Source organism: Tachypleus tridentatus, chromosome 7 (genome assembly GCF_004210375.1).
Source record: "Tachypleus tridentatus isolate NWPU-2018 chromosome 7, ASM421037v1, whole genome shotgun sequence".
Taxonomy (NCBI): domain Eukaryota; kingdom Metazoa; phylum Arthropoda; class Merostomata; order Xiphosura; family Limulidae; genus Tachypleus; species Tachypleus tridentatus.
In genome coordinates, this window is record NC_134831.1 from 169,198,911 (window position 1) to 169,270,999 (window position 72,089).

Sequence of the window (72,089 nt, forward strand, 5' to 3'; positions counted from 1 at the left end):
GAAATAAATATCAGATTTGAAAACGACCCTCCGTCCCTCAGGGTAAAATCCTGAATGTTTTTACATACAGTCTTAGCTGACCTATAAAGATAGCCAACACTAATACTATAACAATAATTATAACTGCGTACATTCTTGTAAAGTGTCCGAGGTTTACAAAAAAACAAACAAATCAAGTTAAGACGTTAAGCCTAGTTAGTTTGCTGTGGTTTGTTAACTTGATAGATGACACGCCACTAGAAAATAAACCACGCCTTTCATTGGTATAAAGTTTTGGTAGATGCAAGTACAGTTGTTCATACATTTCATGAAAGTTAGCAAGTGGATGTTTAGTGTGAAAGTTTGCGTCGTAAATCAGAGGAAAACTTTTGTGTTTGGTGCTTTGTAATCAGATCGATTTGTAAAATAACTAGCATTGTTTCAATCTGCCGGTTTACACCAACAGGTAGACTTTTCTATTATCTTTAATTATTATCCATTAGAAATAAATATTAAACTTATAATTGATTTAGTTTAAGTAAATCAAATCTAACTGCAACGAAGCATAGATTCATAAATTCAGTATTTTATACTGACGTGTTTGCGTCGTTATGTTTAAACAGAAATTTAAATACTCTCGAACAAACGGCGGTGTTTAGGTATCAGTTTTAAGATAAACTTTCCACTCCAGTGAAAGCATCTTCAGGATTGTGTCAGTGAAGTGGATAATTGGCTTAAACTGGAATAATATACATTCTTAAATTCCATGCTAATAAGCATAAGAAGTTTAATTATGTAATTTTACATGGAATTTTATGTTTGATCTCGTTTTTCTTAGAATATACATACACGACTGTGAAGCTCAGATCTTAGTGTATGCGCGAAATAATTCTTGTGCACCGTAACCGTGGATGTCAAAGCTTCACATAACACACAATAAGTGTGAGACACAACGTAACACACAGTGGATGTAGACAGATGTATTGTTTGTCACGAAATAATTTAAAGTATCGTCTTTTGGTGTACGTTAAAATTATTGTAATGCGTATATCAAAATTTAATTTTATAAATGTTAGTTAACATTAGTAATTTTACTAAAAATACCACCTTACTGTAGGAATAATCCATTACGTGTCTTGACACTCACAGCTGATTGATTCGATTAACGTGATTTTTGGCAAGTCGAAACTTTATACCGAATGGTGTAGGGATCGAGAAAAGGGACAACAACACCCTAAAGCTTTTCCAGTTTTATGTTAAATTTTAACTTTCATATGAAGGAAACAAATACTTAATCAACGAAATCGACAATATTAACTTCCATAAAGCAGAATATGCAATTAACACCTAATGAAGTCGTTAGGGATTTAATAACAAAAGAAAATGAGAAATGACATCTAACTTTATCTGTTATGCTATTTCTGCTTCCAAAATAGGTTGTTAGGACTGTTTGTTTATTGATATGAATTATGTTGATTTAAATTTCACTTGTTAAGCTAACTGTCTCAAGTAATTTAATTGTATATCTCCATCTTCATGTGTATTCAGGAGGTCTCAGTTAGAAGTTTTAAAAATAACTGAAAATTAATACTGTTGAATTTAGTTACTTAATACATTTCATCGCTTAAGAATAGTAACTGAGATATATTTCAAGTGTGAAACGTAATTTACTCCAAGCGGATTGCTAAAGAGTTAATTTGGTTTACGTTTGAGATTATCATTTTAACATGGGGTTAATCTTATTTGTAACGTACTTACTAATTTACCATCTGATTATTACCGTACTAATGTATCATGTTTTATTTTTGTTCCAGGTACATGTTGGTAAGAAAATGACCTTCGGGCTGGTGCTGAGAACTGTTCCTGTATTGGTGCTTGTTGTATCACTCTGTGAGTAACAAGGAAACAAAATATCCACTTTATATTATCATTCATTATATTGTCAGTGTTATTATTATTGATGTTTCAATGCTATTATATCGTGATTTATATTATCAGTATTGCTATTATTAATGTTTCAATGCTGCTATATCATTGTTTATAGTGTCAATGTTGCTATTATTGTTGTTTTAACGGTGTTGTATTATTGTTTATAGTGTCAATGTTGCTATTATTGTTTATAGTGTCAATGTTGCTATTATTGTTGTTTTAACGGTGTTGTATTACTGTTTATAGTGTCAATGTTGCTATTATTGTTGTTTTAATGGTGTTGTATTACTGTTTATTTTCACTTATTCTTGATTATAAAAATGTCTGGAGTTACAAAAGTGTTAAAGCTAAATTTTTCATTTCTTACTATTACTTATCGATTTTTAAAAGTAATTAACTGTTTTAATGATTTTATTAAGACTTATTGACGTTTAATGTTTATTCAGATGATATTAAGCAAGAAGAGCCTGATATTTGACCTAAAATTGGTAAAATTCGAGTTGTCGGTGTTAGGGACAGCTATGTTCAGACAGCCCTTTGCTTTATTTATGAACTTCGGAGTTATGTGGTTTCCATGACGACTAACTGGTTTTAGTCGTCTCCATGTTTACCTGTAGAAAGAAGTGTTACACACGTAAACTACCTTGTATTTAATTCTTCTGAAACCAAATGAGAGATTTAGACAACAGAACCAGCAATATTTCTGTACTCTTACCTTAGTAAGGCACTCTAAGGAATTTTTTTCTTCAAATTCTTAGGCCTCGCATGACCTTATGGGTAGGACGAGCATAGAATAGCATTATCAGTGGTTAAGGGACTCGATTTGCAGATTGCGAGTCATGAGCTCGAATTGCCTAATATGCTCGTCCTTTCAGGTATGGGGGCATTGTAAAGTAATGATCAATCCCACTGCTCGCTGGTACCTAAGTAGCTCAAGATTTCGTGGTTAGTGGTGTTGACTAGCCTTCCCTCAAGTCTATCATCTCCCAGTTATGGACAGCTAGTGCAGCTGGACCTGACGTAGACTTGTGTGAACCAGAGAAACAAACAAATAAAATTAAACACTACCTGAACCTGAAGCAACACATGAAACGTAACACTTCCTGAACCTGAAGCAACACATGAAACGTTGTACACTACGATAGTTCTAATGATTTCATGAAGTATATTTTATCATCTGCTAGACTTTATGTAGCTAGTTTTGTTTTCGGTTTCCCTTACCTAACTTCATGAATAGTTTACACCGCAGAAAGTATAATTTGTATGTAAATATCCACTACATAAAATATAAGACTAACTGAACAAGTTATAGACAGAGAGAAAAACACTAGCTAAATTTCGTGAAGAAGCAAGGCTACCCTCTATTTATTTGTCTTTGTTTACTGTATAATTCTACTACTTAACACTGAAGTTATCATTGGTCCTTATGTATGTTTTATAGACTATCATTCTTCATAACTAGCACTTTCATTTGTGATAAAAGGTGGCGCTATGTTTACAAGACAGTTGCATATAAAATGGGTTTAATATTAAATAAAATCTGGAATACAGGTACAGTTATTTTAATGGAACATCACTGGCCAAATTAACTACTTCAAAACTAGATAATGTCGATTTCTTACAAAGTAAAGTATGTTATTTATCTTCTCCAACTATGAAGCCGCCTCGAAACATAGAAATTAAACAAATTTGCTGTGTCATTTTGGCCTGGCATGGCCAGGTGGTTAAGGCACTCGACTCAAAATCCGAAAGACGCGGATTCAAATCCCCGTCACACCAAACATGCTCGCCCTTTCAGCCGTGGTGGCATTATAATGTGACACTCAATCCCACTATTCGCTGGTAGAAGAGTAGCCCAAGGGTTGGCAGTGGGTGGTGATGACTAGCTGCCTTCCCTCTAGCCTTGGCCCGGCAGGGCCAGGTGGGTTAAGGCGTTCGACTCGTAATCTGAGGGTCACTGTTTCGAATCCTGGTCGCACCAAACATGCTCGCCCTTTCAGCCGTGGGGGTGTTATAATGTGACTGTCAATCCCACTATTCATTGGTAAAAGAGTAGCCCAAGAGTTGGCGGTGGGTGGTGATGACTAGCTGCCTTCCCTCTACTCTACACTGCAAAATTAGTGACGGCTAGCGCAGATAGCCCTCGAGTAGCTTTGTGCGAAATTCAAAACAAACCAAACAAATTTTGTGTCATTTTTGCTTTGAGTTATTTTACACGAGTTCGTTTCGTTTAAAGAACCCACGTGAATCTCGACCTTCTCGTAATTATTCGTTGCGTTAAAGTCACGAATGAGGTAGTGGTTTCTATTTCAGTTTTCTTTTAGCATATTTACAGGTAATTCTTTAACTCAGATCTGATGTTGAAGGTAATGTTATGTTTCGTTCAAAAACTCCAAGAGCAATATCATTTGAATATTTTAACTTTAATATTTCAGTCAATGTAATAAAAGAAAGAATTTGGTATTATATAATTATAACAAATCGCTACACGTATAATTAATGTTTAAAAAATGTTTCTTATGAGTACTGTCTATTAAACGGCGCTAAATGAAAACGTTTACAAGTGTAGAAAGTCGTGAGAAACAGACGTAAAATTGAACTCAAATTGATAGAGAACGTACAATAAAAAACATTTAAAAAGATCACAGTTCAACGAAAATATTTTAGGGTTTGACATTTTTACTTTTTTGTTTTATTTAATTATCCATAGGCGTCGCCCCTAGAAATTGTTCAACAAAGAAATATTCGTCACTGGTAAGTTAACTCGGAGCATTTATCCCTAACTTGTTCTGGTTAGAACATGATTTTCACTGTTAAAACGTTTATCAATGTATATATGTATATATTGTCCAAGTTTATTGTACCTTTTCTTTTGAAACAAAAATTTGAAAGCAAGAATGTTTATTCTTGACTCTCTTCTACAACAAAACTGAACCCAAACAGTAAGACAGTCACATTTAGATGACAGTAAACACTCACACAAATACTAGTACAGTAGAGTTTTGTGACAATAAAATCTAGCCAAAACAGTTGAATTTTATAACAGTAAAAGATAATCAAAACAGTAGGACAATAATCTTAAGTAACAGTAGAAACTGTCCCCAAAAAATAAAACTAACCTAACAACAAATCAAGTATATTTATTCACTGATACTTAGTCATTTGTGTTTAGTTATATAGCTCTGAATATAAGCTCATAAAGAATTTGGAGTAGCCTGTTTGCCCGTGTATATTAAGACAAAATATTTATAATGATAAAAAGGCCCTTTATTTATGACGGTTTTTTGTTACGAATTTGAAAACAGAACAACATCATACTAATGTTAGAATCAGAGCCTTCTGTACAATGTCATCTGGTTGCTTTACAGAGAATTATAGCATGTGTACACGTGTAAGTCTAAGTTGTACTGATAAATAAACAACCAGAATCGTGACGCACATTTGACAAAAGCGGCAATTACTATAAATATCTCATATTAAAGTTAATAAATTATAACACTTTGTAAATACAATAACACTAATGTTAAAGGGATCATGTGATACGTAAAGGACATTTGTTATTTAATTTATTAAAAAAACTGAAACCTATCCATTTTTACAGCCCAGTGCTATAAATAACGTTTTGTACTAAAGTCTTGTTGGGTTTTATTTTAGAGCATAATGTGTGAATTTCTAAACGTAAAAACAAAAAATTATCACTTTTGTTGCCTCAAAGGACATTTGACTTTAAATCCACACTCATGTAAAATAGTAACTGTAGCCTGACGTGGGCAGGTGGGTTAAGACGTTCGACTCGTAATCTGAGGGTCGCGGGTTCGAATCCCGGTCGCACCAAACATGCTTGCCCTTTCAGTCGTGGGGGCGTTATATGTGACGGTCAATCCCACTATTCGTTGGTAAAAGTGTAGCCCAAGAGTTGGCGGTGGGTGGTGATGACTCGCTGCCTTCCATCTAGTCTTACACTGCTAAATTAGGGACGGACAGCACAGATAGCCCTCGATTTGCTTTGTCCGAAATTCAAAAAACAAACCATAGTGACTGTATTTTAAATACTGCCATACCGTATTATATGACTGTATCATATTGTTATTGCACAATTTGCAAACGAAGATACGATTATCATCATAAAGAACACGTCTCATATTTTCCAATAACTGAAACAGCAAGTCGATAATGGTAAGTTCTTGTAAGAAAGCCTTAAGCCTTGTCTTTAGGTGTAGTAATCAACATTATTTATAGGTGGAGCTGGACAAATACATATATAGGTTTTCGTTTCTTTAATGAAAGAAGAAACAAAAAATGCACTTTAGAAATCGTATGATCCCTTTCGTACTTTGCATTATTATTACAAACTGTTATTAGTTTTATTTTGAAATAGTGGTAACTATTGTTTAGCGTGCAAATCCTTTCATGTTTACTTTAAAACGTAATATTATTATCACTAAATGCTATTCTCAACATTTACATTCCATGCAGGAATCTAAAGAGAAGGAATTCAAGGACATTTATAGAAAGCTCTTCTTCTCCAGGCGCAACCGGAAATTTCCCATCATTCCTCCACGTCTTCCCTTCCGACCTGGTTCCAAGAACATCTCCACGTCAACGTCCACTACTACAACTGCGCCCTCTACCCTTAGTCCTAAACATCACACTGATGACGAAGATCCTTTTGAGATATCATCTTCAGTGGACAGTCCTGCTGTATTCTGGCCAGTCCGAAGAAAAATAGCTTCACGAATATTTAACCCTCCCACACCAACATCGACCACTACTCGTCCACTTTTAAAGTTGTTGCAGCCCAAACCAACAAGACCAGCTGTGTACAGTTTGTACGGTTTTGTGCCAGAACCATCAGTAAGACGGATAACAACAACAGAAGCACCGTCTTATGTTAAAGAGCTTTATAAGCTCAGGAATTCAAAAATATTATCTAAGAGAAAGCATAAGGTAACTTTTAGACTAAAATGGCAAATTCGGTGTGTAAATAGCACAGTGACTCTTAATGTGGACATTTGGATATGCAATATGTTACGTAACAGACTAGGGTGAAAGACGTAATGCCACAAATTAATTTACGAGTAAACAATATAAAGTTATTTCAATACGACACTTGAGCTTCTTCGCTAGTAACGACATTCCATAATTCCAATTTTATGTCATAAGATCAAAGCCCGGGATGCCCAAGTAACGAGGGCGCTCGACTCGTAATCGGAGGGTCACGGGTTCGAATCCCTGTCACACCAAATATACTGGCCCTTTCTACCGTTGGGGCGTTAAAAGAGTAGCTCAAGAGCTGGCGGTGGGTGGTGATGACTCCATGTCTTCTCTATAATCTTACACTGCTAAATTAGGGACGGCTAACGCAAATTGTCCTCGTGTGGCTTTTTACGAAATTCTAAAAGAAACCTATCAGATATTTGTCCAACCTAGGATATTTACGCTAATTATAAAATCAAATACTAAAATGTTAAAAACAAATCTTTAAAAGTGTAAAAATTAACCTATGTACTTTTCAGAAGGTTACATATGTATAATACGTGTAAACAGAAGAACTGGATCGATACATTTACGAAACAGGTCTCGAAGCAAGAAAGAGCGATCAACCTTACTGAAGTCAACAGAGAACTATTTGATTGTTTTATCACTGGAAATTCAGGTTCAGTGTTATTTAGATATGTTAGGAAATACCTGGCGGCGCCAGGATATTTTCGTTGGAGGGCTGAGGTAAACAGTAGAGGGGCTTCCCAAAATGCCATCAATATGAAGTATAAATAATTAAAGGGTAGTGATAATGTAAAATTTCAGGGCTAATTAGGGAACACAAACAATAGGGCATGTTGTAAAACTGTGGGTAGCTAATTGGAGTGAGCGGGGAGTGGTGTGCGGCTGGCATCTAGATCTCGATCGGGCTAAGCCGATCGTTAGCCGTACGTAGAGCGTACACCATGATCAGCGGCTTGGTGATCATACGCTTAAGGCGTTCGAGGCGGGAATCGCGTGCTCGAACAAAGCAAACCCGCGGCCTGGATATTGAATGGTCACAGTAGCACCAAAACAAAATGTCTAAATTACAGTTGACCTTCACAGAAAGGCTGGTTTCTTCATAAGTTCACATTATTCATACAGGCCAAACTGTGATTGTGATATTGTTCTTATTACCATAAGTGTGACAAGCACCTGCTACAATAATGCAACTTCTACATTACATTAAATTAGGCACTTCTAAATAGCCCAATGACAATATTAAAATTCATTCTAGAATTGTTTAGAAATATTATTTGGTTAGTTAACATGTAAGGTTGTTATCTAGTCATAAGTATAACATTAATTGGATTGCAAGTCACAAGCTTAAGTGTATTTCACAATCATCAGTACAATTTTGGATGGCTAATACACAATGCAAAATGATCTCACAGAGGACACAACACCAGCTAAATGCTTCATAGTTTTGACCTATACACAATACACATGCATGCTCTGTTTTACTTTTCAATAAAAGATAAATGAAATTAGTGAAACCTTTGGTTTATCAAGTAAAATCCCTGATGACCTGTTGTAACTTGAAATCAACGTGGTTGTCTAATCTTCGTCAAAGCTCAAGATAGAATGGCATTATACAGAGAGCGGCAATACAACGCATGAGTTTCAGTGCATTCAGTACGTTGCTATGGGATGCATGATACATACTTCCGTCTTGATGAAGACGTTGAGTTCTACAGATCTATGTGTCTTTGATGCTAATTGTTAAGCAACAACGACGATTGTGTTTTGCATATTTTATGAATATATGTAGGTAACAATATTGGGGGGATGAGGATGGGCTTGGCTCATTTTGGGGTGCTCAAGCCCCCCTTGGCGCCGCGCTACTGGTAAATAAATTACCAAACATAAAAAATACAGGAGTGTTAACAGAAATTAACAAGCGTAAGTTACCCGGCTTATTTAAACAACAAGAAATAACGAATTCTTTACTAAGTCTGTTGATCGTGGGATAACTTATGAAGAACCCAGAATACATTTAGGATTTTGGAGAAACAACTTAATACATCACGTTAGTTTTGATTAGTTTAAAATAACCTAAAGTAGTTCAATAAATTGTTTTAACAAAATTGCTGCAGAAAGGTTAAACTGACGGAAATAACAATAAAATATTTTTATTTTCTTTCTCAGGAATCATCAGAAACCCTCAACAAACTGAGGTCTAAGAATGTCATTTCAACTAAAAAATCTTTTAGAAGGTTCAGAGTTTATAGGAAGAAAGGAAAACCTGACAAAGATTACCCTATTTACAGTCACATTCCAAATACTGGATTTGTCTGTGGTGAGGTTCCAGGGAGATTTGCTGATCCGGAAACTGGCTGTCAGGTGGATTTAACATTCCTTGTACTGAATTTTTCGGCTCGGCTCGGCATGGCCAGGTGGGTTAAGGCATTCGACTCATAATCTGAGGGTCGCGGGTTCGAATGCCCGTCACACCAAACATGCTCGCCCTTTCAGCCGTGGGGGTGTTATAATGTGACGGTCAATCCAACTATTTGTTGATAAAATAGTAGCCCAAGAGTTGTCGGTGGATGGCGATGACTAGCTGCCTTCCCTCTAGTCTTATACTGCAAAATTAGTGACGGCTAGTGCAGATAGCCCTCGTGTAGCTTTGCACGAAATTGAAAAACAATCAAACAAACTGAATTTGTCTGTGATGAGGTTCCAGGAATATTTACTGACCCATAAAGTGGATGTCAAGTTCATATATTGATTCAGAAGTGTGTTGCTAAGTGGGTAATCCAAGTTTCCAGGTAGTTGTGATAACTCTGTAACGTATTGTAAAACAAAGATAATTTTTTAACCCAGAGTATATGGAGACATAGGTTTGTCTGTATCAGGCGTATTGTTGTTTGTTCGTAGCTGTACACTTTTCCATTGTGATTTTTCTTCCATAGCTTGACTGTGTTTTATGTTTTAAATGTTATTCATTATTCTAGTTAATATTCATCGTTACATATTCATGGAGGTCTTAATTATTTCTTATACAGAATAAAAGTTCTTAATACTAATCTTTATATACATTCCTTGGCAGGTTTGGCATCTGTGTCCTGGGGGCTACACTGTATTTCGACACAGTTTTCTCTGTCCAAATGGTACGATATTTAACGAAGAACGGGATATCTGTGACTGGTGGTATAACGTTCACTGCGAGCGTGTTTGTTGAAACTTTATAAAACGTCAACAGATGGCAATAGTGTCTAAGTGCAAAGCGATGGATATTATCCGAAGATTTCATTCTATCAGATTTGTAACATGCTAACCCACGTTGTGGCAGTTCGAGGATTATAAATGGATTTTAAAAGATATTAATTGTTCTAGTAAGCAGAAAATGTGAAACCAAAGGATTACATATTATTAAGATATTCATGTTTAGAAGGTTTAATTCTGTATATATTTACTTATCATTCACTCAATAGGTATATTTGTCATTATAAAGTATTATAGTCTAAATTTTTCAAACAGTTTAATCTTAACATATTTTAACTGGCTACATGTCACATCGCTTAGAAAGTAAAGTTTTATACTTAAATTATTCCATAACGTTTTTACGGGTATCTTTTGCTTTAGATACTTACAGTTTAATAAAGGTTGCTGAAATGTTTCCTATAGCATAAGTAAATCTTTTGGTCACTGACTAGAAAGTGAATGTTTTGTTTTATTTTAAAAGTTTACATTGTTGGGCGATTTTCGTTTCGAGTATTTAATAAAAAAAACAACATGAATTCCATTGCATTTCATGTTATCAAAAACGTTTTACACAGGTTAAGTGTGATATGCCGTCCATTCTACAAAGATTCGCCATATATTAACACAATTTGGAAGCCTCACTGCGTCGTTATAGTCCAAGTTGCTACGTCCAGTCATGCTCTATCTGACAATCGTACATTTCAACAATAGATCTGAAACGTATTCTCCACTTTAGAAGTCTCTGTCATAAGACTTGTTATATCCAAAATACACTAATCCTGCCTGATTGCTTTAGATAGTCTATTTAACACCAATCACACAATCTAACAGTCCACTCTCACAGAAATTCATAGACGCTAGGTCTGGTGATTTGGGCGATTTGTAATATTATGGAATAGCATGGATACCCGTTTTACGCTCTAGTCGCTGCAGGAATACGATGATAGTTTGCTTAACTGTCATGTTTTCAGAAAAATATCCTTATTGGCTATGTTGTGTACTGTTGTGTGTGGCACGTGAACAGCTTCTGCCACTGACATTTGAATTTGTGGATCCTTACTTGTCATAAGACGCCTCACTTTGGTTACTATGGCTAAGGTTCGATTTGTTGCAAGTCTCTTTCTCGATGGTCCTGAAACCTAAACTGATCCATACTCGTTTGTTTTCTACTGTCATTAAGTTAAAAGGGTATATTTGAACACATCTTTGACCTAAGTGCAAGAATATTTTGCGTTAAAAAGGGTTGATTAATATCTTTTCCAAGTGCAATCAGTTTCTATAGGCATTACACTATTTACAAAGCGCTAAACTTTTAAGTATGTATGTTTGATACATGGAATTCCATCGCATCTTTATATAGTTCGTGACTAACACGTGGGTTTCTGATTTGAATGTTGAAAATCGTTTTACTACAACTTACTTAGCTTTCTGTGTTTCTTCGTCTAAATGTTTTATAGCTTGTAAAAGTTTGCTAAACTAATGATGAGCCGAACGTTATAAGTCATGCTTTCTTGCGAACTCTATCTGAAACTATAATACCTCTTTCAAACAAACTCACTGAGCTCAAGTTAACTAATGACACAATAACTAGTCCTCTCTCTACTGATCAGTGTAGCGTAACTTGGGTCTTTATACTGTTCTAATACGTTTCTAAAGAAGCCCCAGTGGTATATCTATGGACGTTTCAATACCCGTAGTGGGCAGACCACAGATAGCCCATTGTGTAGTTTTGTGCTTGACTTCAAAACAAACTTCTGAAACAAAATCTAGAAAACTTTACCCTGCAAAAATAAAACAAACACACAAGTTGTAAAATAACTAACATAGTTATAAGTAACATCTTCTTGTTAAAAATCTCAGTGACCCGAGTTAAAATAGAACTGATAAAACCGTAGTGCGCCTGTGTTTTTTTTCTTCCTCTGAGAAACAAAGATTCATCTCTAATCTTTCCTGAAAAAATAACAGGGCCACGTGTTACGAGAAGCATATTATTTATATGCATATATTAACAGTGACATTTGCTAGCCAGGAGTACCGTTTACACTTTACTCTTCCTATGCGTTATTTCGAGTAATCAGGCTAACAGTAATATTCGGTATAATTTTTGTTAGAGAAATGTTTGTTGTTGCGAAGTTATAAGACGTGGAATTCTCAGTAAGATTAGTTTAAAACTAACACTTAAAACTAGATTTAAGTATCCTTGAACTCCAATCTAACCAGTGGGAAAGGAAACGATTTGTAAAATAGTCTTGCAACATTTTATCCGGACGTGCTTGAAGAAAACGTTTAATAAATTATTCGTTCTTGTTAACGATCGAGTTTTTCGTTTGCTGCAGGGTTGCTTCTCTCCAGCTTTTCGCTGTACCTGAACTTCAAAAGACCACTGCCAACGAGGATATTTAGAACAGACTCCAGTTACATAACTTTTCACATCCCGTAATGAAGTCGCATCAGACATTTTATTGATTACTTGGTACCAGCGAGCTGACAGTCTCAACAGTGGCGTCAGTTGCGTTTTCCTAATTTCGTCCTAAAAAACCCAACAAGAAACGATTTCAGTGTTTTTATTAGAAATGATTTTAGTGTTCATAATTAAAAACGATTTTAGTCTTTATAATCAGAAGTGACTCTCCCTGCTCTGTATGTAGTATAAATTCTAATCAACGACACCCTACTTGTATATGGCATGAATACTGGTCAACGATCCCTACTGTGTATCATACTATAATGCAACACTTACTTATATAATACTGAAAAAACCTTTTATTACGCGATGTGCAATCTCTGATTTTTTTTTTTATCCTGGGTGCATTTTTAGATTTGCAATAGGGGTCACGATTTTCCCGTTTTGCCTGCATGTTCCGTCGTGGAGAACTTTATTTTTCTCCATTCTCAGAGAGCAGATATGACGTCATGAAACGTCACATGCGGATCTAATGCATAGGCGCCATCTATATAAATATGATAGTACTGTCTGTTGCATGTCCATGTAAATACTTCGAAGGGCTTGGATGGATCTTCACCAAAATTTGTATGGAGTCTCATTAAGTCCATGGCGAAATAAAATTTTCAGTTTTTCATTTTGTTGTTTTTTATTATCGTTTTGCGGTTTTTTAACTACTACTTCGCCCATTATAATGGATCTTCACCAAAATTGGCGTGAAGAATTGTTGGGTCCTTGAGGAGATACATGTAAATTTAAGGTTTCAAATTTTATGTCTTGCTGTTTCAATGGACTTTTTTAATTATATATAAAGAAAACAACTTATCATATCCTAATATATCCTTTTATTAATCATGAATTTACATAACTTCTGTCCAGGAAGTAGTATCTAGTTGGTACCCCAGCTAGTATGGCATAAATATTGGTCACAAACCCCTACTGTCTATATGGTATAAATACAGAGTAACGATCCACTAGTGTGTATATAGTATAAATACGAGATTAACGACCCCTTACTGTGTATGTGGTATAAATACTGATCAGCGACCCCTACTGTGTATATGGTGTAAATACTTTGAAACAGACTGAATGTCATATCAATGGGATGAATGAATTTCAGAGACCTCAAGGATGAAGCATAGCTTTCTCTACTTTACAAATGCTGACTAGGTCAGCTAGTGAACAACACTTACAACATCTCAAATAGTTATAATTGTATGGTTGGAAAAGGTCTCACATGACATCAGTCCTATAGAGAATCACAGCATAAAACAAAACGTAGATCTCATTAACAGATTGTTACGTTGTATTTGGGAGACAGATATTCTGCTCATATTCTTTTCTCTTCATCAAAGTCCAACTCTTGACCGAGTTAATCATGATCTTTGATGGTATATTTTGAAGATATATGGACTTATGGGTATCTTTATTGTATATATTAAAGGCATGTATCGTAATTTTTCCGGTAAGGTACTGGTTTTTTAACTGATTCGATTCCTAAAGGTACTTGACAAGGTTGTTCTCCTTCACGTATTGTCCTCTTTGTTTCAATTTTGAAGTATTTTGTCATAAGTACACCACTCATGCAGATAATACGTATCTATTTGCCCACTATCATTACTGGGACACGCATAGGGATACAAATAAACTGTATTCGCGGCCAACTGGTTCCTGTTTAAACTTTCCAAAACCTGAAGCAACATTGGAAGGTTCTGCAGATGAAACTTTTAGTTTACAATGGACCCATGAGTTCAGGTGATTCAGTTCTCTTAGTAACAATAACAGCAGTTTGGAGTATTTCCAAAGGAAAACTGGGAGTATTATACTAAAACTTAAGTATCTTACTGCTAACATCTATTATTACTTATCTGCTAGTGAAATCATTGTCCCACCTATATGTGATACTTGGGACCAATGTTTACACTTGATAAAGAAACGGGGATGCAAGTCTGGGCTTGTTTCAGTGTTTCGTTTTCGTTGTAACTTAGCGTCAGAGATACCTGTAGCACGTTTAGTTTGTAATAAAAAATCATTCCAACGTGCTTAACATAAACAAAATGGAAAAGAGAAAGAAAAATTGTTTTCCAAGTACGTAAGATGGTCAATAGGGGGCTGAATGTTATTTCTTAAATGTAAATTGAGATTTTAATTTCTAAAACTGATTTACATGGTGAATCAATCAAACAACTACAATAACGTAGAACGTTTTAACCAAATACGGTTTTATGGACATCGAACTGGTGTAATCTGAGGGTCACTAGTTCGAATCCTTTCGCACTAAACATGCTCTTTTAGCCATGGGTACGTTATAATGTGAAGGTGAATCCCACTATTCGTTGGTAAAAGGGTACCCCAAGAATTGGTGGTGGGCGGTGATGACAAGCTGCCTTACCTCTAGTCCTACATCGCTAAATTAGGAACGACTAGCGCTGATAGCTCTCGTGTAGCTTTGCACGAAATTCAACAAAGAAACAAACCGAACTGGTGTTATATTTTAAGACATATTTTTTTTTTTGTAAATTCCATTGTTACAGGAAAAGAGAAATAACATGCTATCAATACTTACGTTTCCAGTTCTTACCGATAGTTTTCACAAAAAAGCACTAAGAGCGTATTTATTGCACCATAAAAAAGAGAGATTATTTAGAAATTTGTTTACATGCTTACTGGCTAAAAGTCAGTAGAATCAATAGACCCAATTGGATGGGTAACACATATACTGACATCGTAATTATAAAGTTTGTTTTTAATTTCGCGCAAAGCTACTCGAGGGCTATCTGCGCTCGCCGTCCCTAATTTAGCAGTGTAAGACTAGAGGAAAAGCAGCTAGTCATCACCACCCACCGCCAACTCTTGAAATACTCTTTTACCAACGAATAGTGGGATTAACCGTCACATTATAACGCCCCCACGGCTGAATGGGCGAGCATGTTCGGTGCGACCGGGATTCGAACCCACGACCCTCGGATTACGAATTGAATGCCTTAACACACTTGGCCGTGCCGGGCCCTCGTAATTATAAAAAAAATGGAACTAACTGATGTGTTGTAACATTGTCACGAAAGTGTCCCCTCTGGTAAGAAGTCTGGATACCGACTCCTGATGATTAGCTGATGGAGTCACGTGACATGTGTTGACACGGAATCTAGAAGTTTAAAGAGTTTAGACTCCAGTTGCTGCTACAGCGTTACGTTTACGGATTTACAACGCTAAAATCAGGGGTTCGATTTCCCTCGGTAGACTCAGCAGATAGCCTGATGTGGCTTTGCTATAAGAAAACACAACAACAACGGCTCCAGTTGCACTTCATTACACGTACGAAACTAATGAAGCACCACGTTACGTACTTAAAGCAATGTTTCCCCAGTTGCTCAGTTTACTTGTGCAAATGTAAATTAAAAGTCAGATATTTACTGTAACACTTAACAAGGAAGAGAAAAATCATGTAATGTTTTAATATTTGATCTTACGAGAATGTAAAGAAAAAGAAACAATAATTTATTATTGTTAATTATTCACCTGAACATATTGTTTAGAATGTTAACGAGAGAATGTAAAGTCCAGTATATCATTCGATCAACATTTGTCATTGAATTATAGAGGTTTAGGGGAATTCCATTCCTCGTTCTGACTGAATAAACAAAATTTCAAACCATCTTACGTATATCCATCCCGCCGACACTGTTCTAACCCTAACTGTATCCTTTCGATTTGCACCTGTCCACAGTCATTGATAAGGGATGGAATTCCCCTAAACCGGTATAATTCAATGACAAGTTCTTCATTGAGCGCCACATTTACTATTTCATTTTTTGCCAAATCTTATTAAGTGATTACTTCACAAGCGGTCGGATATTCTGAATCGCTGTTGAAGCAAAAATTTCATACAAATAAATACAATAAGTTGTAATTTATATGGTCTTTTCTTTACTGTACCCAGGAAGGAACTTTAGTTTGTAAATTAAATACTAATTTAATTAATGAGACAAGAAATTATGTCGACGATATAAGCCCAAATTGAACCGAAACAAGTCAAAACGGTCGTTGATAAAAATGTATAAAAGGTGTTATTGAATTAATATCCATGTTTGAGTTATTTTAACAAACATAAAACTTCTCCATTGTAGTTGGAATAATTTTTTATGAGTTTGATATTACGATTATATATGTTTTCCTCCAGATGGCATATTTTTGTTCATTCTAAACTTATTGTATAACCTAAAGCTACTACTGTTTTGTTTTTAGTTGCATCTTCTAGTAAAACTTTGTTCTTATTATGTATATTTTCCTTCTGCTAATAGTTTTCATCATTTAAACGTGATAATATTTTTACATGATAATTCGCAGCTTAATTGTTAGACAATTATTTATTTCAAAAATGGAAGTTATAAGATTATGCTAGTTAGTGTTACGAACACGACGTTTTGTACCTATCCTGTGACAGTACGAATATGTTTCTCTGAAATTTATTAATATTCATTTTACATCCAAGCATTTTCAAAGGGGCCTGGCATGACCAAGCACGTAAGGCGTGCGATTCGTAATCCGAGGATCGCGAGTTCGAATCCCCGTCACACCAAAGATGCTCGTCCTTTCAGCCGTAAGGGCGTTATAATGTGACGGTCAATCCCACTATGCGTTGGTAAAAGAGTAGCCCAAGAGTTAGCGGTGGGTGGTGATGACTAGCTGCCTTCCCTCTAGTCTTACACTGCTAAATTAGGAACGGCTAGCACAGATAGCCCTCGAGTAGCTTTGTGCGAAATTCCAAACAAACAAACATTTTCAAAGGTGTAGACTATAATACACTAAACATTTTTAAAAATAATTACATAAATGTAATTTATGTAAAAATTATTTATTATTTCTGCTAAAAGGTTGAGCATGTTTGGTGTGACGAGGATGCGAACCCGCGACTCTCAGATTACGAGTCGCACGCCTTAAAACGCTTGGCGATGCGGGGCCTTACATAAATGACCTCCAAAAACCAGCTGTTACAGCCAGAAATTCAGTACGATAAATATTTTAAGAATTTCACGAAATGTTGCTTAACTGCGACAAATGTCAAATGGCTGTCTTATTTTGAACATTGTTTGCAGCGCTTGGACTTTCCGCAACGCACATTTCCTATGTAAATAAATGACATAAAGGATGACGTTCACCTGAAAGCTCTCGGGTATAGAATTTTAAAAACTCTTTACCATTGATTACACAAAGTAAAATAAACAAGTTTTAGATGGCAGGTTGGTCTCTTCAATTATTTATTTTGATAGACAGAAAATGTAACATTGACCAGGTTACTCTGGTGATGCTGTTCATGTAGTACGACCATTTTAAACGGTTCTACAACTTGACATTGCAACATTATCAGATAATTTCGGAGCGACTGCATCACAATATTTGTGAATAGGGGTGGAAGTTTTTATTTTGGATGCAGATTTTCTGTAACACAACAACATATGAATGTAAAGGGTACATTTACAACTGGCTTTTTTTAATGATTTTTAAAAATGTTTTATTTAAATGTGTATTTTATTAACTTCTTTGATAGTTACGTTTTGAGTGTATGATACACATTAATAAAAATTCCGAAAGACGTAATCTTGAAGGTTACCTTCAATGACCTCAATAATCATGTCACAGGATAAACCCACAACGTTTCATTCCATACCACTGACAACTGTTTTCTCATACATTTCCATTTCTGAATTATTTGTCCATCAATGGACTTCTTAGCCTTCCAATCACTCATGCACAGTGCAATTGTTTACTCACTTATTAAAACTGATAACAAACAAAGATACCAGAATGAGAGTACTATATACGGTGTAAGTTATAAAGTTTCGACATGGTAGAAAATATGTAGACAACCTGGAAAACATAACTGATTGATATTGTTACAAAATCAACAGTTGTGAGTACAGAGTAACATAAGGGATACTACAAAACTGAATGAACTTTTAACGATATAGTGATTGTATAGAGTAACGTAAGAGATACGACAAAAATGAATGAGCTGGTGACAAAACAGCTATTGTATAGGGTAACACAAAATATATTATGGCATAAAAATATTTTTTCTAATTTCTTCGTCTCTCTTCTTTTGGTGGTTCAGGCGTCTTGTACAGTGCTGCATTCAGATTGTAATAATTGACAGATTTGGCACAGTCTACTTTATACCACCACTGACAAGAAAACTTAGCCTGGGAAAAGATGGTTCCATTCGGGCAGAGATAGCTATCTTGTATCCCACCAGCTTGACACATGTGCACCACCTAGTGAGAGCAATATAAACTTAGCCTAATCTTATATAAGATTAAAATACTATTATATTGGATTCAGACTAAGTAGTTTAGTAACACTGTTCACCTTATGTTGCTTAAACCTAACCCTATTAAAATGTTCAAACGTGTTATATCGCATCATGTTTAGTTTAACACATCGTATTCTCAAGACGGCTGGTATGGGTATTAAAACTTTAATTAAAATAAAGGACAGAACAAAATTTCGACCTTTTTCGGTTATCTTCAGGTTAACAAAAAGTTTAATACGTCATGTTACTTAAGCCTACCTCTATTAAGATTTATAAACCTTCGTTATTAAATCATTTTTAGTTTCACACGTCGTATTACTTAATCCTAGCCTTATTAAGTCACAGACTGTATTACTCAAATATAGAACCCCACGCTATTATAGCGGTATGCCTACGGATTTACCACGCTAAAATCAGGGATTCGATTCCCCTCGGTGGGCTCAGCAGATAGCCCGATGTGGCTTTGCTGTAAGAAAACACACACACACATTATTAAAATTTCGACCCATTAAGATTTTTCAACCTACCTTATCAAATCATGTTCAGTTTTACACATCGTATTTCTTAAGCCTAGCCCCATTAAGACTTTTAAACGTACCTTATCAAATCATGTTTAGTTTTACACATCGTATTTCTTAAGCCTAGCCCCATTAAGACTTTTAAACTTGCCTTATTAAATCATGTTTAACTTTACACGTCGCGTTACTTAAACCTAGTGTTATTAAACACTGTTAAAGTCTAGCTCCATTAAGATTATTCAACTCACTTTATCAAATCATATTTATTTTTACACATCATGTTACTTAAGCATAGCTTCATTAAGACTCTTCAACCTTTCTTATCAAATTATATTTAATTTCAAACCATATGCTCTTTGAATGGATTATTCAATTATTCAACGCCTGTTACACGATAGTCTAATCTTAAATGTAATGTTTAATTTAAATATAAAGCGATAAAACTAACTTAGTTGAGTTTTATTTTTCATCTTACCCATGTTCAGGTAGTATAATGAAGTACTATTATGGAAGACGCATAATAACAAATAGACACATCCTAAAAACATGGAAGTACAATTTTCTTTGTTGATTAGTTGATATAAGAGTTTTCGCACAAATCTGCCAGAGGGAAGGCAGCAACACACACATCTAGTGTTTGTGCTTTTCTCATTTGATCAATTATTGGAATTTGACTGTCATTCTCATAACGCACCCATGACCTCACAGCGTGTATTGTGATAACATAGGTAGAAAAACACTAACTGGGAATTTTAACATTCGCAGTCTCAGCACATAAGAACCTAGGATACACCTGATCTACAGATAAGATACAAATACTCATTAGAATTAAATTAAAGTTTTGTCAAGTCTGTGCTTGCTAAACTTATTAGAGCAGTACAGCGGTTTACCAACCTTGTCTTGTCTTGTTAGAGCAGTAAAACAGTTTACAAACCCTGTGTTGATCTTGTTAAAGCAGTACAACGATTTACCAATCTTGTGTTGTCTTGTTAGAGCAGTACAACAGTTTACAAACCTTGTCTTGTCTTGTTAGAGCAGTACAGCGGTTTAACAACCTTGTCTTGTCTTGTTAGAGTTGTACAGCGGTTTCCCAACCTTAAGTTGTCTTGTTAGAGCAGCACAGCGGTTTCCCAACCTTATGTTGTCTTGTTAGAGCAGTACAGTGGTTTCCCAACTTTATGTTGTCTTGTTAGAGCAGTACAACGGTTTAATGATCTTATGTTGTTTTGTTAGAGCAGTATAGCGTTGTACCAACCATGTGTTGGTCTTCATTAAGTGACTTTGTGAAGATTCACTGAAACGAGTAGAAGCGCTGTTCTTATCTATATGGAAATAGAAAATTGTGAACGTAGTTTTAATGAAGTTTGAGTATACGTTATTAGTTAATGTAAGCTCCTAATGTCACTGAGATTTTTTTCAAAAGTATATCTTTGCTGGGAAACATCGATGCATTGGGTATTAGTCCCTATGAGTTAAAAGGACATTTTAACTTGCCTCAGATCTACCCATTCCCCTCCACAACAATAGAAATGTAAGACTGCGGACTTATAACTCTAAAAATTGGATTTTAATCTCTAGGGTGTAGCTATGATTTTCGGAATAAATAAGTAACCTGTTTCACAGATTATTAAATCCCGTCCTCACGTATTTCGCATTTTACTCAATTAAAAACTGGTTTCAGTTTTAGTTACTTTAATCCTTACCTGACAAGAAGTTTCTAAATCTGCGTAGTACCCGTTAAGTGGTTGTTTAAGACAAGAGAAAGATGTCCGTATAATGGTGTTTAACGTGGGGTAGTCCACTCCGGCCTCACCGGGTATTCCATCTCCATCTGTATCTGGAGGTAGCGAAGCCACAACCAAGTCTGCATCATAACTTTTCTCTTCAGGCTGTGTCTCCATTGTGGACCTCGCTGGAGCCAAAGGATGACTTGGAGGTGCAGTTCTTCCACCAGATCTGGAAGGACGACTAGAAGGTACGTTGTACTCTTCGGTTATAGATGTCTGAGGTCTTAGTCTGCGTCTTCTCTGTCGTTGTCGTCGTTTGTTTCTGGCTATGCTAACTGGCCGTCTTCGAAGTACTGAAACATCTTCTGGGCGGTTATTATATTGCGAGTAGGAGTTGGTAATCTGCCCATATACAGGTTGTCGTGGAAATGTCATTATTTGCTTTGCTGACTCTTTTTGTTGCTTCTGTGACTCTATAACACTTCTCTCGAGTTCAGCATATAGTTCTTCAAGAGATTCACTTCCTTGACCATTGACAGTGGAGGCGGGTTGGCTAGAGGATTGAGGCTCACGGACGGGTTCCTCAAAGGCTTGATGGCTGCGAATCTTTTGAACACGCATGTTGTTATACTGTAATTCATTAGTGTATATCCGTTGCTGAGGTTGAGGAGCCTGTCTATGTTGGTTGTTATTGTGTTGGCGAGAGTAAATGTCAGGTTGTTGGCGATGTGGAACAGGCTGAGTGTATGTACGTTGCTCTTGGGAACGAGTTTCGTCAGGAGGAACATAGAAGGATTCCAGATGCTGCTGTTCTCTTTGTTGTTTGTGGTACTCATCGACACGTCTTTCTAAAGAAGCATATATTTCTTCCAGTGACGGTCCTCCTCTTGACGTTGTAGATGCTGGAAGACCTGCCTGCTGGGGTTCACTGGGAGCCTGTAATTGTCTGAAAGATGCTACAGGTGGAGCTGGTGAACGGACTGGAGGAGATGAAAGTGGTAATCGTTGGGCCTCATAATGCTGAGAAGGTAAATTTTGGCTTGTTTCGGGTTGTATTGGTGGATCTTGGGTCTCAGAATTTTCCTGAGAAGAACTACGTTGTGTCGAAGGAGATCGATTAGCTGGTTGTGGAGAAAATACATTCGGACTTACGGCTGATGGTTGCTTGTACACGTAAGCACTGGGGTCAAACAAATTATTGAGACGATTTGGTGTTCTGTATTGTTGATTCTCATGCAAATATACATAGCCTTGACCCACAACACTGACCACTAAACCTAGTGGGTAAAATGATAGTTAAAATAGTCTCGATAACACTAGTTACTAAATCTCACAAAAGAGATAAGTATTTTTCACAGTGATGTTTAAATTTGATAATAACTGTTGTTAGGCCTAGCAGAAGAAACATTTGCTAGAAATTGACAATAATTGCTGCTAGAACTATGTAGAAGAAATATTTGTTTAAATTTAATAATACTGGTTGCTAGGTGCAGTAGAAGAATTATTTGCTAAAATTTGGTGATAGATTCTGCCAGGTAAGACAAACGACACGTGAGTTATAATAGTATTGATATGAAATGGCTGCCACTATTTGCTGTCATTTTAATGCCACAAATACAGAAATTTCTCATAAACGTTTATTAAATACCTAAAGCCAACAAGTATCTGAAGTTAAATAGATTTTTATAAGAAATAATTCTGAAACATCATTCCTATAAAATACTCTCTCTTACGTGTAAGTACGTTTAAACAACAGTACGCTAGGTCATCTATGGTAATGAGAAATATGACTTAGAAAGTTCTTATCTTTATAGACAAGTAAAGTATGCGTGAGAAACATATTTACACTATCATGAGATGTCTGACAGAAAAGGCTGTTCTATGTAAAATAATGTAAAGTATGACAGAAAAGGCTGTTCTATGTAAAGTAATGTAAAGTATGACAGAAAAGGCTGTTATATGTAAAGTAATGTAAAGTATGACAGAAAATGCTGTTCTATGTAAAGTAATGTAAAGTATAACAGAGACGGCTGTTTTATATAAAGTATGACAGTGTGTGTGCGTTTTTCTTATAGCAGTTAGTTGATTTTATTTGTATTATGTCGTATTTAAACTCTGTTGACGCTAATTCTAGTTTGTACATAGTACCTGGAATTGTTATTTGATTTTTAAGTTCATCGGAATCAATACCGTTCAGATAAAAAGCAAAAATGAAATGTCCAAAAATATCTATTCTCTTTGTCTGTTTTATTTGGAACTGATAGATGCTCAAACTGGTAAAAAATGTTTAATAACAATTCCCTTACCGACGAGAAGGAGGACTTTCTTCATGGTATCGAACTGTAAGAAAGCAAAGTCATCTTATTGGCAAGAAACATTAACACAAATATAGGTAAAACATATGTAGTGTTAAAACATGTGATAAATTAGATTATTGTGAACATACTCGATGTAATATAACTCATAATTTTAAAGACAACGTAAGAATAATTGAATATTTACAGAACTCATGATCTGAGCCTTAACCAATCACAGCACATTTGAAAGTGATAAGACATAAATAATTATTAATCGTGATACATTTAAACAATTAAAAGTAAGCTACCAAACGTGTAATGCTTTTGGAACAGTTTTTATATTTGATTTAGGAGCGGAGATAGAACGTTATTCTAAATTAGGGAGTGCTAGCGCAGATAGCTCTCAAGTAGCATTGCACGAAATTCAAAAAAAAAACAACCAAACAAGCCAATTCAATGAGTACCAACAATTAAAACACCCCAGCAAGAACCGATTTGTTGTGTATTTCACAGGAGTGAAAAGAAAAGAAAAAACTTTTTCAAAATTTAATTTTTGTTGATACAATGACTGAAAAACTCGCAAAATCAACTCTGTCTCTTTCTAAGCCCTAGTTTAGTGCTGTTAAATATTAAGATATAACACCCCGGCTAACACATCTAACATATATGTAAGTGCAACAAAGCTGTCTTCACACCTAATAATACTTAAATACACCCAATCAGAACAAGTTAGTTCCTTAAGGCGAAACTAGACTTCAACTTGGTAATGAGTATAGCAAATTAAAAATAGTTTTCTTCTTAGCTCCTTACTTATTAAGATCATAATACATTGTCTCTTCAACACGTATCCTCTGTATTAACGATATTTTCGGATGTTATTTTACCTGATTTATACATGGATGTAACAAAGCTACTATGATATTCAACAAATTCTTGAATACGATGAAGCTTTATTTTTATTTTTTGTTTAATTTCGCGCAAAGCTACTCGAGATTTGTTTGTTTGTTTTTGAAATTTCGCACAAAGCTACTCGAGGGCTATCTGTGCTAGCCGTCCCTAATTTAGCAGTGTAAGACTAGAGGGAAGGCAGCTAGTCATCACCACCCACCGCCAACTCTTGGGTTACTCTTTTACCAACGAAAAGTGGGATTGACCGTCACATTATAACGCCCCCACGGCTGGGAGGGCGGTCATGTTTGGCGCCATTCGGGCGCGAACCCGCGACCCTCAGATTACGAAAGCGCACGCCTTAACGCGCTAGGCCATGCCAGGCCTGCTACTCGAGAGCTATCTGCGCTTGTCGTCCCTAATTTAGCAGTGTAAGACTAGAGGGAAGGCAGCTAGTCATCACCACGCACCACCAACTCTTGGGCTACTCTTTTACCAACGAATAGTGGGATTGACCGTTACATTCTAACGCCCCACGGCTAAAAAGCGAGCATGTTTGGTGTGATGGGGATGCGAAGCCGCGACCTTCAGGTTACCAGTCGCACACCTTAACCCACCTGGTCATGCCGGGCCTACGATAAAGCCTAACAACTACTCAAACTTAACAAGACTTTTGTATTGTCCAATATTTGATCATATATAAGTTGTTATTAGTTTATTTATTCCCAAAGTACTATTCTATATTACGTTCAGTGAATCATACCAAACATCTCACCTGATATGCCGAACGATAACCAACTCTTCCTTCCAGAAATATGTCCCATCCACTATGACTCTACTCTTTTATACCGTTCTAGACTTTGCTGTGCTATTTTTCAAGGTTTCAAGTTTCTCTCACCTGTCCTTGTGGACTCAAGGTTTCTTCCGTGGAATCCGGGTTAGACCTGAGGGACTAACCTTGCAGCTTACTTGAGCCATCACTTCATCCTAATTCACTACAAGTTTACCAGTTCGTCATCGCAAAAACAGAGAAACAAACAACTTCTAAAAAATCCAACACACCTTTTCAAGAACATCAATTAAAACGAGTTTGATAAATGAATAATTAAACGACTTTTTTCAAAAATATTCTTATAATTGTTGTATATGGTACATTTAATGGGAGTAGTTATCAAACGAAAGTTAATATTGTTACGGTTGTTGTAATACAACTGAGTTAAAATTTGAATCGTTACGATAAACACAAAAGAAAGTTAGTATATGGTCTACTTAATGGGAGTATTGTTATCAAATGTGTGTGTTTTTCGTATAGCAAAGCCACAAAGGGCTATCTCCTCAGCCCAATGAGGGGAATCGAACCTCTGAGTTTAGCGTTGTAAATCCGGAGACATACCGCTGTACTAGCGGGGGCATATGTTACCAAACTTCTGGAACATATATTCAATGTATACTAGCATTTTATCAAGACAAATAAATTTATTAAATACTCTAATCAAATCAAATATATTTTTGTTGTTTTTTTAATCAGTAGAGCTAAACAATGGCTATCTGTGCTGTCCCCATCGCAGGTATCAAAACCTGATGTTTAGTGTTACAAACTCTCAAACTTACCGCAGAGTTAACGAGAGACAAAATTAAATATAGTAAATGTAATACGTAACATTTGGTAGAGTTTAAACTGTCACGATGTATATTGTAGAATAAATAATATTAAAAACATATCCAGAGAATGACTGTCATTGTATAATATTAAAAACATATCCAGAGAATGACTGTCATTGTATAATATTAAAAACATATCCAGAGAATGACTGTCATTGTATAAGTTACAGAAAAAATGTAATTAAACAAAAATCTCGGAGATTCATTTCAAGAGCATAAATTACGGAATAAGTATAATTACATTAAGATTTATTTTCATAATGAGAGTATGGTAAACCTGCTGAGTGAAACCGGTAACAGAAAGTAGGTGACCTTATTTAGAAACATTTGTGTTGCATATAGTTGTTCCACTCTACCAGAAGCCTTCTGCAAGATCCATCGCTTACTGTACACATTATTAGAACTGGTTTATCACCTGTACGCGTTTAATTTGTTTCGTCTACAGCTTCTTGCATAATAACAAGTTACACTGTATCGCTAGTCACATGACCGTTTTATGATTGTGATTTCTTACCTAATAACTCAGTCTGACAGATAAAATCGTACGATATTGTTAGTCACGTGATTATCTTGCAAATATGGTTTCTTAGCCAATAACTCGGCCTCATACATAAAAGTATTACTATCTATTAAGTGCAACACCAGCACTAGATAGGTTCCATATTTTCAGTCAGCAATGTTGTCTCGTCTGTCATCTGGTATAGTGACTCATTTCCTTTCTAAACTTAATAGTGAATAAATCTCTGGCTTAATGTTAACTAAAAATATTCAAGTCGTTGGTTATGTGTTACATTATGTTTGTAGTTTAAACCTGCATAAGCCACTGGTTGTGTGATACACGCTGTTCGTAGTTTAAACCTGCAGAAGCCACTGGTTGTGTGATACACGCTGTTCGTAGTTTAAACCTGCAGAAGCCACTGGTTGTGTGATACACGCTGTTCGTAGTTTAAACCTACATAAGCCACTTGTTGTGTGGCACATTTTGTTTACTTCCTTAGCATTCTCAAAATACAACCTGTGTGTTATACATTTATTAGTCAGCTAAAGAAGAAATAAGTCAATGGCTGTGAGACTCATGTGGTTGATTAGTTAAAAAAAACAAAACACAACTCACTGACTGTGTGGTTCGGTATGACTTGTTAGCTAAGGACCACATGACTCAGTGACTGTAAAATTTATGTTGTTTTAGCTAAAGTTTACACAAGCCATCCCCACGGCCACGTGATTCGCGTCGTTCTTTGGTAAATACAAGTAATACATTTGTAGCCCATGTGGCTGGTTCAGTTAGTATGTCCGTAACTCACTACTTATCTGACTTCGGTAATGGGTTAGTTAAACAACACATAACCTGCTAGGTGTGCGACTCTTTGTTGTTTAACTAAATATTACATACTTGTCTTGAAACTTCCGGGATTTCTGTATGATATAACGCTACAGTTTTTGAGATGACCAGTTTAGAATTGTTTGAATAATTCTTTATGTGTTAATTATGTGTTTTATTGAAGCCATTAATACGTAATGAGTTCAATTAGAAGAAATATCCTTATTAAACACAAAATATTATGATTCTAAGCGTTTGTGTAATGACTTTCTCGTTGAAGGAAACATCATCTAACCAGGTGGACATATACCACCTTCCTTGATTGAAAATCGTCCTGCACGGTGGACATACACATCTTCCTTAGTGAAACTATCGTCCTACACGGTGGACACATGCATTTTCCTTGGTGAAAACATCATCTTACTCGATGGACATATACATCTTCCTCGGTAAAAACATCGTCCTACACGGTGGACATATACATCTTCCTTAGTGAAAACATCGTCCTACAGGATGGACATATACATTTTCTTTCGTGAACACATCATCCTGCAAAGTGGACATATACATCTTCCTTGAAAGAACATCGTCTTACACGGTGGACATATACATCTTCCTTGAAGAAAACATCGTCCTACACGGTGGACATATACATCTTACTTGGTGGTAACATAGTCCTACACGGTGGACATATACATTTTTTTGGTGAAAACATCGTCCTACACGGTGGACATATAACTCTTCCTTGATAGAACATCGTCCTACACAGTGGATATATACATCTTCCTTGGTGGAAACATAGTCCTACACGGTGGACAGATACATCTTCTTTGGTGAAAACATCGTCCCATAAGGTGGACATATAACTCTTCCTTGATAGAACATCGTCCTACACAGTGGATATATACATCTTCCTTGGTGGAAACATAGTCCTACACGGTGGACAGATACATCTTCTTTGGTGAAAACATCGTCCTACAAGGTGGACATATACATCTTCCTTGGTGAAAATATCGTCCTACTTGGTGGACATATACATCTTCCTTGGTAAAAAACATCGTCCTACACGGTGGACATATGCATCTTCTTTGGTTAAAACATCGTCCTACACGGTGGACATATACATTTTCCTTGCTGAAGTCATCGTCCTTCAAGGTGGACATATACATCTTCCTTGATAGAACATCGTCCTACACAGTGATGGAAACATCGTCTTCTTTCCTTGAAAGATTTTTCATGATAAAAACGACATTTCTTTTTTTCTACCATTTTGCTCTTCAGAAGATACATCGCGTCTTTTCACATTAAGGTCTTTTTTTTATTATTCAAATAAATATTTATAGCAAAGTTAGTGATATTTTATCCGCGACCTTGATGAGACCTTATTATCTGCTCAAACATCTTTCGCTCTTATGTAGACTGACCTTATTTTTATGTAGAACTTTGTTTATACTACAACAGCAAGGCCAAAGAAGTCTTCGTGAAGCTGGCCTTCACCTCCAAAAAATACATTACTTTTATGGCTTATGTGACTTTTATTTAAAGTTAAATCAAATAGCTTTGTGTTATGTTGTGGCAAAATCACCGAGTTATGAGATTTATGAGAAATAAAATGTACATCGTTTTAGTTTCCAGGTGCAAATTTCCTGTTAGTCGTATGACAAAGAAGAAAACTGAAATAATAGCGAATACGAAAGAAAAACACGTATATTCTCCTGATGTTTTAAAACTTGTGAACTTATAAAATTTGTTGTAAGGTAGAATATTAATGTAAAAACAAAATGTTTATTATTTGTTGAAAATTAAACATAACAGTTCAACAACTCTTGTTAAGTTACGTCTTTTTAACTGTAGCGCTTAGAAAACTCTGCACTTACCAAATGAAAGCTCCTCTGAATAACTCAACCGTGAACAAGCGATGTTCCTCTCAATACGATGGCACAGAATTCGATTTTCCTAACAAATGTTCAAATACTTTAATAAGTTAGATACTCGAATGTAAGAGAATATTCTGATATTCCTGGTAACCTATTATTATACCACGTGACGTGTAAAGCATAGCCTGGTACTTGCTATAGTCAACAAGAAACGTTTACGATACACATTTGGACATAGTTTTTAAGCCTTAATCAATAAAATATTGCGATGTTTAGAGAAATAAGAGCCTTATTGGAAAACCAGATATCATTAGCTAATGAATATGAGTGAGTCTTCTGGTGGATATTATATAAAAATCATATAACGAATAACTTATAATGAACATTTACTACTTTACATATTATATAAAAAATCATATAACGAACATTTACTACTTTACATATTATATAAAAATCATATAACGAATAACTTATAATGAACATTTACTACTTTACATATTATATAAAAAATCATATAACGAACAACTTATAATAAACATTTACTACTTTACATATTATATAAAAATCATATAACGAATAACTTATAATGAACATTTACTACTTTACATATTATATAAAAATCATATAACGAATAACTTATAATGAACATTTACTACTTTACATATTATATAAAAATCATATAACGAATAACTTATAATGAACATTTACTACTTTACACGCTTATATATTGTGTAGGTCTTACGAAATAATTATAGTTTATACTAAATGAAGCTGCTATTTAATGACATTGAAACGTAAAACTAATAACTTAAATGGGATATATTTATATCTTTAGTAGTCTTCCCATAAAATTTGTTTGATCTGCCAAGTTTAGAACTTAATACATGATATCTTTCTATAACAAGTTACGGTATTGAATTTTGAGCATCATGAATAACGTCAATAAATAACTGACCAATCAAATTAGGTTACTAGCTTCTGACGTAAAACGTAAAGATATTTAAAAATCAACTAGGTAGACATATTGCCGTCTCTATATTAAAAATATACTGATACGAATCTGGAAAAGAGCAAACTATGTAAGAAGTCTTTCAGGTAAAATGCAAGGAACATCACCAGACAACATACTTAAAATCTACAAAACGTACATTAGATCGACAATAGAATATGCATCACCTGCCTGGATTAACATAGCACCCACACATGTACAGAAACTTCAACGTATACAAAATTCAGTACTAACTTCAGCATATAAAATACCACGTAGCACCTCAACCACATTCATGCACAAGTATGCAAACATAGACACAATATCTGAAAGACTCTTGCATAATTCTCTAAAATATTTCAATAAGAATTGGCATAAAAATGACTTAATGTGTGATCTCGACAGATATCACGTACATGATGTAAATGGTCCTAAATACCTCTCCCCTTTTAACATATATTCAAGAAATGTAACACAAGCTGGCCACTATGCACTAGACACTTAGTCCTTGTTTCTTTTTTTATTATTGTAATTATTATTTTCTTTTTAATCATTATTTTTTTCTCTCTTTTTGAATTATTATTCAAGTATTGGATAATAATTATTATTATTACTTTCTTTTTTTGTGTGTGTGTGTGTGTGTGTTACTACAAGTAGTAGTAGCATTCTCTCTATCAAGAAAAAGGAGAAAAATACAAAAAAAAAATATATATATGAAAATACAAAAAAATAAAAAATGAAGAAAAATAACACAAGAGAAATAATAAAAGGAGAAAAAAAAACAACTTGTTCGTCCATGCATGGACTGAGCCCTGAAATGGGCCTGAGTATGATGTTATACTTTTACTCTGGCCCAAAGCTTAAAAAAAACAAACCCAAAAAAAACACCTAAAGACAGACGCTATAATCGTTCGGGAGGGAGGAAGAGGTCAAATGTACCTGACCCTCCTGGGTATTTAATAACATCAATACCCAAATACCGACACAGTGAAACTTGAAACTTGCCGTCTCTAACTTTTCAAAGTTGTCATCTCATAAATTTTTGTTTCACTCGATTAATAAGTGACGTAACTTGAAAAATTGTTCAAATACATTTTGTTATTTGTTTGTTTTAGCATAAAGCTACTGAACTGGCTAATCTGTGTTTTACCCATTACCACTGTCAGAACCTGATTTGTAACATTATAAACCCACAAATTTACCACTGATGTATGGAAGACAACCCATTTAATAAGTTCAAAGAAATATTTTATGTTGCTGGTCCTTTTATTCTATGGTCTGTTCGATATCCTTTGGTTGTTGATATCCTGTTCCAGTTTAAACAACGCTGCTGATGAAAGACAGTGTAATATAACATAATAAATCATCTCTTGTTGTCAGTGTTAAAGAATGTATTGTATGTTAAGTTACATTGATTAATGTTTGGGTATTGATACGAGATGTTTAGCGAAAGCCGGTTCATTACAATAAAGTACTCACCATGAGTTACCTCGGTAATAATACACTATTATGTACCAGAATTTTAAGTGGTCAAAGGTTCTGGATCTAAAAAAAAGTAATACTGAGTTATCATTAAATCTGATCAAGAACTGCAAATGAACATTCATTATTACCATGAGATATCCAACCACACCGTGTGATTGATAGTTTTCATTATTACCATAAGACATCCCACCATACTGTGTGATTGATAGTTTTAGCAAGGACCTGTCGTTCCTTTGTGATTATACAAAGTAAGCTAAACTCTGTTATTATTACACGAAGAATTTATTATCTAAGTTCTGGAGAATGAAAATTCAGGTCTTAGCAACTTGCTTTAAATAGATGAGACATAAAGTTTGGTAGCGCATACACAACATGGCTACAGTAAAACGAGTCACCGGTATTAATCACTACCTTGTAAGGAATGCAGTTTGGACGACGAAGATGGAGTTTAGAGTAAAAGAATCCAGTCCAACCATCTCGAGATGTCTCTACTTTCTGTTGAAATCATTGAAGATTCTGGGTATTCGTTTAAAAATTGAAGAAACTGATGAGCCTTCTACTGGACGTATCCTCAACCTATCAAAATTATGGCAAATTCTCATCTGGCTGATGGTTACGTCAAGTATCTTCAAGGAGCTCCTAACGATCACATTTTTTAAAAGTACCACGACCGAGATACTTATAGCAATTTTTACTTTATTTGGAACTTTCGTATGGGGAGTTACCATGACACTCCTGAATAAAAATAACAAAAAACTGTCAAACATACTCAGAAAACTCGATTCCAGTGACGTAGTACCGGCATTGAAGTGTCGGAAAGAAAAGAATGGTTTCAGAATCAGAGTTAATCTTACTGTTCTGTGCATCTGGTCTGCTGGATTCGCTTGTTTTATTCTTGAATTAAGTCGCCAGCTCTTTTATGGCGATCAAGAGTTATCAAGATCTGTAGATAAGATGGAAGATGTGACGCAGAAGGCTCAAACTTACAAAAACATCTTACATTGGTTCGATATTTGTCTTATTGACCTCTTTATGTTACCTGCTCTCTCCTTAAGCATCGCTCTCTTCTCCTTCTCCTGCGTGTTGCTCCGTGCTAAGTTTAAAAAGTTTAACGAGAACGTGAATTCTCTGACGTTTAGAGACATCACAGTCACAGACATGAGAAACATACGCGTGAGGCACCACCGTCTTTGCAGGTATATTGACGACATGAACTGTGTGTTTTCTACAGTTGTCCCATTATGGTACATGGTGATTATTCTGAACATATACTGTCTTACTTATATTCTGATTGAAAACTATCACCAAAAGAACATGTTATACTTTGTCGGTCCTTGGTTGCTGTTATCTATCTTCAGTTCCTTACTAAACTTCTTTCTCTTGTCAGAACCGGCCTACGGAGTGGCTCGCGACGCTCGCGCTCTGCTCCCTACCGTCTACTTCTTTACACAGACACATACTAACAGAGAACTATACCGAGAGGTCCACATCTTCATATCTAGACTGAACGGTCCAAGTATCGGTTTGAATGGAGCTGATGCATTCGTTATAACACGAAGTTTCACTTTCAGTATGATAGGAGCTGCAGTCAGCTTTCTGGCCATCTTACTGCAAATGAATCCTGATATCAAAAGAGTAATGGGTATCTAGTTACCAAAACTAGTCATGGTGATTAAATTGTCTAATGAGCAAAATTACCAGTTTGGCTATCACGTCAATACTCTAACCAACTTGGCCAAATTAAATTATAATTGTTCACTATTATTAGCCAAACTGGCAATGATAACAAAAGTTAAATTAGCCAGAGTATCTAAACTACCACAACTGATAACGGTGGTTGAGTAAAGGTACTTAACTGACCAAAGTGTAATCGTATCTTACAATAAAAATATTTGATTTTTGCACATTTATTTTCATGTAACATGAATAAGTTTAAACTTTCTTTTTCTTATGTGAAGAAGGACATTCTTAACACAGTAATGTTATAATTTCTTAGGACGAAATGTTCAACATGTTTGTGTATTGATTTTAACAATAAACGAAATGTTCAAGAACAGAAGAATGTTATCAAAAAACTGGAATATTAAGAAAAATTAGCTGGATATTGTCTTATACGAATGTGGCTTTACCTGGATGTTGTCTTACATATATGTAGCCCTACCTGAAAGTTGCCTTATATGAATGTGGCCCTACCTGGATGTTGTCTTACATGTATGTGGCCCTACCTGAATGTTGCCTTACATGGATGTGGCCCTATCTGAATGTTGTCTTACATGTATGTAGCCCTACCTGAATGTTGCCTTATGTGAATGTCGCCCTACCTGGATGTTGTCTTACATGTATGTAGCCCTACCTGAATGTTGCCTTATATGAATGTGGCCTTACCTGGATGTTGTCTTACATGTATGTGGCACTACCTGAATGTTGTCTTACTTAGATGGGGCCCCACGTGGATGTTATCTTAGATGGATGTAGCCCTACCTGAATGTTGTCTTACATGTATGTGGCACTACCTGAATGTTGTCTTACATAGATGGGGCCCTACGTGGATGTTATCTTAGATGGATGTAGCCCTACCTGAATGTTGCCTTACATAGATGGGGCCCTACCTGAATGTTGTCTTACATGGATGTGGCTCAATTTGAATGTTGTCTTACATGGATGTGGCCCTACCTGGGTGTTATCTTACATGTATGTAGCTCTACCTAAATGTTGTCTTACATGGATGTAGCCCTACCTGAATGTTATCTTATATGGATGTGGCCCTACCTGAATGTTGTCTTACATGGATGTGGCCTTACCTGGGTGTTATCTTATATGAATGTGGCTCTACCTGAATGTTGTCTTACATGTATGTAGCTCTACCTAAATGTTGTCTTACATGGATGTAGCCCTACCTGAATGTTATCTTATATGGATGTGGCCCTACCTGAATGTTGTCTTGCATGGATGTGGCCTTACCTGGGTGTTATCTTATATGAATGTGGCTCTACCTGAATGTTGTCTTACATGGATGTGGTTCTAAACTAAACTAAACTAAACTAACGTGGCAGGGGTTCAGTTTAGAGAGAGAGAAATCAGAAGAGTTCTCTCTCCAACCGGGGTGTTCAGGAACGTTGGGGTTCCTCTTCGTCCCCTTTCGTGGATTGTTATTAAGATTAAGTGGTAGTTTTTTATTATTATTATTTTATTTAATAGATTAATTATTGTTATTATTCTTGACTTTTTGGGTGGAGGCAAAGGCAGCAGTGGAAAGAAAGACCGGGACCTGTTCCGAAAGGAAGAAGTTGGGCAGATGTGAACATGAATATAATTCATTCAAATCCAGATCAAATCAAACGGCACGATTCAGGGTCTGGCAAAAGAGTTGCCTGGGCTGGGATCTAGGAATCCAATGCCTAAAGATTTTGATGTGGGGGAAACAGGAGTGCCCCGAGAAAACAACTTTCACACGACAGGCGCCGAAAGTTTTGCCTGTCGTGTGCCCTGTACCTGAAAAAAGGAATTCATGTTAATAACATGGATTTTATTTATTTAGATTCTTTGTTGAGTGGATTGTGATTTTGAAATATGTTGTAAGGTGATATGTATTTTGTTGGTGCACTTGATAATTTGTGTAGTGATGCCGTTAGTTTGTTTCTATTTTCTGCTTTTAGATAATATTTGAGAGCAAGTTCTGTTATTCTATCTCTTATAGTTGGTAAATTACTAATTTGGTGTAGATAATTTGTTGGCGTAAATGATGGTAGGCTGAATGCGAATTTTAATATTCTGTTTTGTTGCACTTGGATTTTCTGGAGTGTGTTGTTTGACATATTGTATGTTACTTGACATCCGTACTCTATTAGTGGACGGATGTAAGCCTTGTATATTTGTATAATGGTGTTCGGTGCGCATTTCGATTGTTTACCAGTTATAGTCTTTAGATATGAAATCCTTTTTCTGATTGTTGAGTGTATATTGTTTATGTGTTTTTTCCATGTTAGTTTTGTGTCGAAAGTGACGCCAAGGAATGTGATGTTTTTGCTCATGTTAATGGTTGTGTTTCCAAGTGATAGTTTTATTTTCTTTAGATTTTTTCTTTGCTTCTTTAGTTTTCTATAGAAGGTGATTGCTTGTGTTTTTGTTGGATTTAACACGACCCTCCACTTGTTGCTCCATGTTGAGACGTTGTTTAACGATTCTTGTACGCGAGACATGGCCATTACTGGGTTTCTGGAGGTGCTCCAGATTGCGATGTCGTCTGCGTATTGTGAATTGTGTGTGTATGTTAGATTTGGAAAAGGTATGTCACTGACGAAAATTATGTATAGAAGTGGAGAGAGGACTGATCCTTGGGGCACTCCTGCCGTTATATTAAATAATTTGGATATGGTTTTATTGACTTTTACTTGTGCTGTTCTATTGGTTAGGAAATTTGAAATCCATTTGACTATCGTGGGATTTATTTGTAGGTGATTTAGTTTGTATATGATGGCGTTGTGCCAAACGCTGTCGAATGCTTTTTTGACATCTAGGAATACCCCGATGGTTACTTGATTGTTGTTGTAAGCTTTGTAGATTGATTCGGTGAGTCGTGTGAGGTGATCTGTTGTTTGTCTATTTTTTCTGGAGGCATTTTGAGATTCTGGAAGGAAATTGTTTGATTCGCAAAAATGGAGGAGACGGTTGGAGATAATTCTCTCCATAAGTTTGCCAAGGCAGCTTAACAGACTGATGGGGCGGAAATTATCTGGATTTGTTCTGTTAGTTTGTTTCTTGGGGATCGTTGTTATGATGGCTTTTTTCCACGTGTCAGGGTAATACCCGGTCGCTAGTGAAATGTTCATGATGTTTGTGAGGTGTTGTAGTAGGAGAGTGGAACTTTTTTTCAGAATAATATTTGGTATTTGGTCATGTCCGGGGGAAGTGTTCTTCAAATTTTTGATATTAATCTTTAGTTCGGTTATGGTTATTTTTCTATTGATTGAATTTGAGTATGCTTCTAGTGTCTCTCCGGGAAATCCTGGTGAGAATGAAGCTTGGTTTGTATTTATGTAGTTGTTGACATGGTGTTGGTGTTGTGTGTTAAAATCTACTGAGTTTAAATCGCTCTACCTGAATGTTGCCTTATATGAATGTGGCCCTACCTGGATGTTGTCTTACAAGGATGTGGCCCTACCTGGATGTTATCTTATATGAATGTGGCTCTATCTGAATGTTGCTTTACATGGATGTGGCCCTACCTGGATGTTGTCTTACATGGATGTTTCAGAAAAGACTGGAACTTTTAATAAGTAGCAATCAGATAAAAGTTTTTGAAACTTTTAGTAAGTGAGAGACAACTGAAAGAACCTGGATAATTCTTAACCTAGAATGATAATATTTGTGGTATCTAAGTAACCTAATTCTACCTAACATTAACTTTTTATAGTTGAGTCTTAAATGGCATGATGTGGAACAACGAAAGATTGGAGATTTTGAGAATGAAACAACAATTAAAAGTTTAGTTATAAGATTTTAAAATAAATTACAGTAACTTGAAGCAAACGTTGATTACATATTTATACAAAACAAAAGGTTGCTTCTTGAATAAATATGAAAAAGGTCAACAAAATAACGTGAGAGTTACAGGATAATCATGTCGGTAATGGGCATGTTCAGACAGAAGAGCCAACAGAGGACAAAGACTCAAGTGTCAGACCGGAGTGTCTTTAGTGGCTGACCTTCAAAAGGCTGAAGAAAATGTTTTGTTTTCTTTGTGTTTGTTTGATTGTTCAAACTTAGTTTAACATATAATTAACGTAATTTTTATTGAACATAAATGTAGTTATTAATGTTTAGCTTAAATATAAACTGTGTGACTGTTCAAATTCAGATTAACGTATGTAATTTTGTCCGAAGCTTAGTGATTCTTACGTTTACTATACATTCTGAGAAACAAAAATGTTATAAATTAGATATGGAAAGTACCGATATAGAAGATACTCATAAAAATGTATTCAAACAACTCATTTGCATTTTTTCTTTGTTCATTACCCCCTCACGAGAGTCAATTTCTACCCCAGCCTCTCACTGATGTAGGATGTTAATGCTGAAACAGCTTCCGTCCCAGTCACGCCTTTAAAAGTGTAATGTTTTTTTCTTGACATATTTCTATATAAACTTAGCTAGAATAATCTAGAGATAGTAATAATGTCAATATGATATTCTGTATATAAACCAATCTTATTGTAATGTGTTTTGCTATTCTTTGTTGCGTTTATCAAATTCATTAATAAATGGTCCAATAAAATCAGTTTCCTTTGTACAACTTGGATTTGGTCAAAGCAAATTAATAAACCTAAGCTGTTTCTTTGCTTTGTTTGTTTTTGAAATTTCGCGCAAAGCTATACGAGGGCTATCTGCGCTAGTCGTCCTTAATTTAGCAGTATAAGTCTAGAGGGAAGGCAGCTAGTCATCAACACCCACCGCCAACTCTTGAGCTACTCTTTTATCAGCGAATAGTGGGATTGACCGTAACATTATAACGCTCTCACAGCTTAAAGGACAAGCATGTTTGGTGTGACGGAGATTTGAACCCGCGACCCTCGGATTACGAGTTGAGCGCCTTAACCCACCTGGCCATGCCTGGCCAAACCTAAGCTAAAGTGTATTAAACGAGACAACTTACTCAAAGTTCAAAACACATGATAAATAATCTACACTAGACGGAGAAAGATACTGTGAAAACGAAATATTGTTTCCCAATATAACACATGTTGAACACACCCTAAAAATTAACCCTAGAATTATCTTTAAAATACATGGTATTCTATTTATCGTATTTGACAGTGATTAAATCCGTAAATACATTCTTCTAAACTATTTAAGAGGTGTACAACTGGTAACACTTGACAGGATAAGAAACCTAGAGTTAAACTGCTATCCGTAAAAGGTCTACAACTGGTAACACTTGATAGGATAAGAAACCTAGAGTTAAAATGCTATCTGTAAAAGGTGTACAACTGGTAACACTATCCGTAAAAGGTGTACAACTGGTAACACTTGATAGGATAAGAAACGTAGACTTAAACTGCTATCCGTAAAATGTCTACAACTGACAATACTCTGCATGACAATAAAACAGGCATTTGCAGTTTTGAAGCAGAAACTAGAAATTGTCAACAGATTAAAAAATACGAGTGTATAATAGGCCTTAAGTATTTTGATAAGTTAAAGATAAGAAAATGGAGTAACGTAAAAATAAATCCATTTTAAAGACTAGAGTCTACTTCGATCACACCACAGTAGTTTTGGTTTATAGAACTGTTTTCAGTATTTTATTAATGTATTATTGTCACATGCATTGACAATGCAGTTCATTTGCTCACAAATTTCACGTATCCACGAATTATTGTCCTACGTACCTCGCGGGTAAATAGAATTTCATTATCGCTGTTTGTATAAGTATTGTGTACTGTCACCCAAATACGGATAACAATATAACAGCCAAAACTCTTCTGATAGTCCTAGAATAGAACTATATCAAAGAAGGAGTCGATACGGCTGAACTCATGTTGAGGAATTACTCATCTTTTAAAACGGTCCATCAACTTATTTCGGTTATTAGCACTAAGTTACACAAAGGATACCTGTGCTTGAAGTCCCTAATTTCCAGCTGATAGACTAGAAAGAAAATAGCTGGTCAACAACAGTCACGACCAAATTTTAGATGCTCTAATCGACGTCATTTCTATCATGTACCCACGAGTTTTGACGAAATCGGCAAACGAAGCTCGAATCTCGAATTCATAGTCTACCACACGAAACACTGAGCCATGTACCATTGACGATGTAGTCTAGATGTCTAGTTGCTGGTGTCTCGACTTTTGTGGGTTCGTGTTGAACCGGATGGTAATAAATGCAGATCAAATTAACGACGCTTGTCTCTGTAGAAGCTAGAAAAATAAGCAATTCTACAAAAAAAAATTGAATAGCAGATATTGGTCAGACATGATAAAATTCCACACTAGATAGAAAATGAAAGACTGACACTACAGTATAGTCCTAACCCAAGAAATGGGCAACACATGCGGCAGCCATCCATAATTAAGCAGTAATAGACAAGAAGGAAGGCAACTGGTCATCACCACCCGCCGCCAACTATTGGACTACTCTTTTACCAACGAATAGTGGGATTGACCGTCACTTTAAAACACCCTCACGGCTGAAACATCTTTAGTGTGACGGGATTCGAATCCGCCATCCTCGGATTATGAGTCGAATGTCTTAACCACCTGGTAATAGTTAAATAATCGTCAGTACGATAGTTGTTTCTAAAGATATTAATTTAAACTACTTTATATAAATAATAACATGCAGACCTAACATTAACTTTGTTAATATTTCAATTCGTTGGAGGGTCCAATCAGCACCATAGTTTTCATGCGAACTCTCTGTTCTACTGACAATTCTCTACGTTTTATAAGCTGCAGCATGACATAAAAAAATTAATATATAGTGTTAAACACTCTTTTTATCAGGTTTTATTTGTGGAGTATTGTTATATTGATTTCTTCCAGCTTCTTTCTACACAGTTAAAACACCGCATTGGGTACCATAAAAGTCATTTCAAACCTTAAATTTAATTGTTTTGTTCATTCAAGCAGAGCCCTTATGATACGCTCTTGGTACATCTGTTTGGGAATTCCAAAAAATTATAAGTATTCTCACCTTGGCTCAATCAGTTTGTCAACAGGGATTAGTGAAGGATTACCATAGCATTGGAATTTCCATTCTGTAATGACATGGAAGAACTAGCCGCATGAAATGGGAAAATTTACAAATCATTATCTTGTCCTAACATCTTTGGGTTCGATTCCCCATCACACTAAACATACTCACCCTTTCAGCCATGAGGACGTTATAATGTGACGGTCGATTCCACTATTTGTTGGTAAAAGAGTAACCCAAGAGTTGGTGGTGGGTGATGATGTCTAGTTGCCTCCTCTCTAGTCTTACACTGCTAAATTAGTGACGGCTAGCGTAGATAGTCTTCGTGTATCTTTGCGCGAAATTTAAAACAAACCAAATTTAACATCTTTACACAATACTGTAAATATCTCACATTATTCAAGTGATGAAACTAAAATTTTTAAAGGTTTTATTAATGTATAGCTATAGTTATTTTTATGTAAACATTTTACACTTCTAAGAACTCGAAACATATTTATACCTTAAAATTCACATGAACAACATGAGATCACAAACTGATAAATAAATTCTACTATAAAAATTGTTTTGCAAATCTCTTGTACTTATATTAAAAATATTTGTTAAATTCCACATCGAACAAATAATTTGTTCTTTGAAAAGTGCACAGCTTGAGCTATCTATGTTCTGCCTCTCATGGATATCAAGCCACGATGTTTGTTGTCATAAACAATCAGATATACCATTGAGACAACAGAAGGGCATATCGGGAAATATTTTCAGTTTATATTAGTAATAATTTTTTTACAAAAGCATAAAGGCAGTTGAATGAAAGTAATAGTACTGTATCTTTAGCTAATATTTCTTATAGATGATTTTCTGATTTTACGATTATATGATGAAAGTAATGTTAAAAACTTAGCTGTAGTTATATCAATATATTCATATAAAAGCATTTTCATGAAATTTATGTTATATTTATCTAATTTTTTATAATTATTTTTGCAATCGGAACCACAGTTTCACATTTTACAAACATAAAAGATAAAATTACTTTTTCAACTGCAGATAAAATAACGTAGTTTTTAATTTCAGTTAATAAAATATCACTTCTTTTTCATCATATATTAATTAAATGTTCAATATTTGATACAGAATTATATTGTTCAGTTTCAGTCAATTTAGAACAAATAATCGTAGTATAATTTTTTGTGTAAGCAGATTTTCTCAACTAACAGGTTCAATCAAGTACAATTTTTCAAGTCATGTTGTTTATAGCATGATTCGGTGACTAAAAATTAATTCATATTAGATTTTGCCTTTGATTGCAAATTAAAACAATAGTTTTGTAGCGTGCCCATAATGGTAAGCTTGAACTTATTTTATTTTAAACCATATTAAATTTAATAAAACAAACACGTTTATGGATAACAGATAATACAATATTTAAATATATCTGTATAAACTTTATTGAATACTAGAGTTCTATGCTTTTTCTTTCTTTCTGTTTAAGAATTTTGAGTAGATTATATCATCCAATAATAACTTAATTACAACTTATCTGTAATTTCTTAGTTTAATTAAAATAATACAATCAAAGATACTAATCAGTAATGATGAGAAAACCCACTTGTAGAGAAAAATATATATCTAAAAACGACTGGTTTGGGTTGAGAAAATGTTTTTTATGCAGAGGAGCGAACAGCGTTTCGTACCTGCCATCTATTATCATATTTTGAAACAATAAATAAAAAACATACAAAGTACTTAAATTTAAATATAATAGGTGGCTACGAAATTGTTCTAACTTTTGGTTATTTTATTACATGTCACATTCTCAAAATTGTAAGTATTTGTTTTAGTACGCTGGTAATGGAAAATCGACTTTTATTCATAATTATTTTTAAGACACAAAAATATACCAACTTCGGTTGTGCTGCCTTCTAATTCAGTTGAAATTAAATTTAAATCGGTATTCCAAGGAATTGGCAAACATTATAATGAAAGTAACTGCTCTGAACTTACAATTTGTAGTTGCCGTCTCTTTGCGCGGTTTTGTAACGCTCTAGGCTTTGTATTGAAAACTCATTTCTTTGTGAAGTTTCACGTCTCACAATTTTTTTTATTTTTATAATGAAGTGTAAAACCTGTGGTAGGCCATACCTCTCACAGGTATCGAGATGCGATTTCCAGCATTATAAGCTTTCATATTCATCGAAGAACCACTAGGTAGTCATATCAGACAATTTTTTTTTACTGTTGAATATTAACTGTACAGTTTCGGTTCTTAATATTTTTCTGAGTATAACTAAAATTTAACAAGAGTTGTACAATTATCTTTTTATTGTATTTGGTCAAGATTATTGATATCTTTGGTAATTAGTAAAAGTAATGTTAATTTATAATGACGCCATAGTTTTGTTAATATATAAAGAGATATTTTAACACAATTTTTATTTTGTTTGAAATGTTAATATCTAACTATAGTTTTTAAAAATAAAAGTATTATATATATATATATATTTTATACAGTGCGTTTGTTTTTATTGAAACTATCTAAAATTGTCTTATTACCAGGTTATCTGTGGTCTATCTAAATTTGTTAAATGCATTTTGAGTTTCTGGTAATTTTGAAGTTATTTCTAACTAATTGTATAGTGCAGTGATGGCGAACCTATGGCACGCGTGCCAGAGGTGGCACGCAAGGCCACGATTGCTGGCACGTGATAGGATTCCCGCATCTTTGCTGAGAAGTATGTAGCGAGCTAGGTAATTATGAGAGGTGGCATGACCTGAGAGCACTAGGGTTCAAGTACTTCGATTTTCAGAGCATCCTCATGGTGCAGAGGAGGCAATGCGCGTAAGTGTAGCTAACACTAGAACTAGGGATATTCCCGGTAGGATCGATGAGAAGGATTGGATATCGGTAAAGCCTGGGAAATCGTTGTTCCCAGTTTAATGCGCCTTAACGTCAGCCCTTGTCTCTACTTCGGGTTAGATTAATACTATAATATATCCCAGGGATATATTAGGGATATTATCCCTACAGGTTGCATGTCGAACCTTTTGAACGACGGGGTGGCATCGTAAGTCATTACATCTATTCGTATTGGTCTTCAACCAATATGAATAAATAATTATATCGGTTACTTATTATTCTGCAGTCTTTTGTTTGTTTGTTTGTTTGTTTTGGAATTTCGCACAAAGCTACTCGAGGGCTATCTGTGCTAGCCGTCCCTAATTTAGCAAGTCCAATATGCTATAAATAATTCACATTATCGGTTACTTATTATTCTGCAGTCATGAAGAATTATACAAAAAACTTAAAACTTGTCATAAATCATTATTTGTAATTTTATTGAAAATTTGAATATAATACAAGCTAAATGCAGCTAAAAATGCAAAACATTATAAACTATTGATTAACTTGAGAATATTTTTCAACCAATCGTGTTTAGTTTTAAATTTTGCACTCCACATTATCATGGCATTAAAAAAGCTACATTAACGAAACGGGCCAATTTAATTTGTTTAAATATTTAACTGTTCTTTGTTTAAGTAAATTTTTAAAAGTTTGTTTCATTAAACTTTACTTTTGTGTGTTTAAGTTATACCAAAAATGAATGCAAAGAAGGCAAAGCTAATGGATAGTGGACGATTATTTCAAGAAAATTGGACAAAATTATTTGGAACCATTGAATGCAACGGAAAAGCGTTATGTATTTTATGTGGTGAAAGTGTTGTGTGTCGTACTTCAAGTGTCAAACGGCATTTTGAAACCAACCACAAAAATGTTGCTGAACTTGATGAAACAGAAAAGGAGGAATTTCTTGCAAACGAACTGAGGAAATATCATTCTCAATGTCTTAATCTTGGAAACTTTCTTTCTGAACCTAATCATTTGACGAAGGCCAGCTTTCAAATTTCATTATGTATCGCTAAACATGGTAAGTCTCTATCTGATGGAGATTTCATAAAAACGACTATGTTAGTTGGAAGTGATTTTTCAAATAAACGTGAAATTTTACAACGAATCTGTGAGGTACCACTTAGCAAAATACCGTGAAAGATCGTATCTTACGTATGGCAAATGATGTCAATCAACAACTCAGTACTGATTTACAAAAGGCTTCTTGTTACTCCATGTGTTTGGATGAGAGTACGGATATAAATAATCATGCAAGGTTAGCAGTAATTTTGCGTTATGCTGTTCGGGACTCCATGAGGGAAGAATTGGTTAAACTGATTTCTTTACCCGGAAGAACACAAGGAGTAGATATTTACAATGCTGTGATGGAATGTTTTTTGACACAAAGTATTAAGCCCGAAAAGACAGTTTCGATCACTAGTGATGGAGCACCATGTATGGTTGGGTCAACATCTGGTTTCATAAAGTTGTTTGAGAACAAAATAAAACATCAAGTCATCCAGTTTCATTGTATTATACATCAAGAAGCTCTTTGTGCAAAAGAAAGTAGCAAAAAATTAGATGATATACTCAAAGATGTTACAAAAATGGTGAATTACATTATGACTCGTACGCTTCATTTTCGTCAGTTTCAAACACTTCTTGATGAGGTTCAAGCAAAATATAGTACTTTAATTATGTATAACAATGTCCGATGGTTGAGCAGAGGACGTTTTCTGGAAATATTTATTGCTTGCTTGAACGAAATTAGATTTTTTATGCATGAAAAGGACAAGACTTTCCACAGCTCACTGATGTGGCTTGGCTTAATAACCTCATGTTCTTTACAGACTTTATATCACACTTCAATGCACTGAGCACAAAACTACAAGGAGTAGGAAAAACAGCAGAAAGAATGTTCTGTGATATAAAGGCATTTGAGAGACAATTGCAAGTTTTTGAAAAAGACATCGAAGGTGGGGAACTCAAATATTTTCCAAATCTGAAAATGCATTTAGAAAACTCGACAACATTTGCGGACTGTTCCTTAAGCAAACAGGAAATCTCCAAAGAATTTTCAAGCATTATCGCGGTAGCGAAGGAGAATTTTAGTAACAGATTTATGCAGTTTCGAAAGATAGAAAAAACTTTGTATTTTCTTACCTTTCCCGATAAAACTGAATTTGAAGATCTCGATCTTTCCTGTTTACACTGGTTGGGTTTGAAAACTCTAGAAATGGAGCTGGTATAATTTCAGGAAAACTATACTTGGACTAATAAATTCTGTGCCCTGTTTAAAACACTTGAAAAAATAGAGTGTGGAGGGATCTTGGAAGAAAACGTTGCAAAGAGTTGTGAAAATGAAATTCTTAAAGTGTGGAATTCTTTGCCAATTAATTTTAAGTCAATGAAATTACTTGGAATAGCTCTTCTTACTTTGTTTGGATCATATTACGCTTGTGAGCAGCTGTTTTCAACTTTGAATTTCATCAAATCAGACAGAAGAAACAAGCTTACAGATGAACTGAGTGTTGTATGTGTTGCTCTCAAATCAACAAAATATGAACCATCAATTAACAAGTTATCCGAGTGTTCACAACAGCAGAGATCGCATTGATTTAATAAAATTCAAGACAAAATATACAAATTTTAAGTCAAGGCTATTTATTAGTTTCATTGAAACTTTTGTAATTCGACTTTTTTTAAAATAAAGATACTCATCAAAAAGTCGTTTTTTTTTATTGGAAAGTAACTGTCATTTTTATGAAAATCCTGGCACGTTCGGATAGACAAAATAATTTTGGGTCACAATTGAGGCAAGCAATCTCTAAAAGGTTCGCCATCGCTGGTATAGTGTATAGTTAATTATTCTCTCGAGAATTTTTCGTATACAGCTGGCCAGACCGATCGGATGGTAATTGTTTGGTTTATTTGCTGGCTTTTTTTCTTTATAGATCATAAGAGCAACTGCTTGCTTCCAAGAAATCGGGATGTATTTAGAACAGGGTGAAAAATTAAAGACTGGTGTTAAATGTTCATACAGTATCTAAGTGCTTTTTTATTTTGGAGAATAGCTTGTATGCCTTTTTAATTTTTTTTATTTTTCTTTGAACTCGGTAGGAATCCTGCGTACAAAAATGAAATTTGACATCAAGCGCTTAACTCAAATAAGTGAATTACGCAGAACGCGAATAGCTTCTTACAAATATTGTTGATAAATTTTATTTCTGTATTTATTTTTTGTTTTCGTATTTATGTATTTATATTGTAGTTATATGTATAGCTATAAATAAACATAAAAACAAAAAAATTAGTTCTTGTTAGGCGTCTTATTTTTTTGTAACTGTTATTGATGAAAGGTTCATAAAATTTAATGACATTACTCAGGGTTGACGAAGGGATTCTAGGTAGAACAGTGCTTTATTATATATGTTATATTACTTATATTAACAGTATTGGTTAGAATATGTAAAGCTGCTAATTTTAATATTTTTTATTAGGATACTTCACACAATAATAGTGTATTGACTTAGGCCTGGTGTACATCCATCTCGAAGCTGATCAACCTTATGATAATGATACACTACTAGTATTAGTATTGATAGGTTTAAGGCCTAAAGTTGTTAAAAATAACCAAATGAATAACAGGAGCAGCAAGGTTACCTAAGTGATGAAATAATTCGTTCTATTTAAAATAGAGTAAGAATTTAAGAAAAGTATGTTCCATTTACTATACTCATTAGCACTTTAATTTTTATCTAAGTAGGTAAGTGTTATGTGATCACAAGTTAATATTAATTAGAATAGTTACGACTCTGAACTTTTTTTTTTTTAAAAAAAGGATTGATTGGTTTAAGGTTGACTTTTAGTAATATATACACATGGGTGTATAATGTAGCGCGTGTATTTTCTCAGTATACTTTTTCTTTTATTCTTAATTTCTAGTCAAATCAGAAAAGTTTTACTAATTGAACCTGAAAAAATAAACTGTGTTAACAGTACTACAACTAAGCTGTTGAAGACTGAAATAAATTAATAAACTTTAGTAGCTGTTCTCTATGGAAAAGGCAAAAATTAGCTTGATTAAAACTCCTAATATTTTATATTTTCAGAAAGATTAAGTAATAACTATTGTTCTTGACCATAAGTGTAAGTTTTTAATTTCTGGAGTATGTTATCCCATAGTGATTGGTGCTATATATTCATGGCAACTGACTCGTATGTTAAATACAGTTGATAGACTCAGCTTTGGAGTGTAATTTTATTTTCCATTTTCTGGAATTGATTATTTCCTGTACACTGGAGTTTTTTCTGGATGAAAATGTAAAACATTAAATGATAACAAGGAACTTTTTAGTCTGTCAAGGCTATTCTATCTACCAAATTAAACATTAGTAAACTCCGAGCTAGCCCTTATAATTCAAATGTTTGTCAAGTCCTTTCTTTTACTACACCTATCTTTTTCTGTGTTGATCATGAAGTTTTAATTCAAGTGAGTTAAAATCAAAACTGAAACTACTTTCTGGTCATGGTGTATGAATAAATACAGCATAATAAGGTAGCTAATGATTTAAATTGGAAAGACACTGATGAGGTTAACAAATTTTAACAGCTCTTGTTGTATAGTTAGAAAGCCAGTAAAGCTGTTATAATTGTCTGGTTTTTGAATGTTATTGTTTTGTGTTATTTAGTGTTTTATTTATTTAAAGGAAAGAAAATAGTGTAGTAATATTATTAGTATGAAAAAGTAGGATCAAGTGTTATCAGCAACAACAAAAATAGTCCCTGGTGAGTGATGTATTTGTTGTTTGTAAGTGTATTTTGTATTACTATAAAAATAAGTGAAGTATACAAATTAGATAGTCTTTAAGTTACATAAGGTAAGATCAGACAGATAGTAATATTGTTTCATGGAGTACAAGTATGTTGGAAGTAGCCTGTGGGTTATGTAACCTGGTAATGGTAACTTTAGTCTCATGTTTACCTTGTGATTTACTAATTTTATGGCAGAAATATTAGTTAAAACACAATCAATGGAGTTTACAATTTAAGTATAAACAGATGTGTAATTGTAATGTATTTAAGATAAACAAACTAAGTTTCATGTAGTAGTATGATGCTATTTAGAAAGAAAAATGGTTAGATTTATTTCAAATTTTGTTTTTGAAGTTACGAGACTAATGAATTTGACCAACCTCTTATGAAATTTACTTGATTTTAGATAACATGTAAATGAAATTTGGGATTTTTCAAATAAAAAAAAGTAGTTTTAATCTTAACATGAAAATCACTCTGCACTCAGAGCAGTCAGCAATTTCACTCAATATTGTCATTTAGAAATGTTTAGTGAATATACTTTATTAAAAATTCAAATTTTTTGTGTACAAATTACTCTTAGTGATTACTGATAGCTTGGAAAATGTTAAGAAGATACACAAAACATATTAAAAGTTGTAGCACTGAAAATATAAAGGTTAGTTTGGGGTTACAAAGTTCATCCAATTGACCAATCTCATACGAAGGCAGTTAAACTTCAACTGAACTATATTTACCACATCCGAGCACAACACATTCCAAAGGCTAACTGCCCTTTTAGAAAGATAAAGCTCTCTGTTGAAAATGACTCCTACTTTGACAATACTTGTATTTGTGTTCCATAGGTTTACCATTGTCAGAATAACATACAAAAACAGACAATGCATCAAACTATCAATTCCCTTAATAATCTTAAATACCATATTCAGATTCACCCTAGTTTTTCTTTTTTTTTCATAAGCAAGTGCATTCAGAGATCTATATCTATCTTCATATAATAACTTTCCACTCCAGATACCATATTTGTAGTTCTTCTTTGAACTCTTTATAACTACTTAGGTATGTAACCCATACTGAACACAGCTCTCCAAATGTGGTTTCACCAGTAACCTACACAATGACATCATAACCTTTCTACATTTGTTTCCAGTACTTCTGTGTGTACAAACTGAAATCCTGTTTACCCTACATAACACATTACCTTTTATCCTAGTGAGACATATGTTCATGATGAATGTGTAGGTGCTTTGTTTTTTAATGGTAATGTTTGGCTGTGTGTATATTGGACTGACATTCTTTATTCATTGTGGTACCTTATTTGAAACTCGCACAAGAGTGCTATAGATATGAACATATGTCTATTGCAGGAAAAGAACTAAGGTTGAGTTTCCCAAACGTTTGTCATTCATGTTCCCCCTTTAATCTTATGATTGGTGGCTACTAAATTTTTTATTTATTAGGTATCATTTTTCTCATCATATTGCATTCTAAAAACAAAGCTAATGGAAGAAATTGTTGAAAATTTGACAAGAATTATCGTAAATGTACTTTCAGCAAAATAAGCTTAATTTCATTTTTTGTACTATTTCTAATAAAAATTGTTATTTAATATAGTTATGTGTACTTGAACTTTGACTAGTTCACCTGCAAGTTGCTGGTTTTTTAAGTATAAAATACAATGCTTTACATTTGAGTTTTGACATTGGTTACATATTACAATTTTAAATAGCCTAAAACTGAATTAAATTGTAATTTAGAAGTTAAATAAATCTCAACATGTACAAATGGCAGTTGTATGTGTATTGTGAAGAAAACTGCATACCAATTTCAATTTGACCATTTGTGAATTATAGTGTAAGCTTTGTAATGACTGTAAGCACTTGTCAACTAATTAAATGTACATTGTACTGTAAGCACTTGTCATATAACTAATTTATTGTAAATCTCAAAGCAAACTGTAGGTGAGCATGGAAACCATCAAGGATTGGAAAATTTATTTTTCTCTTCTGGGATTTTGGTTGTTACATGTCATTCAGGCCAACCATGAGTAGCTGCTAGCATTTATATACTCGTGTATGTTGTCATCTTATGTGGCTAAGAGTGAACCACTGTCTAAAGTAGAGATTTTTCAAAGTGTGTGAATTATGTGACATGAAAACTGCAGCTTCAGTATTTTTTAATGTTTCTTATGGATGACAGTAATTGAAACTCAGGTAAAATAAGCAAAATTAAACAATGCTAATATCATTGACATATTGATAGTAAAGTGGTATTGTTTGTGTATTGTTTTTATAGTTCTGTATGTAACAGGAGAAGTTTAGGATCAAACAGTTTGAAGTGTGTAGGTATCTTTTAGTTAAAATTATCATTAAAAAAACGATGTTTTGTTGAATAGATTTTTGTGTTTCTACAACGTACTTTTAGGACTATATAACTGTCATGACATCTGTGAAGTCTTCATTACTCTGGTAAACTTCAACATAGACAAACTTGAATTACAAGTCAAAACTGCCAGAAGAGTTGAATAACTTGATTGCTGTTACAAAGTTGGCTCCTCACTTCACACTCTTGTGAAATGGACTGTTGACTTAGATAATCTGGAAATTTATGTACATTATTGAAAAAAATCTGGGTCTTATGTGACCCATGGAGACACCCAAGGTCAGGACTCGTCAGTACTTGGGAGTGTGACCTCGTAGGATAACTGGGTGATAACAACACTATTACTTCCTTTATGTTGTCCCCAGTGGACACAACAGTTAGCCTGAGATGGCTTTGTGATGGTTTGACTTGACTTGAAATGTTTACATGTTCTACAGTAATTCCTGTATGTTGAATCCAAACATCACAAACTTTTACACAGCTGGTTATGTTTAAAATGTTAATAACCACTGGTTATAGATTTTTCTAGACCAGTCTTGACATGAGCGTTTTAGTGATTGTTCTAGAATCCCAAAGAAACAATCCACTAGTATATAAACATCTAACAGACCACAATACATGTTATTCTGAATAGTATTTGTTTGTGTGTATATTTTATTATTTTTCTTTTCAGTATTAATTATTCATTGCTATGGCAACAAGAGGTTGTGTAAATGCTCCAGACATTATTGTCACAAGTGTGTGAAAGTATAAGAAATAATAGACTGGCTTTAAGATTTTTCTTCCATTTACTTAATTTAGTTTAGAAGATAAAACAGCCGAGATGTTGTTCCATAAAGTTATGTTATTTTAATAATATAATTATTTGGATGCAAACAAAATTGGAACTTTTTGTTAACTTTTTCAAAAGGAACTAAATTACTGAAAAAAAAGGTACTATTACCAGTTTTAGTCGCTCCTAATAAATTGCATAACGAAACTGTAAATTAACCCTAATATTTTCATCTTACTGAAATTGTAACTAGCAATCGTAATGACATTCAATGTTTCTTCATCAAAAGTGCTTCAATTTTTAAACAACTTTTTTCAAAATGTTCATTCAACAAAATAGAACACAAAGTGTTCTTTTTTTTTTTTGACACGTTTATACCCTACAGCTTTTCTAATATAACATAAAAACAAAAAATCATGTTTGAAAATATGCAATTCTCACTTTCCACCATCTTGTCAAGCATTTGTTCACATTTCAGTATAACGATCACTAAATGGAAAGTAATTAGGAAAAAAGTTCTCTTCTCAGGCATATTTTACAAACAACACACACATATATATGTGATTAATACTTTGGGCTTTTAATATTAAAATTATAAATTTCAAGTGAAATGGTTTAATACAGTAAACAAACGTTTTATTCACAAGGTTCGAAGTCAGAAATTTCTTTAAAATTGGATAATAGTAAGTAATTTAGTTGTTAAAGAATTATAGTTTAGTTAATAAATATCTTTCTAGCACTATTTTGTTGAAAATATTAATTGAAGTTAATAAAAACGTAATATTGCTATTTGTTATCACTACTTAACATTATTATAAATAATGAATACTCTGATATTGTGAAATTTAAAGATAACGGTGATAAATTGTTTGTTTTTGGAATTTCGCACAAAGCTACTCGAGGGCTATCTGTGCTAGCCGTCCCTAATTTAACAGTGTAAGACTAGAGGGAAGGCAGCTAGTCATCACCACCCACCGCCAACTCTTGGGCTACTCTTGTACCAACGAATAGTGGGATTGACCGTCACATTATAACGCCTCTACGGCTGGGAAGGCGAGCATGTTTAGCGGGCGCGAACCCGCGACCATCGGATTACGAGTCGCACGCCTTACGCGCTAGGCCATGCCGGGCCACGGTGATAAATACTCCCTGATTTCGTCACAGTTATGATTTTCATCAAGAGATGGCGATAATGCAGATCGATTTAATATATTCCTATATAAAGGATACTAACAACAAAGGTTTTTTCTTGTGCAGGTGTTTGTGGGTTAACTAATTGTCAATACGACAATTTTTTGTAACTATATTTATTTGAAATAATTTATGTGAATAATTACATGCAAACGTAATATTTAACTTCGTCGAATTACTTTGCATTTATTTCCAATAAACTTAAATATTAATATAAATTATATTTTATAAATACCAATATTTAGACCTAGTTTTAACTGAACGGAACACTTGTGTTTATTTCAAATATACTTAGGTATTTAAAATACTTTTAAGAACTATTATATAATATTCAGAATTATTTCTAGTTTGTAATTAGTTATTGTCATAATAAATTAACAAAATTATAAAAAATTCTTTTATTACCTAATAAAAAAACATAATCAGACGTTCAACTGTTTATAATTAAGGTTTCACCAGTCTGTCTTAATTATTCCAACTATCCATATATTAGAAATGTTGTTTAAATTATTTAATTAACTTAAAGTTGTTTAACTTCCTCTATTAGCATTACAACTCCTGAAAATAACCAACTAATTAAAATCATTGTTTCTAATCGAAATTATTGTTGCTTATTCCAACTACATAAGCGTTGTGAGAGCAACTGAGTAATTATTTACTTAGCCTGAAGACCAATCAATTGGAAACTTGCACATGGAGATCAGAAATGATATTCTGGATACAAATTAAAAAAAAAAAAAATTAAAGGGATACAATATGAATTATCTTTTGTGAATTGCGTAGTTGAGTTACTTGGAGACAGATCAGACGTGGAGAATTTTTAAATATTCAAGATAAATATATTCCTTACAGAAATAAAATGGTGAATGGAAGAAAAAAAAAACAAGTTAGCACACAGAAGATGTATGGGCTGAAATGAAAGAAAAGCGTCACAACATTAAGAAATTTAAATTGACTGGTTTGATGAGAGATTTAGAAGATCAAGACAATTTGTCAAAGAGGAAATTAAAACATTACAAAGAATTTATGAGAAAAGCTGGCTGAAAATGTAACAACTAACATTTACATTAAAGAATTCTTTAAATACATTAAGGGTAAGAACAATGTTAGGATTCGAGTAGAACTTATGAGGGATGATAAAAGAAAGATCAGATCTGATGATTATAAAATGGTTGTGGTTATTAAAATTGTTTTTTCTTCAGTTTTTGCTAATGAAGATGTAAGCGGTATTTCTCGTTTAGAACAGTTGTTAGATGGAAACAGTATCAAAGAAAATGATCAAATTAATTCTGAGCTTGTAAGGAAAACATTCGGAAGTTTAAAGAACAGTAAACCTTGTGGGCCAGATGATATTTCCCTAAAAGTTTTGAAGGAGGTTTAGAATTGGTTATCTGAGCTACTTGATACTATTGTTTTTTTTAAAGTTTTCGAATAGTGAGCAGGTGCCAGAAAATTAGAAGTTACTAACATTATTCCTATTTTCAAGAGAAGCGATACAAATTATCCTAGTAATTATAGGCCTATTAGCCTTACATCAGTGGTAGGGAAGTTTTGGAAAGTCTGATAAAATATATTTCACAAAGTAAGTTAATAAATTTTAGAATTTTATTAGATAGTCGATGTGATTTCACTGAGGGAGAACCCGACATTCTTTAAAAAGGGTAGTGTATAGGAGTATAGATTTGATGTATCTGGATTTTGAGAAAGAATTTGATAAGATGCCACATGAAAGGCTGTGAATGACGATTATCTCCGTAGATGCATGGGATTAGTTAGTGAAATGAATAGAAGACTGGCTGGATGGAAAAAGTAGAGGGTTGTTACAAATGGAGTTCAGTTAAACTGGATTAATGTTAGAAGTGATGTAACTAATGGCTCTGTTTTAGGACCTTTACTCCTTTTGATTTACATCAGTGTCAAACATAAGGAATGGTCAATAAATTACTTAAATTTGCTAATGATATTAAAGTCCTGAGTTTTTAGCTGTGTGGATAATGCTACTAATATACTTTTGACAGTGGTCAATTTAAATATTTACAACCCACCATAAGTAATACAAATAATTTTATATTTAGTTTATGTGGATATATATTGATAATATGTCAAAACCTGTAAAATATTTAGTCAGTTTTCATTAAGATTGTAAAGATACTAGAATTTTCCAAGACATAGATAATATTTTAACAGCTTTTATTAATGACAATACAATCATTTTTTTAAAATTGCTCTTTCAAAAAAAAAAAAAATGTGTACACTTATTCCTCTTGATTGAGTTTCTCTAAACCTGTTGTAATAATTTCAACAGATAATTGTTAAATTTATCAATGATAATAGAGAAATAATCTTGAGCTTTGACAGAGAAAGTAAACACCCAGGAAAATGTGTCTTATTTACTAATAAAAATATTTTCAACATCTTCTAAACATAACGTTCTGGGACAATATGGGACCAATTGGTCCATCTCGGCTCTTCCCTCTTCTGAACTAAATTAATTAAACCAAAAAAAATCTTAAAGCTAGTCTTTATCATTCATATACTTATCAAGCTCTTTCATAAACTCACTTAAATATACCGCTTCTAGAAACATCAGAAATCCGTCTCTTCCTGTCAGAAAAATAAATCTACCTTGGCTGAAGTGAAGTCAAGCCCTGCCAATATTTATATTTGTGTATCTTAGTCCTACTATTTTTAATGCTAAATATGAAAAAGGACGATGCATCAACACTACCAATTTCATTTACAATCTTAAACACCTCAGTCAGATCCACCCACTCTCTTTTTTTTGTTTCTTCAAGAGAAAACAATTTGAGAGGTTTCAACCTCTAGTTGTATGACAACCTCTCCATCTCAGGCACCATTTTAGTAACCTTCTCTAAACCGTTTCCAACAACATTATGTTTTTCTCTAACACAAATATCCCAAGATTGACCTGAACAATGAAATTATAACCTCTTTAGACTTGTATTCAATATTTCTGCAGATACAACCTAAAATCCTGTTTAATTGTACACAAGCAATAGCACACTACTTGGATGACTTTAGAGATTAATCAACCATTACACCACTATCCCTTTATTTCATAACATTGTTAAGGCTTTTGCCGTCTAAATTATAATTCAAATTATGATAACTCGCATAGAGTATATTGCATTTATTATCATTAAAACCCATCTACTATTTATTTCCTCAACTCGGTAATTTATCTAAATCCTTTTGTAAATCAACAATACCCTCTTCATAGCCAGCAACACTAAAGACCTTAATATCATCTGCAGATGTAAGTAATTTACCTTTGTCATTGATGTAAATCAAAATATCTTTCAACAAAATATAACACAAATTGTTCTTTGTTTTTGACCCAATTATATTATATAACTTTCCTAATATAACATTAGGACAAAAATACAGTAGAAATTATACAATTCTCACTTTTCATCATGTTGTCAAGTTAACATGTCACATGTCAGCATTGCAATAACTAAATGGAATATACCGTATTATACGCCTTACGAGACGCAATTTTTTCTTTAAAAATACCTTGAAAAATCCCCACGCATCTTCCAAGACAAAACAGATGGTTAAGACTAGAGGTTAGCCTAGGATCTACTCAAAACAGCCTCTTTTACAGGTCATAATCTCATTACTTACCAATTACAAGTTTTTCCAATAGCATAAAACATTCATTTTAACTAATATTATCGATATACTGTGAAGGATATGATGTATTTGACTGTACTTACTTAGTATCTTACTTAGTATGTTGATAAACGTCAAGGCTGCATCAAGGTGTTGGTTGTTGAGTCAAAATATTTTTTTCTTAGAATTGTCTTTCCCAAAATTAGGGTGCGTCTTTCACGATGTACCATTTTACATTGATTTTCTTTCTCAAGAATATTTACAAACAACACACACAAACACATGTATATAATTTTATAACATTAATGCTCTGAGTTTTTAATATTCAAAGTGTAAGTTTCACGTTAAAGTTTTAATTTGCCTAAATATTATTATTTTAGAAGTGTAAGAAAGAACTACAATTCTTCAACGATACAGATGGAGACGTTTAACAAACGTTTTATTCACAGAGTTCGAAGTCAGAAGACTGTTTATTCTTCTGTGAAATCAGATAATAATAAGTAATTTAGTTATTAAAGACATTATAGTTCTAGTTAATAAATATCTGTCTAATACTATTTTATTTCAAATGTTCATTGAATCTGATAAAAATAACATAATATCGCCCTTTGTTATAACTATTTAAAAATTATAATAAGTAATATAGTGAGATTTCACGAAATTAGATGGCAGTAAGTGCTATCTGAGTTCATTAAAGAAAAGAGTTTCGTCAAAAGATGGGAATACTCCTGATCTGATTTAATAAGTATTTTTCTCTATAAAAGGACACTAAAGACAAAAGTTTTTTCTCACATGCAGTTTTTTTCGGGGGTTAAATAATCATCAATACGATAATTCTTTTTTAACTATATTTATTTAAAATAGTTTATGTAAATAATACCATGCAGACCTAATATTAACTTCATTGAATTATTTTGCATTTATTTACAATAGACTTAAACATTTATATAAATTACATTTGATAAATACACGTTCAGACCTTTTTTAACTCCACGGAACTACTTTGTGTTTATTTCAAATATATTCAAGTGTTTAAAGCACTTTTAAGAACTATTATACGATATTATTATTCAGAATTATTTCTAGTTTGTAACAACATTATAAAAATTTCTTTTATCACACTAATAACAAAACAACTTTACTTTTATTTTACTGTGTTAACTAACCTAATTTCCAACACTTTATACATCAGTTAGAATCATATTAAAACTATTATGTTACAAGGAATTAGTAAACTTTTCACTGGCGTAAAGTTGTCTCGATTTCACAATTTATATTTTATATTCTTTACACGGTTTTGTAACTTTCTTGTACTTGTATTAATTTTTGTTTCTTTATAAACTTCCATCTAGAACAATGTATTTGTTTGTCGTGCGGCATAACTATTCCGCTATGATTTACACCTGATAGGTATCTAACCTTGATTTCTAGTGTTATACGTCTTCACACTTACCGATGAACCACATCGAATAAAGTTTTCATTACTAATACGGGTATGTGTGAGTGACCACCCTAATTAATTTCTGTGCATTATTTAGTTAGATAAGCTGTACAACTACCTAAGAAATACACGTACAGCCCAGTCTGTCATACAGTGTACTACGTTTCATCTATTTATACTTGTTTCAGTATGCTGCAGCTCTTGTTGTTGATATTAGATAATATGTAATATTTATATATGTATTTTTTAATATTAAAATATACACGTACTGTCATATCTCTTCTCCACAGATGTTGTCTTGGAATATACACGTACTGTCATATCTCTTCTCCACAGATGTTGTCTTGGAATATACACGTACTGTCATATCTCTTCTCCACAGATGTTGTCTTGGAATATACACGTACTGTCATATCTCTTCTTCACAGATGTTGTCTTGGAATATACACGTACTGTCATATCTCTTCTTCACAGATGTTGTCTTGGAATATACACGTACTGTCATATCTCTTCTTCACAGATGTTGTCTTGGAATATACACGTACTGTCATATCTCTTCTCCACAGATGTTGTCTTGGAATATACACGTACTGTCATATCTCTTCTCCACAGATGTTGTCTTGGAATATACACGTACTGTCATATCTCTTCTCCACAGATGTTGTCTTGGAATATACACGTACTGTCATATCTCTTCTCCACAGATGTTGTCTTGGAATATACACGTACTGTCATATCTCTTCTTCACAGATGTTGTCTTGGAATATACACGTACTGTCATATCTCTTCTCCACAGATGTTGTCTTGGAATATACACGTACTGTCATATCTCTTCTTCACAGATGTTGTCTTGGAATATACACGTACTGTCATATCTCTTCTCCACAGATGTTGTCTTGGAATATACACGTACTGTCATATCTCTTCTCCACAGATGTTGTCTTGGAATATACACGTACTGTCATATCTCTTCTTCACAGATGTTGTCTTGGAATATACACGTACTGTCATATCTCTTCTCCACAGATGTTGTCTTGGAATATACACGTACTGTCATATCTCTTCTTCACAGATGTTGTCTTGGAATATACACGTACTGTCATATCTCTTCTCCACAGATGTTGTCTTGGAATATACACGTACTGTCATATCTCTTCTCCACAGATGTTGTCTTGGAATATACACGTACTGTCATATCTCTTCTCCACAGATGTTGTCTTGGAATATACACGTACTGTCATATCTCTTCTTCACAGATGTTGTCTTGGAATATACACGTACTGTCATATCTCTTCTCCACAGATGTTGTCTTGGAATATACACGTACTGTCATATCTCTTCTCCACAGATGTTGTCTTGGAATATACACGTACTGTCATATCTCTTCTTCACAGATGTTGTCTTGGAATATACACGTACTGTCATATCTCTTCTCCACAGATGTTGTCTTGGAATATACACGTACTGTCATATCTCTTCTTCACAGATGTTGTCTTGGAATATACACGTACTGTCATATCTCTTCTCCACAGATGTTGTCTTGGAATATACACGTACTGTCATATCTCTTCTTCACAGATGTTGTCTTGGAATATACACGTACTGTCATATCTCTTCTCCACAGATGTTGTCTTGGAATATACACGTACTGTCATATCTCTTCTCCACAGATGTTGTCTTGGAATATACACGTACTGTCATATCTCTTCTCCACAGATGTTGTCTTGGAATATACACGTACTGTCATATCTCTTCTCCACAGATGTTGTCTTGGAATATACACGTACTGTCATATCTCTTCTTCACAGATGTTGTCTTGGAATATACACGTACTGTCATATCTCTTCTCCACAGATGTTGTCTTGGAATATACACGTACTGTCATATCTCTTCTCCACAGATGTTGTCTTGGAATATACACGTACTGTCATATCTCTTCTTCACAGATGTTGTCTTGGAATATACACGTACTGTCATATCTCTTCTCCACAGATGTTGTCTTGGAATATACACGTACTGTCATATCTCTTCTTCACAGATGTTGTCTTGGAATATACACGTACTGTCATATCTCTTCTCCACAGATGTTGTCTTGGAATATACACGTACTGTCATATCTCTTCTTCACAGATGTTGTCTTGGAATATACACGTACTGTCATATCTCTTCTCCACAGATGTTGTCTTGGAATATACACGTACTGTCATATCTCTTCTCCACAGATGTTGTCTTGGAATATACACGTACTGTCATATCTCTTCTCCACAGATGTTGTCTTGGAATATACACGTACTGTCATATCTCTTCTTCACAGATGTTGTCTTGGAATATACACGTACTGTCATATCTCTTCTCCACAGATGTTGTCTTGGAATATACACGTACTGTCATATCTCTTCTCCACAGATGTTGTCTTGGAATATACACGTACTGTCATATCTCTTCTTCACAGATGTTGTCTTGGAATATACACGTACTGTCATATCTCTTCTCCACAGATGTTGTCTTGGAATATACACGTACTGTCATATCTCTTCTTCACAGATGTTGTCTTGGAATCATTTCTTCATTTAATATCTCTAATTCTTTTATATTTTTTTTCTTTATCATTTTATTTTGATTTGGTTTTAAAACTGTGTAGCGTTGTAAAAAGAGCATTTTTTACATGCCATATTCTAACACAATTAAAGAATTTTCAATACTTGATATAAAAAATTATGAAAATTAGCTGTGTAACGATAGTGAAATCTCCATAAGTAAATATGATTTTTACATGATTTATAAGCAAAATTAAAGCCAAGACTAAATTATAACTTCTGCATGGTTCTTAAGATGAACCTACTCCAATTTATGATCCTTATTATTTGTTTAATACTAAGGCACCATTTTCTACATAACCTAAAATCAATAAGTACTAACATTGTTAAACTATGTGGAATGTTTTCTTGAATATTTATGGTAATTTAGAATCGTCAGTTTTAATATCAAAATTATTCTTATTGGAGGCAATCAAAGAAACATTTCTACGAAAAGTCCAGTGTTTTTCTATGTACTATTTCACACACTTCATTCTGAACTACTTTTTATGTGCTTTATAAACTAGGGTTAATCGCGCCTTGCGAGAACAATGTTCGAGGTTTACCACTTCTTCCAGTGTCCATAACATTCATCCGATGATGCCTCAATTCCTTATTACTTTTTTCATCCTGAGAAAGATGGTGAGGTAAAAATGAAGGATAGTGATGTCAAACCGAAGGATGACCAGGTCAACCTTAGATGAAACATTTTAAGAATGTTTTCTCAGACTATTCATTCTGCTTGGTCATCTGTTTTCAAGGACAGCAAAGTCTACTGAAATTGTATTGGAAGGAACTCGTCAGTATCTAGTCAAACGGATTGTTGTGATTCCATTTGCTTTGAGGGATTTGGTCAGTATCTAGTCAAAGAGATTATTATGATAATAGTTTCACTGAGGGACGTGGTCAGTGTCTAGTCAAATAGATTATTATGATAATAGTTTCACTAAGGGACTTGGTCGGTATTCAGTCAAATTAACCATTATGATTCTTTTTACTTCTGCCATCTTTCTTCGGAAAACAGTGGCAGGTTTAAGACGTGGCTGAGAGCGAGACTTTCTTTCATCTTAAATTGTTAATCTATTTACTTGTCAGCAGAGGCATGCCTAGCTTACACGCACTAAGGGGCACAGTTTACTTCTTCATAATCGTAGTTTTCAGGATAGAAATAAAGACGATGCTACGATCCGGGTAAGAAACAGTTGCCATGTAGACTGTTGAAGGCTCACTTCTGTCCTTTGCCTCTACAGTGTTTAACAATATCGCTATACAACATCCGTCGTCAAAAAATTCTGTGACACATAATATCTCTGGTTCTGTTGAAAGTGAAACAAATCACAGTGAACCGTTCTAATAAAGCAGGATTAACTTCTTGCAGTAGTTTCACTTGAGAGAGATAGTGTTCCTTCGAATTAGAAGATTGTAAGTTTTCTATTTCTTAATCTCTTGAAAACACATTTGTTATTCGTCTAATGTTTTTGAAAAGATAAAAAAAGGTTAACTCGCTAACGAAGCAGTCTACAAATTGAGGCGTCACTCTAGTGTTAAAACTTCTGTAACACATAGCACGTGCTACCCACAACGTTAAGTGCTTTTTCACAAAACGGTTTCCTCTCGTTCTTGATAATTCTGAAAATTTACATTCAGACTCTGACTAAGTTATTCCGTCTTCCAAGAGAGACCAGGAATTTTGGACATCCACCGGCTGTGGGTGTTAGTTTCTTTAGGTCCTTTGACCACAGGTCGCTTTTTGGACAAGCCAAGTTCTCGATTAACCAATTCTGAATCTTCCTCACTTTCCTCTTCATAGTTCATGCATACTTGGGAAGATGTGACGTTTTCTCTCATTCGGAGTCTCAAAACAAATGATGAAAAAAACTTTACACTTCACAATCACGAACATCCACGTGTCACTGTTTGTTGTCTTTTTTCACGTTTTCTTTTTAAATTAGCTTCTATTATTACACGAGTAACAATGAAACATGGATACGCCAGAATCAAAATAAGAAAAAACAATTTAAAAAAATCAGTAAACTATACAGTACGTTGAATCAATAGAGTGTCATTGTTTAAACAAAACGTATTAAAATAGAAAAGACCAGAGGTGTTTCAGTACCAGGTACTGAAATATTCATGGATGAGAATAATTTCTATAACATCACATTATATGAAAAATATACCACTTAATGTATAAGTTATAAACTAATACATTGTATACTTAGTAGTGTATTCTATGAGGTGTGGAAATGAATTTCAATTATAAAAATGTCAAAATTTCATTCATACACAAAGAAAAAAAGATAGCACAATTTTTAAAATAATGCTCGCAATGGATACTAGATGGCGAATCTAAACGTCTTGGAGAAATATACGTATGCCGGAATTTCAACATGCCTTGCCAAGTATAAAAGATTGTACATTTTAAAATAAAATAGAAGGTATTTATAAGATAATGGTCACCTTGTTCGTTTTCGAAGCTCACTGTCTATGAAGTTATCGGCTGCGGTTGTTTGCCAGTAGTTAAGAGGCCCTAACCCTACATCCACGTAGATTTCTCCAGGAAATCGCTGGTTTATTGGAGGCAACTTCAAAGATTCTTTGTCAGCGTTGATCGATTCCAACGATTTAGATATGAACTGAAATGTTGAAATTAAGTAAAGTTTTCACCAACTTATATCGAAACACTTCTCTAGTTTTACCATAACCAACTTATATCGAAACACTTCTCTAGTTTTGTCATAACACTTGTTTCAATGAAGAATATGTAATATTTTATGAATAAATATTTAAACAATAGAAAACTTTGCATGTGTACTCACGGTAAGGTTGTTGTAATTGGATATCAGTCGTTCTGCATACGTTCAAATAAACCTAATTATTTCTTAACACGTGATTGTTTAAAACCAGATAGTTTAATTTATTATTAAGTATAAAGCTACACGTGTCCTAACCTCTACGAGGTATCAAAACCTAAATTCTAGTGCAGTAAGTCCTTAGATATATCGCTGTGCCATCGAGGTTAGTAATAATTACATAATAATTACGAACTTTTTTTTTTTTCCCAGAATGTTACAATTTTAACATCTAGAAAACTAGATGTCTTGAATCTCATACCTTCTGTCGCTTAGATTTGTCAGTTGCAGGTGAAGGCATATCATCTTCAAAACCCAACTGGTGGCGCTAGGGTAAGTAACAAACACAATATCAAAGATTCTGTAAAAATAAAAATGAAATCGAATAACTTGTATGAGTGTAGCAAGATATGAGAATGGGGGATTGGTCTTCCCAGGTTTAATTTTACTTGAAATCAAAATTTTAATAGCAGCGTTAAAAACAAAAACTAATAACAACTATCAATATTTGATTGAAATATTTGGTACATGTACTTTTTCGAATTTATAAATCCATCCTATTTCTGATCCCTAAATATAATACCTACTGATAAACATCATTTAATTTTTATAACTGTTTTTCACTTTATCACCGATAAATACTTTAAATTTCTGATTTGAGTGTTTATCAAATAACGACGAAATTGTTGGTATTGGTTTCTTTAAGTAAGTTTTGATATTTTTAGGTTGAAATTTCGCGATATATTTAATTGTAAAACACGTTTAAATAGTATTATATAAGTGACAAATTTTATGGTAAACGTTCCCTTTAAACGTGGTTTAAACGGCAAGTCAGAGACCCCTAGGATTTAGGTATATCCGTCCAAATGGGAAACCATCACTCCTGTGACAAGGGCTTTTTTGTTCACTTCTTTTGTTGTTTTAAGTGAGTAAGAACGAAAATAATTGAGAATGCCATGTCTGGTCCAACATAAAATAATTAACGTTATTTTATTGTATATCGTTAGATTGAGTTTCGTTATGCTTGCGTGTTTTCCAACAGCAGACGAACGAAAACGCCATGCATTAAAACGACAAATACGGAATAGGAAAGTTGGGACTATTACAAGACTATACTAGTATAAAACTGATAGCAACTACAGTTTTACATCAAGAACCTCAACTGGAAAACGTATTTTATGTGATGTGGTTCCATAATGCTAACTAAGAATTACTAAACTCTAAGACATTTTGTAGGCCCCACATGGCCAGGTGATTAAGACATTCGACTTGTAATCTGAGGGTCGCGGGTTCGAATCTCTGTCTCATCAAACATGCTTGCTCTTTCAGCCGTGGGGGCGTTATAACGTGACGGTCAATCCCACTGTTCGTTGGTAAAAGAATTGGCGGTGAGTGTTGATGACTAGATGTCTTCTCTCTAGTCTTACACTGCAAAATTAGGAACGGCTAGCGCAGATAGCTCTCATGTAGCTTTGCTTAAAATTCAAAACAAACCAAACCAAGACACCTTGTATCTAAAACAACTGATATAAATACCATTGTAAATAAGTATATTTTAGTTCTTAGCCAGTCGGCCTGATGAGATCAGTTATTAAAAGAGAGAAAAGCCGTCAGCAGCGACTTGTAGCACACAAAGTAAATTTGAAATTATATCATACACACATCTTTCTGGAAACCCGTAATGGGCTGGTAAAGAATAATGTGATTAAAATTATTATAAATCGTATAAATGGCGTTTAAACTAAGCCTAGTATGCAGTAATTCAGAGTAGAAATGAGTAAAAGGCCTCGTCCTCTGTAAAGACATAGGACAAGTAAGATTTACTTGAAATTGGTAAACTAAGGTGAAGCTAACACTTCTATATATGTTACAAATGTTCTGTCCTCTAAGTTATTTGCAACCATTGTACACAAGAATTGAAAAAAAACATAGTGTCGTATGGATGCAAATGTAAATGATCAAAGGTTCGACTTGGTTTTTGTTTACGAACGACTTTGATGAAAAGAAAGCACATTGAACATTTTGTGATTGCAAAGTAGACATTTTTACTTTGTTTATTCCAACTAATGTGAGTTATGTTTTTAATGTTTAATATTCAGATTAGCTCAGCACCTTTCAGATTTCTGCTGGGAGCAGGTAATTGATATTTATGTGATTTCAGACACAGTTATTAATACAACATTTAATTTAAATTGTACTTACTGTGAATCAGATTGGAGCCATATACTTAAAACTTTAAAGGTCTCTGAACTGGATGTTTTCCCATGTGTTGTATAAGGTGTAAATGTGTTTTGTACTTTTTTAACAAATAACAACAGCTGTTCGATTTTTACGGGAAAAGTATCAGCAAACATAAATAAAAATGTTTTAATTTATTTTATCTCACATTTGGTCGTGGAAACTGTAAATAAAATGGGAAAATTTATTTTTCGCACCCTTCTGTTAAACGAATCCACATAATCCTGGAAGCTTTGTCTTGAACGACAACTAGAAAGGTCATCAGATCGGCTTTTTTGGTTTATCGGTTCCATCTTCCAGCTTTTGTGAACGCGTCCTATTTGTTGATGTCGAGCTACGTCATCATTGAAGGTTTCTTGGATTGGCTGTTGAGAAAGTAGATAAGTTTTCGTCAGTTCAAAGTTAAGAAAATCCCTTGAACAGCTTTGCACGAATATTTGAAACAAAATAAATAAAAAAGGGTAAAAATCGAAAAATAAACCATCCAAGCGTTTTTTAAACTATTTTACAAAACTTACAAACTTAAAAAACTCATCATATTTCAAACTGAACACTCAACTATTCATATTAGGAAAACTTCTGTAAAAAGTTTATTTAGAACATTATTACTGTTTTTATTGAGTTATTTTACTGCCTATGCTGACACCTACCATATCAGTCATAAGTATTTCTCCCTGTACGTTCTTTTTTTGCGAAAAATTGATTCAAATAAAGTTAAAATGAAAAGTGAATTAATACATACTTTTTAGCTACTTTGAAAAACAAAACCAAAAACCACTAATATAAAAGTTAGTTGAAGAATAACTATCTTTAAAACGACGCTAACTTCCATTTAAAAAAAAAAAAGCTTAAACCACACCTAGACAAACGGTCAGTTAAACTCTGCTTATTAAAATTCGAAGGCAACTTTCTAGGTCCAGTTTGTCTTCAGTAGCACAGTGTAGGTCCGTTTTGTAGATTCTTGAATGACACGTTAAAAACTGACCACTTATTGGATCACACTTTAATAATTGACCACTTCTATTGTTTGTTGAGGACTGTTTTTACCGTAAAGTATCAGTAGGTAACCAGGATAAACTACACGTTGTTTCAATTGAAACATATAATCAAATAAATTAACCAACAGAGGTAGATGTATATAAAACTAAAAAGTATAATAGACTTAAAATAGTGATAAAATTAAGGAAAATTATAAAGTCTCGTTAATGATTCAAACCATTACTGAGATGGACAATGTCCATCACTTCCAATGACATTCTCAATGGCAAAGGGACATCAAGTGGTTAAAAAAAATATCGTTTGGGCATTCAATGCTTTAGTGCAAACAAGATTAATTCTAACGATATACAAATACTTAAACTTCTCTTTGACATGAAAGTAGTAAGTTTACGGACTTAAAACTATAAAATCTGGGGTTCGATTTGCTGCGGTATACAAAGCAGATAACTCCAAGTAGCTTTACTTTAAAACAAAGAAATAAACTCTCCATGGTTTACTGTTACCAGGAGAGGCCTGGTGTTTACATCAAGGGTCCAGGTTTAGGTCCCGTTGCTACAAAATCGTACCCTGCATTTTGCGGCCTCATATACGTTATAGGAGTAACGGTAAAGTCCCAATACTCAATTGGAGTGCCCAAATAGTTAGCGGTGGGTGATGTTAGTTAGCTTTCTTTTCTCTAGCCTAGCCTATTACTTTTTCTCGCGATTGTACAGTTGTCGTTCCAGTCTGTAGCTTCAATTAGGAAGTTCAGCTGAGTAGTAAAAACCGACTCCCATTACTTATGTGGAGGAAAGTATCGAGTCTTAAATTTTAAATTTTCATGACAACTCATTACCTCTAAGTCTGCTGGGTTTCCAGGACTTCTGTTTACATCCGAATGACATTCAACGCATGCTTCTTCCTAAAACGTTCAAAATAATTCCTTTGTCTCAGGTGGTCGAGAAAATAATACAATGAAAGTTCAAACTATAAATACCTTTTTTAATTTGATAAAAATCATCTAAATTAAAACAACTTACTTTATCAGTTCTTTCATCTACTGCTCAGCGTGTAGCTGCACTATGCCCAATGTGGGGATTCAACTTCTATTTTTATTGCTATAAAGAGTGACATGTCAAACTGAACAGCTTTATGTTAACTCAGTTGTATGCTCTACGTAATGTTGACTGGGTCATAGTCTAGTAGTACAAATACTGTACGATTTACGTAATGTTGACTGGATCATAGTATAGATAACTACAAACACTGTACGATTTACATAATGTTGACTGGATCATAGTATAGATAACCACAAACACTGTATGATTTACGTAATGTTGACTGGATCATATTATAGATAACCACAAACACTGTATGATTTACGTAATGTTGACTGGATCATAGTATAGATAACTACAAACACTGTATGATTTACGTAATGTTGACTGGATCATAGTATAGATAACTACAAACACTGTATGATTTACGTAATGTTGACTGGATCATAGTATAGATAACTACAAACACTGTATGATTTACGTAATGTTGACTGGATCATAGTATAGATAACTACAAACACTGTATGATTTACGTAATGTTGACTGGATCATAGTATAGATAACTACAAACACTGTATGATTTACGTAATGTTGACTGGATCATAGTATAGATAACTACAAACACTGTATGATTTACGTAATGTTGACTGGATCATAGTATAGATAACTACAAACAGATATAGATAACTACAAACACTGTATGATTTACGTAATGTTGACAGGATCATAGTATAGGTAACTACAAACACTGTATGATTTACGTAATGTTGACTGGATCATAGTATAGATAACTACAAACACTGTATGATTTACGTAATGTTGACAGGATCATAGTATAGATAACTACAAACACTGTATGATTTACGTAATGTTGACTGGATCATAGTATAGATAACTACAAACACTGTATGATTTACGTAATGTTGACTGGATCATAGTATAGATAACTACAAACACTGTATGATTTACGTAATGTTGACTGGATCATAGTATAGATAACTACAAACACTGTATGATTTACGTAATGTTGACTGGATCATAGTATAGATAATACAAACACTGTATGATTTACGATGTTACTGGATCATAGTATAGATAACTACAAACACTGTATGATTTACGTAATGTTGACTGGATCATAGTATAGATAACTACAAACACTGTATGATTTACGTAATGTTGACTGGATCATAGTATAGATAACTACAAACACTGTATGATTTACGTAATGTTGACTGGATCATAGTATAGATAACTACAAACACTGTATGATTTACGTAATGTTGACTGGATCATAGTATAGATAACTACAAACACTGTATGATTTACGTAATGTTGACAGGATCATAGTATAGATAACTACAAACACTGTATGATTTACGTAATGTTGACAGGATCATAGTATAGATAACTACAAACACTGTATGATTTACGTAATGTTGACTGGATCATAGTATAGATAACTACAAACACTGTATGATTTACGTAATGTTGACAGGATCATAGTATAGATAACTACAAACACTGTATGATTTACGTAATGTTGACTGGATCATAGTATAGATAACTACAAACACTGTATGATTTACGTAATGTTGACTAGTATAGATAACTACAATCACTGTATGATTTACGTAATGTTGACAGGATCATAGTATAGATAACTACAAACACTGTATGATTTACGTAATGTTGACAGGATCATAGTATAGATAACTACAAACACTGTATGATTTACGTAATGTTGACAGGATCATAGTATAGATAACTACAAACACTGTATGATTTACGTAATGTTGACTGGATCATAGTATAGATAACTACAAACACTGTATGATTTACGTAATGTTGACAGGATCATAGTATAGATAACTACAAACACTGTATGATTTACGTAATGTTGACAGGATCATAGTATAGATAACTACAAACACTGTATGATTTACGTAATGTTGACAGGATCATAGTATAGATAACTACAAACACTGTATGATTTACGTAATGTTGACAGGATCATAGTATAGATAACTACAAACACTGTATGATTTACGTAATGTTGACTGGATCATAGTATAGATAACTACAAACACTGTATGATTTACGTAATGTTGACAGGATCATAGTATAGATAACTACAAACACTGTATGATTTACGTAATGTTGACTGGATCATAGTATAGATAACTACAAACACTGTATGATTTACGTAATGTTGACAGGATCATAGTATAGATAACTACAAACACTGTATGATTTACGTAATGTTGACTGGATCATAGTATAGATAACTACAAACACTGTATGATTTACGTAATGTTGACAGGATCATAGTATAGATAACTACCAACACTGTATGATTTACGTAATGTTGACTGGATCATAGTATAGATAACTACAAACACTGTATGATTTACGTAATGTTGACTGGATCATAGTATAGATAACTACAAACACTGTATGATTTACGTAATGTTGACTGGATCATAGTATAGATAACTACAAACACTGTATGATTTACGTAATGTTGACTAGTATAGATAACTACAATCACTGTATGATTTACGTAATGTTGACAGGATCATAGTATAGATAACTACAAACACTGTATGATTTACGTAATGTTGACAGGATCATAGTATAGATAACTACAAACACTGTATGATTTACGTAATGTTGACAGGATCATAGTTTAGATAACTACAAACACTGTATGATTTACGTAATGTTGACAGGATCATAGTATAGATAACTACAAACACTGTATGATTTACGTAATGTTGACTGGATCATAGTATAGATAACTACAAACACTGTATGATTTACAAGCTGGTTTATTTGTTCAACGTTTCTGTTTTCCTCCTTCATTAGGTGTATTACAGTTTTACTTAAATTAAGATCGTTGCATTTTAAGGTTCAATTCGTTGCAGAAATGGCTTGTTCCTAACGAAGGACAAAACTTTGAACAAATAAAATAACTACAAAGTTCATGGTAATTTATTTCTATGTTTTTGTCAGATTCGTCTACATAAACAGATTTGAAGAAAAAAATTAACTTCGTAAACGTTTTTATGTTAAATGTAAACCTTTTAATGTTATCAACAGTGGAACCAACTAGATGTTTGTTTATGTAAAAGGTAAATTTTTATACTGGTAATTATATTTAATTTGATATCGTTTTAAATAAAAATCTGGTGAAAAACTAACTGGAACTTTTAGAGGAATCTAAAAATATATATATATATATATATAATGTTTTTTTTTTTAAATTTAGATTAATATATTCAGAAATATATAAACATGTTAACAATTATAGTTAACAATTACACTAACAAACATTATTTTAATAATACAATCACATTTTACCATATAACAATAAATATACAAATGTTATAGCTACAGAAATATATAAAATAATATTATGTATGTATACAAATATATAACAACAGTATATTAGAGTTTTTTGAACGGATTACAGGGTTTTCTATAGATAACTTTTAAAAGGTAGGTTGTGTCTTGGCAAATCATGCAAGAAATAGAAAGCAACTTTCCAATAAAATACTTGTTAGTTTTTAATTAAGCACAAAACTTCACATTGAGTTACCTGTACTCTGCCCACTACGGGTATCGAAACCCGGATTATAGCGACGTAAATCTGCAGACATACCGAATGTGTACTCAACATACTCAAATGTGTTGTTATAGTCAATAAATCAATCTAAGGTTATTTAATGACTGCACTTATCAATACACTATCAACATATGTCGCACGACGTAACAGAATATTTACAGGGTGTCCACCATAGCCTACTATACATATATCAATACAGGTTTATTTCTTTTTTACAAACATTATACACACTTCTAAAGAAATTACAAACAAATACAGAAGGATAAAAATAAAACATTTCATAGCGATTTATAAAAGTTTCACACAAACTGTCAGGGTACCTGAAGAGCTTTGAATTTCTCTTCGTCTAAAAGATGTCTCCATTTTTCAAGAACCTTCCTCTGAATTGGAAACGACATTGGTAGCCTGAATTCCATGACGAAGGAATTTGAAATTTTCACTAACTCAAAGAATGATCAAACGGCCTTTACTTTCTCGACACTCTAACGTATTTCAGCTTCTCAAGAGGTCATACTGAAGTCTCTGTGTACGACTGTCTTCTGCATTAAGCTGGTTACAGGCAAGGACAGCTAAGAAACATCTCTATGGACTTCAGGGCTTCCACGAGTCACAGTTTTTAATTACGATTTCAGCGTATGAACGTAACCAAGGCAACATATCTTTAACAATCGCTTCAATGGCTTTGAAGGTACATGTTATTCGGGAATGGTGTAACATGATTACATTAGTAAAGAAGCTATTAGCATTCTATACGTGGCTAGGGGACGTTCAAAATCTACCAACTGTTAGTGTTAGAATGAATACGTCTAGCATTTCAGTCACGAATATGCAACAAAATTTAATTAGAGTTGGTTCCCCTAATTTATCAGCGACAAGTTTACAGACTCAAACCGCAAAATTCCGGGATTTGATTCCCCGCAGTGATCAGGTCAAATTACTTGGCACTAAAACAAATAATTTAAAGTAGATTTTTGGAAATATTAAAAGTTTATTCTCAACGTAAATAAGTTTGGTTTTAGTTAAGGATAAAACTACCCGGAGACTGTCTGTGCTATACGCGTCAATTAGGGACAGCTAGCACAGATAGCCCTCGTGTAGCTTTGTACAAAATTCAAACCAAACCTGTCCTGTGTCCACCACAACCATCGAAACAAGTTTTTGACTTACCACTGAGGGCGACATAAATAAGTTTTTTTTTTTTTTTTTAAATTCCGAGTAAAGATACATGGTGGCTACCTCTACTAGTCGTTCCTCATTTCATTACCACTCATTGCCAACTCTTGGGCTA

The 72,089-nt window shown here is 33.9% G+C and overlaps 3 protein-coding genes across 3 annotated transcripts; 1 reads left to right on the top strand and 2 right to left on the bottom strand.

Moving 5' to 3' along the window:
• The first annotated feature begins 316 nt into the window (after window positions 1-316).
• LOC143257858 (uncharacterized) lies at window positions 317-10,742 on the top strand. The gene is made up of 6 exons (XM_076516888.1): window positions 317-445; window positions 1,794-1,869; window positions 4,619-4,662; window positions 6,385-6,912; window positions 9,079-9,273; window positions 9,983-10,742. Exons 2-6 carry the CDS (start codon window positions 1,812-1,814, stop codon window positions 10,112-10,114), a joined length of 957 nt encoding a protein of 318 aa, XP_076373003.1. The 5' UTR covers window positions 317-445; window positions 1,794-1,811; the 3' UTR covers window positions 10,115-10,742.
• Window positions 10,743-17,821: 7,079 nt separating this feature from the next.
• Window positions 17,822-25,212, bottom strand: LOC143257191 (uncharacterized). Its single transcript, XM_076515557.1, has 4 exons — window positions 25,096-25,212; window positions 23,442-23,475; window positions 21,112-22,412; window positions 17,822-18,852 (listed from the first exon to the last, which is right to left on the bottom strand). Exons 2-4 carry the CDS (start codon window positions 23,464-23,466, stop codon window positions 18,658-18,660), a joined length of 1,521 nt encoding a protein of 506 aa, XP_076371672.1. The 5' UTR covers window positions 23,467-23,475; window positions 25,096-25,212; the 3' UTR covers window positions 17,822-18,657.
• Window positions 25,213-60,117: 34,905 nt separating this feature from the next.
• LOC143258232 (uncharacterized) lies at window positions 60,118-71,391 on the bottom strand. The gene is made up of 6 exons (XM_076517218.1): window positions 71,122-71,391; window positions 66,972-67,037; window positions 65,335-65,502; window positions 63,162-63,227; window positions 62,508-62,683; window positions 60,118-61,902 (listed from the first exon to the last, which is right to left on the bottom strand). The coding sequence occupies exons 1-6, from the start codon at window positions 71,215-71,217 to the stop codon at window positions 61,707-61,709; spliced, it is 768 nt and encodes a 255-aa protein (XP_076373333.1). The 5' UTR covers window positions 71,218-71,391; the 3' UTR covers window positions 60,118-61,706.
• Window positions 71,392-72,089: the final 698 nt, after the last annotated feature.

Coding starts and splice junctions, on each gene's coding strand:
- LOC143257858 (XM_076516888.1), top strand. CDS start 1,812: ATGACCTTCGGGCTGGTGCTGAGAACTGTTCCTGTATTGGTGCTTGTT. Junction 1,870..4,618: donor GGTGCTTGTTGTATCACTCT/GTGAGTAACAAG, acceptor AATTATCCATAG/GCGTCGCCCCTAGAAATTGT. Junction 4,663..6,384: donor CAAAGAAATATTCGTCACTG/GTAAGTTAACTC, acceptor CATTCCATGCAG/GAATCTAAAGAGAAGGAATT.
- LOC143257191 (XM_076515557.1), bottom strand. CDS start 23,466: ATGAAGAAAGTCCTCCTTCTCGTCG. Junction 22,413..23,441: donor GAAAGTCCTCCTTCTCGTCG/GTAAGGGAATTG, acceptor TTTACCCACTAG/GTTTAGTGGTCAGTGTTGTG. Junction 18,853..21,111: donor ATTTAGAAACTTCTTGTCAG/GTAAGGATTAAA, acceptor TGCTCTCACTAG/GTGGTGCACATGTGTCAAGC.
- LOC143258232 (XM_076517218.1), bottom strand. CDS start 71,217: ATGGAATTCAGGCTACCAATGTCGTTTCCAATTCAGAGGAAGGTTCTT. Junction 62,684..63,161: donor ACAAATCTAAGCGACAGAAG/GTATGAGATTCA, acceptor TCAACATTTCAG/TTCATATCTAAATCGTTGGA. Junction 61,903..62,507: donor GAGCTTCGAAAACGAACAAG/GTGACCATTATC, acceptor ATTTGTTTTGAG/ACTCCGAATGAGAGAAAACG.